This window comes from Schistocerca americana, chromosome 4 (assembly GCF_021461395.2).
Source record: "Schistocerca americana isolate TAMUIC-IGC-003095 chromosome 4, iqSchAmer2.1, whole genome shotgun sequence".
Taxonomy (NCBI): Eukaryota; Metazoa; Arthropoda; class Insecta; order Orthoptera; family Acrididae; genus Schistocerca; species Schistocerca americana.
In genome coordinates, this window is record NC_060122.1 from 471,025,627 (window position 1) to 471,097,715 (window position 72,089).

At 39.8% G+C, this 72,089-nt stretch overlaps 1 protein-coding gene and 1 non-coding gene across 3 annotated transcripts; one reads left to right on the plus strand and one right to left on the minus strand.

Annotated features, from left to right (window-relative positions):
* The first annotated feature begins 1,576 nt into the window (after window positions 1–1,576).
* Window positions 1,577–55,113, plus strand: LOC124612276 (acetyl-coenzyme A synthetase). 2 transcript variants are annotated; one of them, XM_047140378.1, is made up of 12 exons: window positions 1,577–1,952; window positions 20,335–20,530; window positions 24,755–24,881; window positions 24,959–25,104; window positions 29,102–29,206; window positions 37,894–38,009; window positions 38,342–38,534; window positions 38,640–38,773; window positions 38,878–39,067; window positions 39,775–39,964; window positions 45,751–45,996; window positions 54,776–55,113. In XM_047140378.1, the coding sequence occupies exons 1-12, from the start codon at window positions 1,645–1,647 to the stop codon at window positions 54,979–54,981; spliced, it is 2,157 nt and encodes a 718-aa protein (XP_046996334.1). In that variant the 5' UTR covers window positions 1,577–1,644; the 3' UTR covers window positions 54,982–55,113. The 2 variants fall into 2 exon arrangements, with proteins under 2 accessions (XP_046996334.1, XP_046996335.1); XM_047140379.1 differs by lacking the exon at window positions 29,102–29,206.
* An 11,989-nt stretch (window positions 55,114–67,102) lies between these two features.
* On the minus strand, window positions 67,103–67,176 carry Trnat-ugu. The gene has a single exon. It is a non-coding gene; the product is annotated as a tRNA-Thr (tRNA).
* Window positions 67,177–72,089: the final 4,913 nt, after the last annotated feature.

Sequence of the window (72,089 nt, forward strand, 5' to 3'; positions counted from 1 at the left end):
GGGGACTTTGGGAGGCCAAGCATGACGAAACTAGCGGCTGAGCACTCGATCATCACCAAACGACGCGTGCAAGAGATCTTTCACGCGTCTAGCAATACTTCGTTTTTTTTTTTTTCTAATAAAACCCCATGTCATTCCAAGCCGTTGTGTCAGTTTTTACCTCTCCATCTACATTATTCCGTGGTTTATTAAGTTTTCAAATTTATACTGACTTTTTGATCATCCGGTATATTTTGGAATCCAACATTTTCATTTTGTTTTCCTTATTATTTAATTTCTGTCACAGCTCTAATGCCATAACGTGCACTATGACATTAATATTCGCCCACGATTTGCGTTGACGCCATATTGAAAACGGTGCAAGTAGCGGTACGTCGGATTTGTTGCGTCCCGTGTGAACGGTAGCTCATAGTGCCACTATAGAAAACATGATTTTTGGCGACACTTTAGTTGCATGTGTGAATCTGGCGTAAGGGTCTAGGGCAGATTTACCTTCTAACTCCGTATTCCGGTCCAAAGGCGATGCTTTCATGAGGTTGGTTATTTGTTGCTCGCATTCGGCTTTCCCTGACCGATTTCGCCTGATCCTTGAAGGCCTGAGAGCAGTTTTTGCAGGTACTACATTCATCTTCCATGGAGCTCATAAAGTTCACCTCCACCCCTCAAAATTATCAGCATAAACCATCGCTCTACTTCTATTCGGGATAACCAGATACCGCTCTGGCGTTACTTATGTTACGCTGTGGTGGACTTCCTCATTTAATTTGTACTTTTCAAATAGTTTCTAACTTGGAACCTCACTTTTTCTGCCTATAATTATATTTGTAACTTGTTTTGAGGCCGTGAGGTGTGGTCTTCAATTTAAGAAGCACCATGACGTGTGACATATTAATATTTCAAATTTCCGGTTCAAATGGCTCTGAGCACTATGGGACTTCACTGCTAAGGTCATCAGTCCCCTAGAACATAGAACTACTTAAACCTAACTAACCTAAGGACATCACACACATCCATGCCCGAGGCAGGATTCGAACCTGCGACTGTAGCGGTCGCGCGGTTCCGGACTGTAGCGCCTAGAACAGCTCGGCCACCCCGGCCGGCTCAAATTTCCGGATTTTTTTCACTGATTACGTGTGAAAACGAGTTACCACATCGTTTTTTTCGCCCGAAAGTATCTCCAGGCATTTAATTGTCATTATGGTTGCTAGAACTGAAATATTTAATGCTCTTCTTTCTAAAAAAATTAACACAATCATAGTAAATACTTGTTCTTTACAGAAACTGGAATATCATTGTAATGTATATCACATTTCAATTGCTCACGTTCGTTACTGCTATGCATTTGTCTGACGTCTGTTTTTTTTTTTTTCTAGGTAGGAGAGAACACGCACACAGTTTTGTAGAGGAAACAAGCGCCTGGAGCACGATTTGCTGCAGCACAATAGGGAAAGTAAGGAAACAAAGTGGAAGGGGAACCCGCGCGGCAGGCAGCTCGCTATGTGAAACGCAGGCGGTACCTAGCGGCGACCGCGACAACCACGCGTAGGAGCGCTCGTGCTGCGATATAAGGCAGGTCAGCGCGCCGCATTCGTTCATAGTGGCCGTTGCAGTGTGGTGTGATCGAGGTCTGGCTAAGTTGCCGAAATGAGTGATAGCGAGGCCGTGTACCATCCGGACCCCGCTCTGTCGCGGCGGTCCTACATAGGATCCATGAAGCAATATCAGGACATGTACAGACGTTCTATTGACGAACCTGAGGAGTTTTGGGGTGATATGGCTAAACAATTCCATTGGGAAACTCCTGTGACTTCAAAGTTTCACTCATACAATTTTGACATCACCAAAGGACCAATTTCTATAAAATGGATGGAAGGTGCAACGACAAACATAAGCTACAATTTGCTCGATCGAAATGTACGGAATGGACTTGGCGACAAAATAGCGTTTTACTGGTAAGTCAAGAAGCCTACTTTTCCTTGCTTTCCTTTCTAAGCTTTTGCGCTTTACACTCGTAGTAAATAAAGTGTTAGGATTTGTTTTCTGAACAGAACACAGAATATATTAAATAATGCTCGTTCAATGAGAAATTGAAGTATTTGAATTAAAAACATCGTCGATAATTTTGCTACCGCGAAAGTGATATTTGAATAGCGCGGTGCCGTGTTATTGGTTGTTGCTTTAATTTCTTTTACCAGCAACAGAGCACCAAGTGATTGCAAATCAAGTTACGGCTGTTTTTATGTACTGTGAAACATACACGTATTTCCTGTGGTTTCTTTAGGTTGTATTTATTGATCGTAATTACAGTTCCTGTGTATTGTGTTAGTAGAACGGAGTTCCCATCTCACGTCAGGACGCATCAGTGCTACCACAACACCAAATCTGAACCAATAGCAACTAAAAGGAGTACGCTACGATTGGCGTTGAGCTAAAATCGACCAATTAAATATGGCGTAATCATAAACATTAGGCTACGCTACAGGTCAATCTGATACCACATTCTTTAATTGGCGTCAACATTCGTTTCAGCACCTTTCAATCTAACACAGACCTCGGACTAAGATACAGATCAGTCCGTTACCACAACCAAATCGACAGATCTCAGTCGAACGCCAGTTGTATCGTATTCATTTTAGCGACTCATTAACACGTGGAGCAGATCATTTTCGAAGAATCGTGGTCCGCTTTTCTACGTCTTGGATAATTTTTCCACGGAATTTAAGTTGGTTCTATTTTCCATAGATATTTATAGGAACTGATACAAGCTTATGACGTATAGTATATATACCTGCCATTTAATTAAAATTTTGATATCGAGCTGCTTAAAGAATGTATTTTTTTTAGACGAGGATTTTTTAGCAGTATTAACTACCTACTTGCATTTCTGTACCAATAGATAAAGCGTATTGTTAGTCTATCGTTTTCTAACCTTTCTCTGTTGGTATCGGCTAAATCCAAGTGTTCTAACATTTAAAGTATCTTAACGTGAAGTCCTCAGATGAAAGGAAATGTATACTATGAAGGCCTGCCGAAAACCTACCCTGGAGAACTGGCCTTGTCAGTACAAGGAAAGTGGCGCTAGGAAAAGTGTTTCCTTTCACTCTCATTCCAGTTTTGTAATTTGTCAACTTCGAGCAGCATGCCTGAAACTATTGTACTGGCGCTTCGTAGTAATTTAGTTCTTAAATTTTAATCTTTGAAATATTTTTTTCATTAATACGTTTTAAGGAGTCTCGCTAACTCCTGTGTAGAAGACTTTTACAATGATTAGAGCCTATGAAGAGTGTGCAGGAAGTGCCCATTAGGTCTTAATGTAGCGGATGGGTTTATGAAAATAATTTCGAAATATGGAACCTGCTACTACTAGCTACAGACCGCACTGCCGCATACATTTTTCTTTGCGATACTCGTTTTTCTATTTAGAGAGTTGTTATTAAGTTACTTTGATGAAAAGTTAGCGGCAGCATTGTCTTTTGAGCCAAAACAGGAATAATATAGGTTCGAAAAATCTTGCTTGACAGCTCACCGAGGAAAAACTTTGTGTAGACTTGCAAAAAGTCATTCACTGCTTGCTAGTCGAACTGAATTTTATTAAAAGCGCCATGTCATCTTCAAAAACAGTATTTTTTCCTGTATTTGAAATGCAACGTGGTTATTTTCACATGATACACGACCAATAAGACGGTAGAAAATTTTTACTACAGCCATAAGCGTGGTAGTCATAAATTGGCTCGGTAATTGAAGTGTTTTCGTTGTGTTCAGCTGTAAGCGGTCTTCTTTCCTGTTGCAGAGTCGTAAGTTTTGAACCATGGGTAAAATTCTATACTGCGTTTTTAGAGCTCCAATGAAAGGACAGATTGCATTGGCAGGGAGTTGGGAAAGAGAAGAGACCGGTGGTGTTAACGTGTAACCAGCCACTCTTGTGCATGTACCTATAGTACAGACACCACAGTAAGCTCTGGTCCATACCACACGACTCGTGAAACGTCAGTCGCCAAGTTATTTTGATCTAAGTATAATAAACAAACTGGTTTTAAAAGTGGTCCCTGGCTCTGTTTCGTCCCATTAAATATTAGAATTAATATTTAATATCGTAATATTTAGCCTACATATTGCGGTCAAAACAAAAATTGGCAAATACTGTGAGCATATTATATACATTTGAGTAGTTTGATATCTCTTAACAGTACGTGCTTTGACACAAGCTGCAATACACGTAAGACAATAAAACCTATCATTCCATATATGCTATTACTCTATTCATCAAAAATCTTGCGTCTTCAGATTGTACTGTCCCATACTTTCAGTAGACGTCACACTAAATCCAGAGATTCTTAATTTGTTTGTTCTAGTACGAAAATGTTATTCGAGACACATCTGGTGGAAAAACCTAATAACGTGGCTTGTAACGCTGAAGTGGCGGTCTGAATAAGGTGATTCGTCATGATGTAGCAGATCTTGTTTGGCACTATAAACTAAAAACTGCCAGTAAAATATTACGCACACCCACACAATGTATTAGTACGCCGAGAAAGTCTATGCAAACGAATAAATGTTTGGACGCGAAATGTGAAACCTGATCAAAACCGTATATTTAGAACGTGGTCGTGTTCTTATTAACCAAATTAGTAGTTTTCGTAGATAGTTTTTGATATGTTATTTGAAGGCAGTTGTAGAGACTGGTCCTCATGATGTTCCAGGATGAAAGTTAAGCAGCAGTTCGTCAGTTTCAATAAATGTAAAGCATTTTCATATGAACAAAATGCCTTGAGATTTGTCCCAAAAGTTACTGAATGAAAGATCTTGGCAGCCCGAGTGTCCACGAACGTGATACTTCCCGTGTCGCGACACGCGACAGCAAGGTAAACAGACCTCATGTTCTTGCAAGGTAGCTTCGTCTGCTCGCCCAAGCATTCGGCGTAAAGTTTACAAAGTGCGCTATCTCGCATTTGAGGGAAGAGACTGGCGCCAAGGTTCCTTTACTATGACCCCGATTTAGTCCTTCCGATCTTTTCAGCCCGAATACTGTATCTTGTGATGCATCATGTAGCACTAAAACACGCGCGCCCACGTGTAGTCTTCCATTTGACGAACTATACTCGTGGTGAAAAGCAGTAGGCAGCCTAAGAGTACGGTATATAAAGATGCAACTGAGCTTTTACTATAGGCACGGGCGTCCGCGGAAATTTATCAGAAGAGACAGATTTCTGAAATTGCTGTTTATGTAACTTGAATTTGAGGATATGTCGACATCTAAAATCGAAATTTGACAGTGTCGAGACAGCTTATTGTATCTTAAAGCTGTTAAATAGCAACTCAGTATTTTAGGTAGATTACTTTGATACCGAAATGTTTCATTAACATATGCTAAGTACGTATTTGAATGCCAATATTTTAATTAAACGATCTGTAATTACGCCCTTCTTAAGATACTGAAAAGTCAGGGTTGGGAAAATTCTGCTGAATACCAACGAAAAAGCGTTACTTCACATCGCTCTCTCCCATACTATAGGCCACTGCATACGAACCGATTTATCGTCCGACTGACGGACCATCCAATTTCGTGGCAACCTACTCACGCCCCAACCGACTGCTCGGCGATTGCAGCGCTGCCCTGTTATGTCTTGACGTCATTGAGACTGTATTACGAGATCCTCTTTGGTTTTACACAGAAGGAAAATTGAAGTTTCCTTTGGCCGTTTTAGAGGTAACAAGGCTAAAAAAGCAGAGGAAGCTGTTGGAAAAGAAGCGGTTAACGCAAAGAAGGAAAATTACCCACGCTCTGTTACTTAATGAGCTGGGCGCTCTTCGCACTTACCTAAGAATGGATGAAATGTGAGTTTGAGCTGATCATCAAGCCGTTCTTGAACAAAATTCATGAGGCTGTAAGCTGCGAGGACAGGCTGTTAGCTGCATTACGATCTCTTAGCCACCGGCAGAAGTACAGCGACTCTGATTAAGTGCTGTTTTATCCCCACAGTTACTAAAATGATGGCTGAAACCTGGAACGTGATTTATAACTGCATGAGACAAGTCACGGTGAAGCAAAATAAAACAATGTTCATGTAACCGTTATTAATTTGTTTGTTGCATACGATACTCCTGTAAGTTTAAGAAACTCGTGTCAAATGAAAATACTGACTGCAAATGGTAGTGGCGCACACAATCTAATAAAGACGATATATATATATATATATATATATATATTAAAAATGAAGCGTATAGCAACTGTTAGAATTGTAAATTCTGCACTTTGCTCTTCAGAGGAGAAGTATTGGATACAGGCTGGATCCTAACACAACAATGAAGCAAGTATTACTTATGAATTAGCGTCCACTGGCTGTATTTCGGTCTTCAGACTTCCGATGTATCGGAAATAAAAGCTAAAAACCAGTATTAAACCCAGTTCATGCCTTTAACATTGCTATGCTAAGAGAGCTTCAATGTCTTTAACGTTTAGAGTTACATTAAAAAACTCCCATCGTACTTCTCACAGGGAGACAGCTTTTGTTGGCACATTGGATAGACTTGATAGTATGTGGGGTTCGGAAACACAGTCGGGCGTTGTCTCAACTGTTTGATAGTAAGTCGTCATTAATAAATGCAGATTTCGATGAATGTGTGCAGGGAAAAAAGAACGGTGGTAAGCGTCCGGGCGAACTCTAATTTTACCTTGACCATATTTTACGTAGGAGGAAGTAACATTTCGGGTGACTAGCCTAAGAGTTTTAAGAGTAAAACCACACCGTGAGGTACAGCTCCTCTTCTAACATCTGAAAATGGATTTGGACCATTATCTTCCTGACGCCCTCGCGCTTCTTACGTGGACCTGTAAAGAAACGCGTTCCTCTTCTTTGGTCCTCTTCTTTGGTCCTCTTCTTTGGTCCTCTTCTTTGGTCCTCTTCTTTGGTCCTCTTCTTTGGTCCTCTTCTTTGGTCCTCTTCTTTGGTCCTCTTCTTTGGTCCTCTTCTTTGGTCCTCTTCTTTGGTCCTCTTCTTTGGTCCTCTTCTTTGGTCCTCTTCTTTGGTCCTCTTCTTTGGTCCTCTTCTTTGGTCCTCTTCTTTGGTCCTCTTCTTTGGTCCTCTTCTTTGGTCCTCTTCTTTGGTCCTCTTCTTTGGTCCTCTTCTTTGGTCCTCTTCTTTGGTCCTCTTCTTTGGTCCTCTTCTTTGGTCCTCTTCTTTGGTCCTCTTCTTTGGTCCTCAGTAGATAGATCCTACCTGCATATTTACTTATTATGTTTAAAATCTGCACAAGGCACCATCCACAATTACGTGAATGTATTATCCCTATTGAAATAGTTTGTATTGCCCAATGTGCAGTTATATACTTAGACTTCAGTAAAATAATGGTAGATGCGATAAATAAAGTTACAGTTCTAGGTAACCGCGGGCGTGGTTGGGGGGCGGGGGTTAGGCGGCGGCAAGAGGGACACCTGCTCCCTCCTGGAATTTGAGTACAAGATTAATATTAGTGAAAGAGTTCTCGCTGTCTAGCAATGACTGTCAGCGACTCTACTCAAATGCATATTTAACATTGCCGACCATGACGTGAAATACTGTGACTTCAGCGGTCACTGTAAATTTCTTAACACCCTGATGCACGGATCCCCATCACAACATACACGTGGCAGCAGTCTACTACATGCCTGTCATTAGTCCGCAATTCTTTTCAGAAAAAAATAGAAGGCATGAAAATAATGCAATAAATATAGTGTCATTAAATGAATTAAGATGGCTAAATATTTTTTCCCAATTCTCTAGTTCGAGGACCATCTTTTGTCAAACAACAGCATTTTCTCAGTCGTTCAGAGATGTTTCTCTACTTAGGATTTTTAACGTTTGGTTTCAAACTGCTGTTATGAGAATGTGAAATTTTTTTATGAATATTTGCTAGGTTTGTTTGATAACTCTTTGTATATCGCAGGTAACTTCAGATAATTCAATAAAAATGTGACTTCCATAATCATATTACTAATATAAAAGATGTGCTTCATATTTACTGTTGAGTACAGCAACTGTTTAAACAAAGTAATTTTAAATATATTAAATGGGGGTAACTTGTTTGAGACACAATACCGTGTACTTGAAAGTTCTTGGAGCACAACTTGATTCCAAATTCACCGAATAAGTTAAAATGTAAAAAAAAAAAAAAAAATCATATTAGAATTTTACCCTTTTTGGCAAAATTTCTGCGGGCGCCTAGGGTTGTACTAGGCGCAATTGTTACACACATACACGCAATAGCTGTCTGATTAAACCTGTTATCGCACCCGCAATTCTTTCAAGAATCATATTTATAACAAAAACAGTTTCAAGAAAAACCAGTTTTTCGCGCATCTCAAGTCTTCATGACGTCACCTCCTGGATTGTCATACAATGGTACACTTTTGCAGGTACATTCAGTTGCATGAGTAGACACTGTTTGCAAATATGTTGCGAATAGTAGTAAAGAAGCAATAAGTTAAAACGACATGCCTGATGCTTAATTTCTGTACTGCCCGACTAGCGAAAATGTAATAAGCGATGAACTGTTCCTTTCATTATTTTGTGTGGGGTGTCAGCGAGACAAAGTTTCGAATAAGTTTGAAATTGTCAAGCTTATTGGAAGTTGCTAAACGCTCTCTAAAATACTGAATGAAAGTAATCTGGATAATTTGTGTCTGTGAGTTGCAGTGCCTCAAGGCACATACTGTAAAGTTTCAAACTTAAATGGTCTTGTGTTCAATCTATAACGAAAGACTGATAGCTGTAATGACTAGATTACAACACTTCAAATTTTTAAATTCGGTCAGTAATTGTATGAAATAATGAAAACAATTTTTTTGTTGACCTGAAAGCCATTAGATAGGCAACCTAAAAATTGGACCAGGTAGTGAGCCGGCCGCGGTGGTCTCGCGGTTCTAGGCGCGCAGTCCGGAACCGTGCGACTGCTACGGTCGCAGGTTCGAATCCTGCCTCGGGCATGGATGTGTGTGATGTCCTTAGGTTAGTTAGGTTTAAGTAGTTCTAAGTTCTAGGGGACTGATAACCACAGCAGTTGAGTCCCATAGTGCTCAGAGCCATTTGAACCAGGTAGTGATTATCTCACTTACGTCATTAAATAAAAATTCATAAACAGTACAGATAGTTTTCTTTCAGACAATTCTATAGATTTTTGAATTTACTACCTTTAAACCGCCTCATTTCATTGAGCAATTTAACAGCTTTTTCTGCGTGCAGATAGTCCAGTGAATAGTCCCTGCTCCTAGTTTTGTAAAACTGAATATTCGGTCTAGTGACGTGTATTACTCATCCGATCTTGGTGTGCATATGGGGTGTTAAATATTGTAGAGACATGGAACTAAAGATGGCGATTATCTTTGAAATAACCGGTTTTCGTATATATACCGGGTTTTTCATCTCCAGTTTAGCCTGACTGCTAAAACATCTCAAAACAAACGGTTTCTGAAGTAAGCCTTACGGTATTTTATTTGATATTTCCAGAAATAAAGGAATACGTCGAAGATTGACTAATTTTGACTCTACCAGCTTTTTGCATAATATGTCTAAAGATACGTACAACATGTTTGATGCGTTGTTATTAAAATAGCACTGATCCCGTTTTCTGTAAAATGTCAATTTCAGAATATCGGGAATTTTACGAATCAACATTAAAGGCGCTTGAAGTTTTATGGGAAAAATACTGGTAACACTGTTGATACGGGAAACTGATTTACTTTTTACCCTGTTATTGATAAAAATGTTAAAGAGCAAATAAATGCCGAAAATACTGGTTATTCAGCATTAAGATGTCGATATCGACTTCAAAGTCTTTATTGTCCCCATCCTCACTGGGACAGTCGTTTTGTTTTCAGTGAAGTGTATTTACCAAAGAGCATATGTGCGTCGAATAGCTTTCTTTCTATCAAAGGAAAGTTCTCCCGGCTCCAACATTTACCCATCATTCTACCATAATTCACGTGCGTGTGGAAAGACCAGATGAGGTGGTTGAATAAAGTAGCAGCGTCACCATCAGAATTAATTTACTGGCAATAAAGGTTGGAGGGTTGGCGACATACTGTGTTCATGTCCCACGGTCATAGATCGCTCCCGATACTGCCCTGTAGCCAGCAGTCTGACATCTTTGCAGGTGTTCAGAGGCACAGACAACGTCGTCAGAGGTCGCCAAAGAAGCTGGTGTAGGCATGCGTATTCAAATACAGAGATATGTAGACAGGCAGAATACGGCGCTGCGGTCGGCAGCGCCTATATAAGACAAGTGTCCGGAGTAGTTGTTAGATCGGTTACTGCTGCTACAATCGCAGGTTATCAATGTGGTGTTACAGACGGCGCACGAGCAATGAGACACAGCATCTCCGAGGTAGCGATGAAGTGGGGATTTTACCGTAAGACCATTTCACGAGTGTACTGTGAATATCAGGGGTTCGATAAAACATGAAATCTCGGACATCGCTGCGGCTGGAAAAAGATCCTGCAAAAAGGGGACCAATGACGACTGAATAGAATCGTTAGACAGAAGTGCAGCCCTTCAGCAAATTGCTGCAGATGTAAGAGCTGAGCCATCAAGTCAGCGTGCGAACCATTCGACGGAACATCATCGATATGGGCTTGCGGAGCCCTTGATGACTGCACAGCACAAAGCTTTACGCCTCGCCTGGGCCCGTCAACACCGACATTGGACTGTTGACTGGAAACATGTTGCCTGGTCGGACGAGTTTCGTTCCAAATTGTATCGAGCGGATGGACGTGTATGGGCATGAAGACAACCTCATGAATCAATGGACCTTGCATGTCAGTAGGGGACTGTTAAAGCTGGTGGAAGCTCTGTAATGGCGTGGGAGGTATGCAGTCGGAGTGATATGGGACCCTTGATATGACGGGTGACATGTACGTAAGCATCCTGTCTTATCACCTACATCCATTCATGTCTATTGTGTACTCCAATGGATATTTACCAATTCCAGCAGGGGAATGCGACACTCCACACGTCCAGAATTGCTACAGAGTGGCTCCAGGAGCACTCTTCTGAGTTTAAACACCTCCGCTGGCCTTCAAACTCCCCAGATATGAACATTATTGAGTGTATCTTGGATGCCTTGCAACGTGCTGTTAAAGAGATCGTCACCCCCTCGTTCTCTTGCGAATTTATGGTCAGCCTTGCAGGATTCATGGTGTGTCTTTCCTCGAGCACTACTTCACATTAATAGTCTATGATGTCATGTTGTGGCACTTCTGCGTGTTCGCAGGTGCAGTTCACGATACTAGGCAGGTGTACCAATTTCTTTAGCTCTTCAGTGTGTTATGTGAATGAAGTAGGTTAGATTTTAACTTCCAAGGGTGGGATAGATAAAACATTGTTGAGAGAGATATACCATGATACCATTGTGCTTAGAGAAGTGCTGGAATGCGGCATTTGCTATTAGAAAGACACCGAATCCATATAAATGAGCTATCTGTCTCGAAAAGAACGTGGCGAGTACTGTACCTGTACTCACTGGAATTACCAGATAAGTTTAACGATTATATGAGATACAGGGAAGAGCGCCATGCCACAAAAGTTGAAAACGCTTTAGTTCTGTGACGCCATTTCCTTTTTCCAACCACCCATTAGAAGGGGCCGCCACCTTTGAAGTTAACATGCCATATTTGATGTTTTTCATATTTTATACGCGTATATTGCGAAAATATTTAGTTTCAGTGGTATACCACATTGAGAATCTCTCCAAAGCATGTTGTAATTATTTTTTGAGGTTATAATTTATACCTAAAATTTCCGATAAATATTTTGCCTCCTTGCAGTTTCCAATACATCTGAGATTTCAGTCCATAGATTTCGAACTGCAGCCCTGTTGTGCTATATTCATCCTCAGGATGCCGCAAAACTCCTTTGACTAAACGTATCAGTTAATCATGGCTTTTGTTTCATGTCGTATCGGTCGATATGTGGACCAATTTAAGCTGAATTCAGGTGAAGTTTTCTAGGCAGCCCAACTGTTCGCGATGAATTTTTTTCTAGAGGGCGTACTGCATGCATCGTAAATGAACTTGAATGTCATCATAACAGCGGTTGCGTCACGGTGGGGCTAACAAGGCGTCGAATGCCGGTAGTCGACGCGTTGCTCGGTCATCTGGGAACCTCCTCCCGGCGGTTGGAAGCTAATTTGACGCCGCTGCAAACAAGCAGACAATGGCTACTGCCGCTGAACCCTCTACGTAGACTCCCACGCTACAGCGGCTTTGACGCAATCGAGGCGACCGCTGTAAATGTACCGATGTTCCTTCCGTCATTTCAGTTGGCGCGTTTTTAAAAGTGGCGTAGACTTGACTACATTGGCAGGCAAACTACTGAGTGGGTTCTGTCTTACAACTTTCCTCTTCCAGTGCTAACTGCTGTGGAGATATTGTCAAGTATAGCATCCCTTTCGCTTGAGGCTAACATTGTCAGCTAGTTCATGTTGCTTCGTAAATTATGACCTTCTGAGGACAAACTTCCACACTTTGCCTGCTCCCTTTTTAATATGGCCATTGGAATTCTATTATGGTGAAAGTACAGTGGCGCAAAAGCTTTAAAGGTCAGAGAATGGCAGTTTGATGTATGGTGGTGACTTGCACCACAAGAACCTTAAACACATTTGAGGAACTTTACATTACGCCAATACCTAGTTTAAAGTTGTTCGGTCACTAGCAAATACAAAACACGTTAAACTAAGAAAGTCAGTACATCTGCATGAGAAATGAGAAGTTGATACGCTACTCGTCAATCATAGATTCACCATGTTTAACATTAGCTTCATATTTTTAAATAAATCCCCATATTCTGCCCATACAGCGTGTATGAATAATTTAAAAATCAAAAATATAGAACACTATACCATTAAGAGCTTACAGTATGATGACCTACTTCTGTGGTGATAAGCTATTTAAAATAGTACCGTGTGGTAATAGTTACTCACAGACATGCAGTGTGGGTTATAATTATCGTACAGCAGCGAAACTTGGTAGATATGATAATGCGTTGATTCAGAACAGATTCAGACTGAAAAAATGTTTGCCAGCCGGAGTGGCCAAGCGGTTCTAGGCGCTACAGTCTGGAACCGCGCGACAGCTACGGTCGCAGGCTCGAATCCTGCCTCGGGCATGAATGTGTGTGATGATATCCTTAGGTTAGCTAGGTTTAAGTAGTTCTAAGTTCTAGGGGACTGATGACCTCCGAAGTCAAGTCCCAAAGTGCTCAGATCCATTTTAACCATTTTTGATACCCGTCGTACAGCAGTGAGCATGTGCGATCGTGCATTCATATCATAAACTAGGTGAATTTTTAACTTTTTATACAAAAAGCTACCGTCTTTTGAGCTTCGAGGCCATCCTGCATCACAACAGTGAATGTAAACACAAGAAAATGTATTCCAAGCTTTGAGGAGACACGCTTCCGGTTGAATTTCCCAACGGATGATAAAATTGTAGACCAATATTTTCTATCACAAAAGCAGGAAAATCTGTTTAGAGTTACACCTCGGCAAGGAGGTTCTTGAAACACTTCAGTTTCAGACTGTAGAGCACATGGTAAAATCGTTGGGTGTAAACAATAACTCTGTAGAAACGTTTTTAAAAACCTAAAGTTAGCTGTAAAATTATCAATTACTGTACCAGAAAGTGTGAAGAGTCTAAGAATGTAGCGATTGGATAGCCTAGTAATTTTCACATCTGGTGACAGCTACTGCGCTTTAAACTAGACTAAGGAAACGAAAGAAACTTGTGCCTTGATCGTGCTGGTGATCATATGCCGAAGGACACCTGTGATCCACCCTCTGGTCTACTTCTGCGAGAAGTAGTGGGTATGATTTCTTTATATTATTTCTCTCATGCTTATCATTCGCAATTAAGACGAAAAGGTTTCCATAGAGTATCACTAGTGTTGCATTAAGAGTAAATATCTCGCCTCAGGTCCGTGTCAGCAGGCAGAAGGTGTGAAATTCGTAAATTCAAGATCAGTATGTATAATGTCTGTATAATGTTCTAATGCCCTGCCAGCCTGGTTCCGGTCGGTATGTGTCGAAAAAAATATCTATTTCGTGCCGTTGCCATTTCTCGGTTTTCTGGCTGCAAGAAACAAAGCAAAACGTCTCATTTTCCTAAATTCTACCTATTATTTTTAAACGGATTTTCAAACTAACATATACAGCGTGTGTAATACAGAGCGCCTTCGAATAAAAAGTCTGGTTTATCCATAATTATGAATTATATTTAATGAACCCGCCTCCACAGACGAGAACGCGCAAAAAGTGGAAACAGCCATATGACGCTATTGTCACTAGTGGCAATATCCACTACCCCTGTCAATTTTGAAGACAGATCCCGAGAAAATGCCTAAAACTGAATAAAATTATTTGGAACGGGTATATTATATTAAGCTAATAGTAAATATTACTTGTGGTAGTTGCCATCAGTGGTTTCGTGTAAACATGTTCTTAATAAGGATTTTTTGCATTGTTACTCGGCTACAATCTGTGCCGTCAGTGTTGGGTCGACGCGACTACATCAAAGCCAGTCGTTAATCCAAGCCAGTCGTCAAATGTTTTAATACTCACTTCAGCTAAAATTAAAACCCAAAGAAACATTTCTGCAGATGCAGTGTGATTCAGATTACAGCCACTGACAAAAATGCGTGCAGTAAACAATTAGAAGGGATTCATATTTTTTAATCACGCTTTTCCGTATATCATGTGAAGTCTGCGACGCATCCATATTTAAATGGATAGCAGCTGTTTCCTCAACGATCCTTGCTAAAACGAAACTAATTTTTAGATTGATCCTGTAATGGCTGGAATTTAAGATAGTTGTCACACAAACCAACACTAAAGTGCGCGTCATTTATGACGGCGGCCGAGTTTAGGTTCGTTCTGCGCATTGACGTCACAAAAGTCAGCCAATAAACAGAACGACGTTGCCAGAGCTCGACTGCAGTGCAGAGCACAGATTAGTGTCTTCAGTTTCAGAAACGTTCAGTCATAAATAAAGTAATTGAACAAAAGCAATGTGTTGATAGCAGACTTCCTTTTATAGAATGTTTGGAAAAAGCGTTCTTTATACCAACTGCTTCATATTCTATTGATTAATTAATTAAACTAAACAAGCAATAAGCCTCCTAATTCAGGCGATAGCATGGAAAGGTGTTTGTATCATTCTCACTAACCGCTTTTTCGCAATAAAGAACAGCGTTAATTGTTTATTTCCTATTGTACTTCGACGGAACGTGAGTAATTCATAGTCATACCAACCGTGTTTGTCGGTATTTTGCGTGATATGTTACAGTGAACGACGAGCTCCGTTAGTGTAGTGGTTTTAAGTGTATAGCTGCCAAGCGAAAAGTTCTGAGTTCAAACCTTGTTCGGTGCTTAATATTTTCTTTATTTAAAAACAATATCAAAGTGTCTTACTTCATTAATTTTATTGGTTTGAATGTAATTTTTTGAAATTTCTAGTGGCAACTAAAATCGACCATATGGAAAGTATACGCTATGGACTTTTAACTATGCAAACTCTTCAAAATTTCGAGCAATGGTTTACTACATCTAATGCTGCACAAGTAACTGCGTTGAACATCGAAACAAAATTGAGTCATTTATGGAGGAAGGTACCAGTCAAGAAGATGTGTAAAAAATCAGATTTTTGGGCCAAATGGTTTTTGTGAAATCGAATGATAAAGTATGTCAAAGCAGTCGAAACACCATATATCTGCACAGGCGAGCAGTGCAGTGACGACAAAATCGCGCACAGCGTGGAATGCGGGGAGCGCATCTCTGTAGCAGCGAAAGGGTTAATGCGGCCGTGGTGGCTTTACTTCATAAACTGCGCGCTCCCCCCTAAACGTAAGTTTGCGAACTATACTATGGCGCTGCTTCTCTTGGCGCGTACAACTGGCAACGCAGCAATCTCCCGTGTCTGGGCGGGCATGCGCGAACCGCCAAGATAAAAGAATTGAACTATAGACTGCGATAAATTAATATTGAAAACAGACATTTCGGCTTTTTACTGGAAACTCCCTAGGATTTGAAAAATAAAAACGAGGTCAAAGTCTGATTCATATTTTCAGTGCCATCCCAGGGAAAGATAATCTAAAAACAACCTTTTCATTAATATAATATGGGGTCCAAAGTTAATAAGGTTAGATATTAGCGTTCTTGTGTTTTCATGCTATACCTTGGGCACCAGTCATGGGCGATGCGGCGGACGAGCGGTTAGGGCAGTACACTACCAAATTGTTAGCCTGTGTTCGATTCTCGGTCGTGGTAGTTTTTTCATTCGACAATTTAGGGGTGTCTGATAATATTATGATAGGAATATTTTGCTTTGCTGTTTCCGAAGTGTAACTTCGGGAGGTGTGATTAATAAGCACATATAATATAATGTATTGACAGTTATTTTTGGTATATAGTACAAAATTACACCTGAAGCATATTATTGTGTAAATCATAGCTGATCGTCTGTTCATGAGCATTTTCGCAATCAGGGGGTGAAACTTATCACAAACAGGCGACACACGAATATTTCTCGTACCAAGCGCAACACACGAACAAAATCTCGCGTATTGACATGTTGTCTGGTACACTGGTCGTCCAAAACGTATCTGATTCATGTTGCTAAAACAGCTCTGTTGCCAAGTTGGATGCGAACCAAGTGTAATTTCATATTTTGAAAGACAGGCGTGGACAACTAGTTATGGAACAACGCATCTATTTTAATTGGGCGTGTGCTATCTTGTAATTATGTTCTGCTGTGATCTCGCACGATTCTGAAATCGTGTAGTGAAATCCTTTACTTGTAGGAAAAAATAAAATCGGACTGTTGACAAAGAGAAGTGTATTTCGGTGGCATCACTTCCACGGTGCATCGGCCGCGGTGGCCGTGCGGTTCTAGGCGCTGCAGTCCGGAACCGCGGGACTGCTACGGTCGCAGGTTCGAATCCTGCCTCGGGCATGGATGTGTGTGATGTCCTTAGGTTAGTTAGGTTTAAGTAGTTCTAAGTTCTAGGGCACTGATGACCTCAGATGTTAAGTCCCATAGTGCTCAGAGCCATTTGAACCATTTTTGAACTTCCACGGTGCAGGTCGGTTGAGAATCATCTGCAAAAGCCCTACTAGAAAGTCATATAGCACAATGAAAAAACTGTCAATATACTGTATATACTTATTTGATTAATAAATCACACCTCCCGACCTTTTACTTAAAGGGAATACATTTCTTTCCTTTTTATCAGAATATTATCAGATACACCGAAAAAAATATCGAATGGAAAATGCCACTGTCAGGAATCTAACATGGACCATAAGTTTGGTAGTCAAATGCCAAGACCGCTCGACTGCCGACCTTGCTCTCACATAGATTGAATGACTGGTGCCAAAGCTACAGCATGAAAACACAACATTATTGACGTTGGACCCAACATTACACCAATAAAAAATGATTTTAGGCGATCTTTCAGTATATAGCACTAAAATAAAATTTTCAGTCATTAGTTTTGACCTAGATTTTTCAGAAACTAGGAAGTGTCCAGCAAAAAGCCGAAACACGAACCTCTCTATTTTCAACATTGAACGTCATTGCAAAACATGATCAAAATCGGTGACCCTTACGTCACACTCTCCAATTTACAGTTAAAAATATCTGAATATACACGGGTGAGTCAAATGTAAATTTACATACTTCGTACGTGTAATGTGTATGTCAAGAGTAAAACGTTAGTTTTGTCTGAAACAGCTTTATTTCAGAGTTATACAGTAGAACAGGAATCACAAATGCAACACACACACCTCCTCATTTCTTCTCAGAAAGCAACAACACGAAGCGACCCGAAATTAAACTTAACAGCGCACTGTGCAACTCGGGACGTGTTCAAAATGATGACCATGTAGATGAAGCCAGTGACATGCCAGACTTCTTACCAGTTACGAAGTGTTACAGGGTCTGTTCATCTCATACTGCATAACTGCAAAGCTTTTTCGATTCGCTGTAGTTGTACTAAATACTAAACTGCAACGCCATACACGAGCTGCTTAAGTCCCCAAAGCAACTGGTCCTGCATGACCTGTCCACTGATTAGGGTACGCAAATTAGAGATACTCTTCCCTCCCGACTGAAACGTGCGGGAACACTATCGACAAAGACAAAGCATCATCGATCATTATGCAGGTGAACACGACATGCCAAAAACCTGTACTGGTCCATGATGGAATGCCTACCATGAATGGCTCGGAAGTAAAGCATTTTCATCCAAAATTTTAACGTTTATTTCGATTCATACATTACACCCACAAAGAGTGTAGAGTTACTTTTGAATCATCCTGTGTAATAGACGGCGCAAAAGATCCCTCAGCTGGCAGCACTGTTGCCAGTTTTCAATTGCGAAGCACTAACAGCTGCAGGCGGAAACAGTTGTCTGCCAGAGTTGAGACAACTCTGAGGCGTTACGATAGATACATACAAAATCGCGGTACATGGTTGTGGTAGACGCTGTGTCTCTTGCCGACTGTACTAAAGTTTAGTCGGGTTAACTCGCGCAACAAGTGCGTCGCCACTGCTTGTGGCATACTGCAGTTGCAATGCATGCACGTGTGAACACCCAGTTTTTAGTGGCGCAGCTAAAGAGACGCAACTTTTGTCATACCACAAAGTTCAGCTTGATTGTACTTCGCCACTTTCTTCCACCACTGTTAACTGGTGGCAGTATTTCGAAAGCGAGCATTCTGTCGTTTCCGTGGAGCGCCACATTAGTTGCGTGTGTGAACCCACCTATGCTGTAAAAGTCATGTCATTGTCAGTTAAAGTTGATCCGGTGCCTTCATACTGAAACTAAACTTTCAGCTACCGGTATACAGCCGACAAGCTTTGATCTTAGATGCTGTTACATGGACGTGATCTTGCTTGGAGGATAACGGAGGAAAAATTCACGTTCCTTTTGGAAAGCAACAGGGAATGACAGTAAAGACGGCAACGGGAAACACATGCCAATAGCCAACTGGCCGCCTTTCATTTACTATATCGTACGGTAAAGTTGTCAGAAGAAATATCAGGGTAAAACATACTATCACACGTGCACGACATCTAACCATCGGAACTGGACTAGTTAATATAAGGAATTATCCCCCACAAAAAATGACAACTGTTTTACCGCCTCCTCCTCCTCCTCCCCCTCCCCCTCCCCCCATCCCTCCCCACCACCGGTAGCTTCAGTCATTGTTCTTTGAATAAACAGTTCAAAAGTTCGTACCCTGTAGTTCATCTAATGTGATGCATAGCTCATCTGGATATGTAGTTTTCAGGCTTTGTGTAAGTACGTACATGCGTTGTTTTCTTTTTGATTCCACTGTAATCTGTTAACCTGCATCTTCAACTTTGCCCGCATTTGTACTGGATGCTATCAGTTCGTTCTTATAAATTCTCATTAAAACTGACCCTCGTTAAGATATTCGCCGGCATACCAAAGAGAGCGCCCATACGATAGTTTGTTTGGGGGCGGGGAGGGGGGGTGAGCTGGTAGACCTGGGGATGGGTATTTTTATATTTTGGAAGACGAATGGTGACTCATAGTTAAGCATAAAACACTTCCAGTTCCGACCTGCAAAATACGGACTTATAAATCATTTTACGGAAAGAATTTTTTTTCCTTTCCCTGAGAGCTAGAGGAGGAGGAGACGACGAGTGAAGGGAGGGAAGCTTCTTTCCTCCTAGCTGCTGTGTATGGGTGCCCTTAATTGTATGGTGGGAGTTGGATGTGACTGTGTTTCTCATCTTGTATTAGCCCTAGGAGACACCCCATCTGCTTTTAACCATGTACCTGCCCAATCCACATACTTTGCCATATATTTTCTCAGACCTGATATTAGTATTGCCTTAAATGTGTTGATTTTTACCGCTTCTGTGTCCCTACATCATCAGGATGTGCCCCTGGCGGACTGTACTATCTCCAGATGAACCACTGCTGATCTGAAGGACTGGTGACCTTGCTGTTAATTTCTGTACCCATTACATTATTTGGAAATAATGCAACATTTTCTGTGTGATTTTGTGTATATTTAAAAGAATAACCTACTTTGTATAGTGATATTGTTTGAACAGTTTCCTTTGGAAAATCCAAAATGTAACTTCTAAGACTAGAAGTAAGTTAAGACTTTTCCTTGATCATTATTTTCTTTGCTTAAAATGTGGCAGTATCAATACAAATACAATGTTAAACTATTGTTAGTAAATGTCCATTCACTTTTAATATTGGCCACTTTATTTTTGCTCTTTATAGACATGGAAAAACTGACAAATTTCCTGACACCTTCCTTTTCAGGGAGGGGAATGATCCAGAAGATTATAGCAGATTAACTTACAAGAAACTGTTGGAAGAAGTTTGTCGTTTTGCTAATGTGCTTAAATCCCATGGTGTTACCAAAGGTGACAGAGTTGCTATCTATATGCCAATGGTGCTAGAAGTTGTAATCACAATGCTGGCTTGTGCACGTATTGGAGCTGTACATTCCATTGTGGTAGGTGAATTTAGTGGTGCCACACAGTTGTGAAAACGATCTATGTTAGAAGCATCCGATGTTAGATATGTAGCCGAAATTTTGGACATGACTGATAATCTTAGATAATATTTTTGGCTGTTTTAAAGTATCATAATTAAAATAATCATTAACAAGCTGACAGTTACTTTTTAGCTGTTCAAAATTTGAGAAAAAGCAAAATCAATGACTCTGTACAGTCTTACGTAAGAACACGCGCACAACTATACATAATTACCACTACAGTCAAGCTTAAAGTATTTATTTTTTAGTTCAGTATGCTCTTACACACATCAAAAACTCTAACATGAAGTACTCCTCTTTTATAACAAATATCTTGTGTTAAAATTTTTCCTCTGTCGTTTAGCAATTCACAAGGTTTTCAGTCTCTTTCGTCTATTTAATGTTAGCTGGTCACTCTTGTGCATTATAACTTTTGTTTTCTCCAATAATTCTCCACTTTTAACATTACACTTGCCTCAGATGAGTATATTAAATAATAAAGCATTCTTTCTTTAGATTATATTAGTTTATTTTATGAACATTTTTTGCCATGCTTCCTAACTAGCAAAACTTGCTGCTCAGAGACTGCAAGGTGTCACCTGACAATATTTGGGTCACTTGGGAACATGAATCATTCTCACTCCACTTTTTCATTGTGGAAGCACTGATAAAATAACTTTAAATCCAGTTTATTTACATGGGGTGATGGCTTGACTTAGCCTACACCAGATAAATTTAACAGAAATTAGCTCTGTTTAGCAGTAACATTTCTAGGAAAAATCAGTGTGAGTAGATTAACATTGATTATTTGTTAATATTATACTTCATAGAAGATTCCTGCAATGGTTACTTCTGTCCATTAATGTAAAATTTCACTTGTTCCATATCCTCTGAAACACTCCATAATGGGGTGTATGGAACATATTTATTAAGTGATCTCTCCCAGGTAATTCATGTTTTGAGGAATATGAGTGCCAGTAGTTTCCTAAAAATTTGTTGTGGGGTTATAGAGCTAGAAAAATGCTGAATGAGTTGCTTGATATATTTACCAGTACAATGTCTGAATTATATTTACACTGCTGAGCAGAGTTGTTACACATACTTCTTATTAACTGGTGCGACACACTGCTAAAAACCCAAATAATGGTCATTAGAGATAATACCTGCTTCTGTCATAATTTTGCATTTGATTTGAAGAAGCCTGACAAGTAGAAAGTCTTAATTGAGTTAAGACTGTGCTTAAGTAGTAAATTATGTATCTTTCATTGCAAGACTAGCTTCATAGGCTTATTAGTCAGTCATAGGTGCCTCCCATTGTAATGAGGGGAGGAAATAATACAAAATGGTAGAAAAATTGTAACATACAGGGTGACAATTATTGAACTATATGAAGAAAGAGTAGAGTAGTTAAAAACTGTGGTGTGCACACACTTTATTCAAAATTTAAACATCACTACAGATACTAAGATTTAGGTTATGGCAAGTTTAATATGCCTGAATGGCTGTTTTCACCTCGGCAAAGGTTTAGGGGTTATTTTTGTACACTTTTTCTTTAATATAGTCTCTCACAAAGGAGTCTCACGTGTTCAGATCCGGAGAATATGGCAACCAATTGAGGTCCATGCCATTTATCCCTGGGTACCCCAGAGCCAGAATGTAACCCCCAAAGGGCTCCTACAAAACCTCTCCCACTCCATCTTTCACAAAATACATCTTCTCACTTTGGATAACTGGGATGAAATAGTCTTCCAAAACCTTCATGTACTGTTTGATAGTCACCGGGCCATCAAGGAATATCACACTGATTATACTGTGACTGGACGTTGCACACCACACAGTCACTTGTCGAGTGTGAAGAGACTTCTCGATCATGAAATATGGAGTTTCACTATGAACCCATCTAAATGAAGTGGGCTTCATTGCTAAACCAAACCATATTCATATCAAAGTCCTGCTCAGTTTTGTGGACAATCGTGTTGGCAAAACACAACCACTGTTCTATGGCCCTGGGGCTCAATATCTGATGGGATCGAATTTTGTATGGGAAGAGATGGTCTTCAGTTTGTCACAGTATCTCCCAGTTGATTCCTATCTGCTGTGCAGCTCATCTGATCAATTTCCTGGGGCTGGTCGGAAACACAGCATGTGTCTTCTCAATGTTGTCAGGCATTTTCACCCTTTTCAGATGACCGATACTGGCAACAATGTCATGACTAACACTACCTGTTCCTCGAACTTGCAAATCCAATTTCTGATTGTTAGCACACTTGTACCAGTTGTCTTCAGCCGTAACATGATTGTAAACCTCCTTTGACCCACAGCAGCACCATTACCGCACACATAGGCCTTCACAAGTGCTGTATGCTCGGGCACACTGTACCATGACATTTTCATGTGCAACTGGCTGACAACAACAAGGTGCATGCACATACTAATTCATATCGTGCCTCACAGCCAACCCTGCAGTTCAAACATCCTAATGCAAACCATTTAGAAGGTATTGGGGAAAAGCTAAAATTGACACTAAAAATAATTTTCATAGGTGTATGGCAGGTGGGCCTGTCAAAACGGATCAAACTGACTGCTATTCAGCACATGGGAGTGTATCAGAAATGGTAAAGGAAAGAGACGTGAACAAAATTGACAGGAAATAAATAAATGAGCAAGTGCACTTAGTGTCTATACAGCAAAAGGGGTGCGTTTCTTGCCCAAAAAAAGGAACTAAATGGCAAAACCTTATGCCTTGCCAGCTGGGTGTTGTGTGGCAGGTGACCATTGTAAGAATAAATACATGAGAAGAGAGGGAAAACTGCAGACATTCGAAAGAAACATAGGCAGTTTGGACTGTCAGCTTACATGTACATAACAACCGGAGAAAAATGGGGATGGAACCAAGAAAAAATGAAATAAATAAAATGTTAATACATGCTAGATGCAATGTGATGTGTAAGTATTGTGTGTACAAAAAATTACATTATGTAATAAGTGGATAAATATATGAAAGTTTAATGCAAAATAAGACGTAAGGCAGTAATATGGGTAAGACAGAAGAGGGATTATATACAGTGTACAACACACATGTCTGTGTGGCCTATGCGGCCACTAGTTCTCTCTTGCACACAGGCTACCTATGTTAATAGACATCAATGCTGGATTTTTCCTTCCACACTCTGTCAGATATCATTCTTGAAAAATACAGGATGGAATGTAACAATATCAACAGAAAACTGTTAGACATTGTACATTTCCTCTCTTGTTGTCCTCTTACTGCCTTATTTAATTTGTACGCTTTGCATTAAACTTATTTATATTTGTCCACTTCTGTCACTTAAATTACGTGTGAAGACAACTTAATTTGTCTGACATGTATTAACATTTTCTTTTAATGATATTTTCCTTGGCTCCAACTCCCATTTATCCTCTTATGTACATTTAATTCGATGGTACAGTTGACCCTGATTTCTACTACATTCCTGCAGTTTTGCTGTCACCTGGACTGCCGAACCTAGCAGGTAAGCTGTTGGGGTGCACAATTTAACTACCTTTGTTGGCAAGGCAGGCACCATGTTCGCTGTACTGACTCCTTCGTGCACTTGCTCATGTTTTCTTTTTGAATTTTATTCATGTCCCTTCACTTAACATTTGCTACATTCCCATGTGTTGCATAAACTTCAGTAGCATCTCTTGTGATTGACTAGCCCACCTGCCATATGCCCATGAGTTTCTAAATTATGAAGTAATGCTATTAATTGTAGCATTTATCTGTGCTGGAGTGTGTGTGTGCCATTTTGTAATATTTCCTCCTCTCCTCTCTTCCAAATCAGATTTTGTGCATTGGAAAGTGGCTGGTGCTTATATCACTGAGCACAGCACTAGTAACACTATGTAAAAAATGAAGAAAGGAATCGGTGTGGTTCACTGGTTCTCAAGTATGCACAACAATAAACTTAAATTGACTAAACAATAGTTACAGAATTTTTAAGTTTTTCACTGTGTCAGGTAATACCCTTTACATTGGACACTTATAACAAACACCACACCACATCACATTATCCCCAAAATACTAATGTATTGCAAATTTTTGTCACTACGGAGTAAAGCAAGTGTCTCAGTAGCAAAAAAAATTGAAAAGTTAATAGATTTCTCATGTGAAAATTAGATTTTAAGTGTAGTAAACTGTGCTTAAAATTAATTTTTTTCCAGTTTGCTGGTTTCTCTGCTGATTCTCTGGCAGAGAGGATGCTTGATTCAAAGTGCAAATTACTTGTTACTGCAGATGGAGCATGGCGAGGAGAGAAATTGTTGCACCTTAAAGAAATCTGTGATAATGGTTAGTTTGTTGTATTCAGTTGAGTAAAACATATTACTGTTGCTGACAGTGTACTAACCCAATTCCTTTATTCGTAGCTATGGAAAGGAGCAAGAAATTAGGACATGAAGTGGAAACCTGCATAGTTGTCAGACACTTGCCAAGGTTAAGTGCCTCGCAGTGTCAGAATGGTTGTGAAAAAGCTAATTTCTCACCAGAAAAAAGGAAAGCATATGATGAAAAGGTAAGTACCAAGTAATGAATACAAAAATAAGATAATCTAAAGAAATTTTACCAGACAATAGATAACACACACATTAAAATAAACAATCCACCAAACATAACAGACATGGAACACTTCTGGAGCAGCATATGGTCAAACCCGGTACAACATAACAGGCATGCACGGTGGATACAAGCAGAAACAGACACATACAAGATGATACCACAAATGCCTGAAGTGATAATTTTGCAACATGAAGTCACCCAAGCAATTAATTCTACTCACAATTGGAAAGCCCCTGGAAATGATAAAATAGCCAATTTCTGGCTAAAGAAGTTCACCTCAACACATTCACATCTAACTAAATTATTTAACAGTTACATTGCAGACCCACACACATTCCCTGATACACTTGCACACGGAATAACATATCTGAAACCTAAAGATCAAGCAGACACAGCAAACCCAGCTAAATATCGCCCCATAACATGCCTACCAACAATATACAAAATATTAACTTCAGTCATTACACAGAAATTAATGACACATACAACACAGAACAACATTTTAAATGAAGAACAAAAAGGCTGTTGCAAAGGAGCACGAGGATGTAAAGAGCAACTGATAATAGATGCAGAGGTTACATATCAAGCTAAAACTAAACGAAGGTCGCTACACTACGCATACATTGATTACCAAAAAGCTTTTGATAGTGTACCCCACTCATGGTTACTACAAATATTGGAAATATACAAAGTAGATCCTAAATTGATACAGTTCCTAAACATAGTAATGAAAAACTGGAAAACCACACTTAATATCCAAACAAATTCAAATAATATCACATCACAGCCAATACAGATTAAGCGTGGAATATACCAAGGAGATTCATTAAGTCCTTTCTGGTTCTGCCTTGCTCTGAACCCACTATCCAACATGCTAAATAATACAAATTATGGTTACAATATTACTGGAACATACCCACACAAAATAACACATTTGCTATACATGGATGATCTAAAACTACTGGCAGCAACAAATCAACAACTCAACCAATTACTAAAGATAACAGAAGTATTTAGCAATGATATAAATATGGCTTTTGGAACAGACAAATGTAAGAAAAATAGCATAGTTAAGGGAAAACACACTAAACAAGAAGATTACATATTGGATAACCACAGCGACTGCATAGAAGCGATGGAAAAAACAGATGCCTATAAATATCTAGGATACAGACAAAAATAAGAATAGATGATAGAAATATTAAGGAAGAGCTAAAAGAAAAATATAGACAAAGACTAACAAAAATACTGAAAACAGAATTGACAGCAAGAAACAAGACAAAAGCTATAAATACCTATGCTATACCAATATTGACCTACTCATTTGAAGTAGTGAAATGGAGTAACACAGACCTATAAGCACTCAATACACTTACACGATCACAATGCCACAAATATAGAATACATCACATACATTCAGCAACAGAAAGATTCACATTAAGCAGAAAGGAAGGAGGAAGGGGATTTATCGACATAAAAAACCTACATTATGGACAGGTAGACAATTTAAGAAAATTCTTTCTAGAACGAGCAGAAACTAGCAAAATACACAAAGCAATCACCCACATAAATACATCGGCTACACCACTGCAATTTCATAACCACCTCTACAACCCTTTAGATCACATAACATCAACAGATACAAAGAAAGTAAATTGGAAAAAGAAAACACTACATGGCAAGCACCCGTATCATCTAACACAGCCACACATCGATCAAGACGCATCCAACACATGGCTAAGAAGAGGCAATATATACAGTGAGACAGAAGGATTCATGATTGCAATACAGGATCAAACAATAAACACCAGATATTACAGCAAGCATATTATTAAAGATCCCAATACCACAACAGATAAATGCAGACTTTGCAAACAACAAATAGAAACAGTAGATCACATCACAAGCGGATGTACAGTACTAGCAAATACAGAATACCCCAGAAGACATGACAACGTCGCAAAAATAATACATCAACAGCTTGCCTTACAACATAAACTTTTAAAACACGTTCCTACATATAAGTATACACCACAAAATGTACTGGAGAATGATGAATACAAATTATACTGGAACAGAACCATTATAACAGATAAAACAACGCCACATAACAAACCTGACATCATACTCACCAATAAAAAGAAGAAATTAACACAACTAATTGAAATATCCATACCCAATACAGCAAATATACAGGAGAAAAAATTGAAAAATACATCCAACTGGCTGAGGAAGTCAAGGACATGTGGCATCAGGATAAAGTTGACATTATACCAATTATACTATCAACTACAGGAGTCATACCACGCAATATCCACCAGTACATCAATGCAATACATCTACATCCAAACTTATATATACAACTTCAGAAATCCGTAATTATTGATAAATGTTCAATTACCCGAAAGTTCCTAAACGCAATGTAACATATACCGTACAGTTAAAAGGAAGTGACGCTTGATCAAGGTCCGCGTCACTTTCATTCCGAACCAGACCTAAGGTCTGAGAAAGGAAAGATAGTAATAGTAATAGGAAAGGGAAAAAACACAGATGCGGTGAAGTTTTGTTGTGAAAATAAGCAAATTGTTAGACAGGAGTAATAAGGTTGCAGGAATCTTCTGTGGCCTCACAAAGGGTTCAGATTCTGTAAAACGTGCATTGCTTATTTACATATTTAACAAGTATGGCATCAGTAACAGTGCACTAAAACGGTTTAAATTCCATTTGTGGAATGAAAAAACGAGAGTTGTTAATTTAAATGAATAATAATTATTCTATCCTACGAACTCCACAGATGCTCCAGTGTCAATTCTGCTCTATGTGAATGACTTACTGTTAAATATCAGCACTCCATCACTTCTGTTTGCAGGCAACACATCTGCACTAGTTGAAAATCAAAGTACAGAAAGTTCTGAAGTGTTTTTTAGACCCTCAGTAGCTTTATAACTTGAGTTTAGCTAAACAGGTTGATTCTAAATATATCACACAATTATGTGATGCTGTTCAAAACCAAACATTCAAAATGCGAACAAATTAAGATCAATCATAACAACTAAAAATAAAAGTAGGATAAAAATCAGAGCTGGTGGCCATAGGCAGAGTACATAGTGGAGATCAGCATTTGTAACAAAAGTATTACCTCCTGCTAACATGGACACTTGAAAAGTAGCATACAGAAATTTTAATCTATAACTTTTTTTAGGGGGTCGGGTCATCACAAATAACATAATGTGTATAGCAATGGCACAGAAAAATCATTCAGAATATGTACACTGTAAATTAGAAAGAACCATGATGCTCATTATTTAGAGAACTACAGAGATTAACTCCCCCATCCCCTATATATTTGTAATTTATTTTTTCCATACAGAGCAGCAGGAATTATTTAATGGAAATCATTTTCTTTATACATAGGTACATGAAATGAAATTTTGCTTCTCCCTTACTGCCTCTAACTGTATGCCCAGGCTTCTCAATGCATGGTAATGAAAATTTTAAAAAGTTAATACAGATGAAGTCAACTTTACTGAGATGCTCTAGTCCTCAGTAGACGAGTTCATGATATATATGTTAACTTGAGGCAGGACAGAACATGTTGCATATCTAAGTACAGTATAGCTCTTAATAAAACTATCAGTTTCATGTTATATTATTTGTTAGTATTGTTGTAACTATAATGGAGGTTTCTGAAGTATCTCCTTTACACAAACCAAATGTACATCATGAGATGAGGAAATCACAATTCAGATATCTTCAGAACTTCTTGATATCTGCATCAAGAAACATTCAATTACTCTGTTGTGTTAATGTCTAGTAAATGTAAAACTCATTTCTTTTGTATAAGTGCTAAGCTATTAGGAAATGAGTGGTTACCTTGTAATTACATGGTTAAACCAGATTTGAGCAGTCTTTCAGCGTGAATAAACATTTTATATCTAATCAAAATTTTATAGGCTGTGTTCGGAGAATCATGGTCATCACTTGCACGTGGGTTTTCCTTAGCATTTTGCTGCCGTAGGAAGAAACAAAAGAATCTGCACAATGACAAAGAGACAAAGGTGAAAATACTGAATGTGTAAAAGCTTGGTTGTGGTGTCTGCATACTGTTAAAGGAAAGTGGAAGACTGTTTTGGTCTGTGTGTGTGTGTGTGTGTGTGTGTGTGTGTGTGTGTGTGTGTGTGTGTTGGCTTTGTTTCTTGAAGCTACTTTAAACTTGACAGATATCACCAAAATGCCATGTAACAAATGGGTTTTAGCACTCCTTCCTCCCCGCCTCTATACTTTAATTTAAATTTAGATAAAATACTAGCATAGGAACCTCGAAGAACTGAAAAAAAGTGACTCTAATCTTACGTGTAGTGGTGGATTTATTGCAGTTGAATTAACAGTAGTTAATTTGCAGTGTGTAACTTGGTGGTGGTCTAAAATAAATTCTCACAAATTGTCCAAATCATAATGTGTAAATTAAATTTAGGGAAAATGTACCACATTTGGACAAAATTTAATAACTCTGCAATAGACCTACCCCCCCCCCCCCCCCCCCCCACCCACCCCCGAATTGGAGCATACACACTTCATAAGCCTGTTGCTGATAGATACGGTTTGTTATGTAAAAGTTATGCAGCTTAAGACTGATATTCACTTCTGGATAGAATGTAAACTCAGCAGACTTATTACTGGGAAATTGTGCTGCCTAAATGCAATTTTTGTTGGATTGTTCTTGTCCAGTTGCTTTTCTATTACCTCACATTTTCTATTTTACTGAATAGGACAAAAGGAATTAGTCATTTTAACTTAGTTTTTCTAGTGTGGATTCATGATTTCTTCTCTGCCTACCTTACAAAAATAACACCTCATGTACATCTGTAACTAGTGAAACTATAGACTTTCTCCTACTTCTAAATTCCTGCAACTTGAATACTCTCATTCATCGTTCATTGAAGTCCAGGTAGTTTCATTAATATTACAGAATTTGCTTTACTGTTCAGCATAGTAATGTGCATTTAGTCTTCTGTGATTATCTGAATGTTTACTGTAGCCTTTGTACCTTGTTAGTACTGGAGTTTCATATTCTTCCGTATTTTCGTTAATTCATGAATTGTCACACAAACTATATTATACAAATAACCTGATTTCCCTGGTGTCTTCACCATGGGAGATGTCTGATTAAGACTAGTTAAGTACTTAATTATTGTGAAATTTGAATATCTGCAGGCAGTCTGTGAGTTTCTTCTGAACTTAGTGGCGAATTTAACTTTTATAAGTGAGTCACTAACTGGAACTCCTTCTTTTTTGCACAAGAAGTTGTGCAGAGAAACAAGTAAAATGTATTCAGTACTGTACAGTAAACAAATTGGAAGAACTACCAGGACAATAGAACACAGCTGTAATCCATCCTTCACACAAAATAGACACAAATCAAAGCCAGACACCTGTAGAGGAATTTTCCTTTAGGATACTGCATATAAAGTCATCTTAAGAATTCTATACAGTCGACGTAAAAATAAACTTGAAATGGAACTAAGTTTAAGGATAATTTGTGCTGAGGCAAAACTATCAAACAGCTAATCACTTCGAAATTGGTAGTGGATTATTATGAAAGAAAACAAAAACAAGTAATAACTTTTGTAGACTTTATAAAGCTTGTGATTGTCTCAAAAGATTTCCAGTGATGAAGACAAGAAAATTTGCACTCCATTCCAAAATAATAAGAATTATAAAATTATCTACAGATGTGATGTTTGTTAAAGTTCAGAGCAGGAATATCTGAAGCATTTAATTAGAACATCGGTAAGATGGAGAGATGGTTTATCACCATTAGTTTTCATCTGTGCTCTGGAGCACAGGGGGGAATGGTATGAGGAAAATCCTAAAAATATAAGAATTGAAACCTAGAAAGGTCAGAAACTTAAATTGCTTGGGTTTCAGATGACTTGGTGTTACTAACTAATAACATTAAAGAAGCCAGAAATCAGATACTCTACAAAATATATCTCAAAAATAGGGCTCTAGATTTCATTCAAAAAGACTGAGATAACTGTAGCAGTTCCACTAGTAATAAACCACATAACAGTAAGCAAGAGGAAAGCAAAGATAGTAGAAAAAAGTTAATCACCTACCAGAAATTAAAGCACCCAGCTTGGATGAGAAACCTGTGCAGCAAGCAAGAAGTAATAAAATGATTGAAGTTCAAAAATTAACATGGTCTTCATAGAATAAGTGTATCAATAAAAACTGAACTAAAACATTACAAGATGGTAATTGAACCAGAGATGACATAAGTGAAACTTTTTTCAAAGTCCCTCAGAAAACATAATTGATAAAATCCTAAAATTGGATAGAACAATAGCTAGAACATGGATAAATAAATGTCAGAAAAATGAACAGTGGTGAATAGTGCCAAATGAACTGGTGTACAGTGAACTGGAAGCCATTACAAATACTACATGGAAGAAAAGGGTATTTCTTTCTCTGAGGATTCACGAAACCAGATCACCAAGAAAAATTGTAGAAGCTTTGGAACATGAAGCAACAAATAAGATAGATGAAGGAACTTGGAGAGTGTGTAAGAGAGCTAGGACTGAATAGTTTGAAAAACAAAAAAGAAAATTTAAAGAAAGTGAAAAGCATAAAAAATAATACAACCGAAAACAAATGACGTATAATGAAATTGGATGGATGGATGGATGGATGGATGCTACTAGACACTTCAGAAAGAAAACTTGAAGAAAATGACCAGGAAATGACATAACTGGTCCAGGAGGAGGATGCAGGTGGCAGTTATAATAAAAATTAATAGTAGTGTTTTGTAAATTTGTGCCAAAGTACAAAATGTCCTAATAAGTTAAGATACTTATGAATGGGGAGGATTACACAGCCACCAGGAATATCCCTACCATGACTAAATTCAACTGAGGAGTAATTAAGTTTCTTAAAACCCTGCAACTTGAAAAGATGTCTTACAAAAACATTGGTGTAAGGGGAGTTAATCGTGGATAAGACAAACTATAATTTCTTTAACATTGAGTTAATGGAGACAAATGTAGTAGTCAAACTTGAAAAACCAAACTATGGCATTGATTACAGAATGTGTAGTGTTTGAGAAAAAGGCTATAAAATTTATAATTTTCTTTAACAGACATATGTTAAACTCAAAATTTTGTCATACATACATTAGTTTAAAAAAGTTAGAAAGGGGTGCGCATGTATAAAATGTTAATTAGAAATGCCATACATAGTCGAAATAAAATTCCAAGCCTAATCAGATTGTGCTGTGTATTGAAATTTGCTCACTATTTTTATTTACTTAAATTTGGCATATTTCGTGACAGTACCTTTTCCGTGAAATGTTTACAAAATGATATTTGTCTTGGCTTCAGTTGTCTAGTGCACAATGCAGTTTCGTCGGCTGCAGAAATGACCTGGTTCAATGTGTTTGCCTCATCTTTGGTGCTTCAAATACCATTTCTTCGAATGTGGTTTCTTCTTAAAGTTTATATAAAAAAGTAGTAACATAATTCATTTTTTCCTGTTACTAGCAAATTATTTATGACGGCAACCTGCACATTGTTCTACCGTCAACACACACCAAGAGTTCACTGCCGACTGACTACAGTCAAAGACGACTCCAGCATCAAAGACATTTTACACAACACACAAGCTTCCACTTGTAATCAGTCTCTTTGATATTCTTCGTCACATCTACTAATAGTAATCAATATGCTGTCACTCTCAAAAATGTAAGTAAATTAACATAAAGTAAGGCAAATTACAATAAAAAATTCTGACAAAATATAAGAAAACATTTACAATTTGGTATCGACAAATCCGGTAGAAAATAACACATCTCCCAGATCCATTACAGTATGGAGTAGTGAACATGAGAACATAATAGAATGAGAGTGCACTCTGTTCTCAGATTATATCAAGCAGCTTGTCAGTCTCTCAAGGTGTTGCTGTCTGTCAGCAATCCATGCTGACCTCAAGGTGATGCTGCCTTAAATGTGTGATCGTACCGCTGCCTCTCGCCTGGTTCTCTGCTGTAGAGTGCTGGCATGGGCGAGATGAATTGTGAGGATTAGAGCCAATGCCTCGTGTCCCATTATGGTAGCAGCTGAAGTAGTGCTGGTACAATGAGATTGATAACATAGGGTTACTATAATTGCCTCCCCTTAGTGGAGCAACAGTGAGCCAATGCAACCTCAGTGTCCCTCCTGTGCAGTATGGTATGCTGCATGGTACCCTGGAAAGAGATGTCAGTGTTCTCCTGAGCACCACGAATGGGCACTCTTGGTCTGGTAAAAAGCTCTCTGTTGGTATCCTTGGGAGAGTAGGACTGGAAGTTGCCCTGGCATTGAAACTGTCACAGGCAAATGCCCAGAGGTGTGAAGCCAGCAACAGGCAGTACCAGTGCTAGAGCTGAGCCCATGGGATGTCCTGTACCTTTGGGGGCAGGAGCTGGCTGGGATGATACCTGTGGACCATCCAGTGGCTGTCTGCCACAGCTCATCTGAAATGGGTCTCTGACACTCATGTGGATAGCTGGGAAAAACAGCAGAGGAAGGTGAAGTAGCAAGGTTGTGCTCAGCACAGGGGTTGAGCAGGGGGTGAGTGATAAGGTGGCCCAAAGGACAGGACAGAAAAGAGAAACAAGGCTTGGGAGGTGGCACCCGAGTCTGGTCCCCAACTGCAGGTGTAGTCAGGTGATATTGCAGACCACCAGCCTGACTTCCGCCTGCAGCATGAAGACACTGTAACCTCTGTGACCAAGCATGACCACCAGAAACAAATCATGGTGATGAAAAGCACAAGCCCAGACAGTCATCCCTGGCACGTATTGCGGTGTAGGTGCCCTATACAGGTGGAGGGTAATCAGCAGAATGTGCAGCTTTTTGTGTGGCTGGCATCTGTGTAGCAGCTCAACTGGACTCTTCTTACCAAGTGAGATGGCCCTGTAAGAACTGAGAAAGTGAGAGTGCTGTTTTTATTAGGGTGTCTCCTATGTACTGGGTGTTTTAATTGAAGTGCAGAGCTGCTCAGAGGTCCAGTGGGCTGTAATTGTTGTATGACAGCAAAACTTGGTAAACATTCTATTACATTAATGTGGAACAGATTTCCACTCTATAACAATTAGTTCCAATTTTGGCCAGTAGGTGCAGATCTGGCACTGAGAATGCAAGAAAGACGTATAAAAATGTTTCCATATCTAATGGATTAGGAAAGGCATGTGGGTAGAAAAAAGTAAGGCTAAATGTTGTTTTTTATTATTAACCACCTCAGTATGAGCACTGGAGACATTGACAAGATGCTGCACCTGTAAAAATGACATGATCAGCAGTTCCATTAGAATTTGAGCAATATGTTTCTGTATACTGGCCTTCAGATCAGATAGGTACTTAGTGACTGGTAAATTTCTTCTAGATAGAGCCAAGAGTCACATGTATTCAGATCAGGGATTTCCACAACATTGTGGAAACCACTGTTTTCATGCAGGCTGGGGCAGCTCCTCGTCTCACTTGCATAGTGAAAAATCTCCTTAATGCAAACTTCCATGAACTTGGTATCCCTAGAGGTTATCCGGATGCATGGCCTACAGTATGAATCAGTTCTGCATTAACACTTCAGTGTATCTACAAAGTTTTGCTGCCATACAATAATTACAGACCACACTTTAATTATAATCTCCCAGTGTTGCTTGAATCTTGAATGTCTGTAAGAGTTCTACCTCTCTGTTTGACTAAGGGTGGAAAGTGTGTGTGTGTGTGTGTGTGTGTGTGTGTGTGTGTGTGTGTGTGTGTGTGTGTGTGTGCGCGCGTGCGCGTGTGCGCACAGCCACTAGACATTTCAATGAGCCAGTGTCTTAATCTTGATTGCCCCCCCCCCCTCCCTCCACAACCATAACCATGGTACATGAAACAGAGGGTGTCCCACCTGAGGGACATTGGAATGACCAATTGTGACAGTGTGCATTCTGTGAACTAGTGATCCATAACCAAAAGAAACTTGATTCCATATAGAAACCTATGAAACATATAGTCAATAAAAAATATTGAAAGCATCTTTCTCCATTTGAGAAGAATTATTCTGTGCCACACTGAGCATCTGAGGTGAAGGCAGTCATTGCCTGCTCTGAGTCATTGGTATTGTGATGGGCCTGTACGGTCACCAGGCCATGCTGAGATCCGTCTGTAGCCACAAATTTTCAACTTGGCTGATATGTGGCCAGACATGGGGCCAAACACTTCTCTATAGAGTGCTTGTTCACAAATTGGTGTCCAAATTAGCTACGCACCTTTCTTGAGCAACACAGTTATCTGATATGCCATGGTAGCTGCTCGTGGGATGAATTTGTGGTAATACACAACTTGGCATAAAAATGCCTGGAACTCCTTCACATTAGCTGGATGAGGAAGGTCTTTAATAGTGCTCACAACTGTTTCTCGGCTGGATCCCCCAACAAGAAATGACATGTCTGAAGTATTCAATAGAGGTTTGGAAGAAATGACATTTATGTAGATTGCACGTGAGACCCAGGTCCCACAGGGTCTGAAACAAAAGCCAAAGTGTTTGTATAAGGGGCGTTCAAAAAGAAATGAGCTGGAGGCATAATTACAGAAACCGGTATCTGAATGTTAGAATTGACTATGGCTGTTGAGACACTTGCCCCACTATGGCACAAGGCAGTGAATAACTGTCTCGTAACATTCCCAGTGCTGCGATGTTGTTCAGTTCTGCATGTACAACTGAATGTCGTCATCCAAGGTGAATTGTTTGTGCCTCAGGGCCTCTTTAAGGGGGCCAAAAATGGTATAATTGCAGAGAGGTCCAGACTGTATTGGGGGTAGCCAAGAACCTCCCATTTGAATTTCTGCAAGAGTGCCACGAATGTGTCAGCCGTAAGAGGCTTTGCATTGTCATGGAGCAGAGTGACCCCATGGGGTGAGATTGCCCGTCATTTTGATTTTATCGCTTGGCGAAGGATAGTTAAGGTTTGTGAGTAACACTGGGCATTCAGTGTGTCCCGTGCTGCAGGAAGCGAATCGGAAGAGGGCCATCTTGGTCAAAGAGAAATGTCAGCATAACTTTTCTTGCACTCACGGGGACGGAGATGTCCAGCTGTACCTGCGGAACTGGTTAACATCACAGCCCCAGGAATTTTGAGACAGCCATTAACTGCCTTGTCACAGTGGAACAAGTGTCTAAACAGCTAGGGTCAATACTTCTATCATACAGGTATTGGTTTCTGTAATTACGCCTCCAGCTCATTTCTTTTTGAACACCTGTTATAGATGGTACTTGGTGGCAGGACCTGTGATGACAATGTTGTCTAGGTGTTTTCTACAACTAGGAAAATTTTGTGGGTTGTTCCAAAAAATGTTGAAAAAGATTGGGCTGTGAGCCCAAAAACCAACAGGTAGCACCTATAGAGCATGTTGACGACAAATAACTGTTGCGACTCCGTCTGATGGCAGCTGTAAATATGACTCAAACAGTTTGGAAAAAAAATATCGTTCCACTGCAAATCTTTTTTTTATATATATATATTTTTTTTTTTTTTTTTTTTTTTTTATTTTTTTTTTTTTCTGGCATGATGTATGTGTCAAGCAGACAGTGTGCTAATTGTCACTTAGAAATCTGTGCAAAGATAGAGCTTTCCTGTTGGTTTCTTGATAGTCATGAACAGCATAGCCCACTGGTTGCATGACATAGGTATATTTCATCCAATGAAAGTAATGAAAGATCCTAAAAAGGGACCCGCTTTACTAACAAGTGGTACCTTTCAGGATAAAGCCATGACAGAAAGAGAGCTTTAACGCAATAGGCATCCATTACCTCGAAAGCTGTAATTTGTTGTCGTAGACATTTCTCATATGCCTCTGTCCTTGGCAGCCTCATTATTGCTGGGGGAAGGGCAGTGGGTAAGCTGACAAGTGTTAAGTCATGCTGACAGGTGGGTCAACACTGACCAACATGGCCGTGTACTCCTGCTGCTGCATTTCCATGTGCCTCTGACTTTCCAGCTATAGATGTGCCTTCACTTTAGTAAATCAAAAAAAGTGATAGTTCAGCTGCAGTTGTTGCCACTTGTGTAATACCTACATACAAATAAATATGCATGCTGAGTGGAAATCACTTTAATGAGAACCGTTTTAATTCCCATGCAGAGTGCAATACCAAGCTGAATCAGAGTATACATAGTCCTAATAGCAGTGTAAAGTGAATTCAAGACCACACCATAACAGAATGAGGCAGAGTGCACTCTGTTTCAGTATTATACCAGGTAGATTCTCAATCTCTTGAGGTGGCACTGTGATTGATTGTGCATGCTGACCTTAGTGTGATAGTGCCTTCAATGTGTCATCATGCTGCTGTCTGACAGCTGGTCTTGCACTGCTGGTTGCTGGAAAAAGCAAATTGAATTGTGCTGAATAGAGCCAGTGCCTTGGATCCCGTTCAGGTAGCAGCTGCTGAGGTGCTGGTACAGTAAGAGTGGTAAGAGTGTTATCACAGGGTAAACATTTTAGTAAAACAGTCTAAATTGGCTTTCTGATGCCTTAGTTAGAATTACCATTATTATTCTTGAGGGTGTTGCAAACTTTATATACTCTATACTAAAGTGTATTTCACAATGAAATTGCCTAAATTTCAGCTTTATTGTGAATTCTTTTGTTCTTCAGCCTTGTATGTATTATGAATTTATTTTGCACTTCAAAATTTTGGAAAGTGACAACTATTGTTTCATTAGGTACCCTGGAAAGATGGGAGGGATCACTGGTGGGACGATGAAATGGAAGATGCTTCTTCTTCATGTTATCCTGTATGGATGGGAGCTGAAGACCCACTATTCATGCTGTACACCAGGTATGTTTCATTTAGTTAATGCTTCACAATTTAATTCTACAAGCACACTAATACACGTATTACAATAACACAATGTTCATGACCTTAATTAAAAAGTCATCACCTTCATAGAGACTGAGTTGGAAAAAAATTCTTCAGACTTTTATTTTGAACTTTGCTCTGGAAGTTACATGAAACACGCAGTTTTGACACCAGTTAAATTTACTTTTTATAATTACTGTAGAATAACAGATCATGTTTGTCTGGTATTTGACTTTTGGCACTCATTATAGTGCGGGTAACTGCTACAGACCTTGATTGCATCACACATTAGTTTTTATTTTTTGTTTTAGTGGGTCCACTGGTAAACCAAAGGGAGTACTTCACACCACGGCAGGGTATCTCTTATATGCTGCAACTACTTTCAAGTATGTTTTCGACTATCATCCAGGAGATGTTTATTGGTGTACTGCAGATGTTGGTTGGATCACAGGTCATACATATGTTGTTTATGGGCCCCTAGCTAATGGTGCAACATCTGTAATGGTAAGTGGTGTGGCTTTTTAAAGGCTACATCTTCTTATGGTGTAAAATGATGTAGATGTATATGATCTGTTTGTGTGTTTCCTTATTGTGTCTCCATCATTACAGTTTGAGGGAACACCATTCTACCCAGAGAATGACAGGTTCTGGCAAATAGTAGACAAATACAGGGTGAACCAATTCTATACTGCACCCACTGCAATCAGAGCTCTGATGAAATTTGGTGATGAACCAGTGAAAAAGTAAGTTGGCTGCACATGTAAAATACTTAAATTTACTTCAAAATCATTCTCTCGAGAAATAGTTGCACTTTATAAATTTAAAATTTTGTTCCCGTCATTTTCAGACATAGTTTAAAGACACTGCAGGTACTTGGTTCTGTTGGTGAACCAATCAATCCAGAAGCATGGATGTGGTATTACAAACTTATAGGCCATAACAAATGTTCGATCGTAGATACTTTCTGGCAAACAGAAACAGGAGGCCATGTTCTTACGCCAATTCCTGGATGCACACCAATGAAACCAGGATCTGCTGTAAGTATTTAATGTAAGGTGTAAGAATTAATTTTCCCAATGAACCTTAAGTATGGTATTTTCAATTCATAGCAATTAAAATTGAACTCTAGTCAAAGAAAAATTATCAAAGCCAAACGTAATAATGAAGCATTAAATGAATGACATTAAGAGAATTTTTTATGATCTCAAAGGCCTCTCTTTGAGATAGGAGTGATAGGCAGTAGCCCTTTTTGAACTATTAGTCACTGAATTTATGACAATAGATAATTTACAGACTGTTGTTCGGTAATGAGTTAGTCATTAAAATGGGAAAATATTGTGTTCAGGTGCCTAGATAAAGGGGCTGAAAGAGAATTCAAACCAGCAACATCTTTACATCCCACACTCAGTGGCAGCATGTTGTCAACTTATTCCTTAGGGCTGGGAAGAAAAGGGTCAAGATTCCATTATCATAAAAATGCTTGAGAAAGGTAGTAGAAAAAATCATTACAAAGTAACAATGTACTTAGAAAATGTTTAAGATGGACATCCCATCACCACAGTGTTCTGTTTACAGAGCGATTATCTAATTTTAATGTTACTGTAACTTTCCTTAGTATTTTATCTTTTTGTAAAAGAAGTTAACATAAGCACCAGCAATTTGGCTTGGAGCTGGAAGGAATGAGTGAATCACAGTACATTTTCCCAATGAAATTTACTCAAATACCAACAAATATTTTTTCCAGACATTTCCTTTCTTTGGTGTTCTCCCAGCCCTACTGGATGAAAATGGAAGAGAGATAACTGGCCCAGGTGAAGGGTACTTAGTTTTCAGGAGGCCATGGCCAGGTATTATGAGGACATTATACGGAAATCATGAGAGATTTGAAACGACATACTTCAAGAAGTTTCCTGGATATTATTGCACTGGAGATGGTAAATATCTATCGAAAAAGAGCACACATTTTTATTTTCACAACACTAAAAGCTTTTCTTGTAGATTGAAACTTATGCTTCATTTCACTGTCAAAGGTACAGTTTAAGAAAAATGTCGGTGCAGAATTAAGTTGCATTTCTCTCTCTCTCTCTCTCTCTCTCTCTCTCTCTCTCTCTCTCTCTCTCTCTCTCTCTCTCTTTTTTTTTTTTTTTTTTTTTTTTTTTTTTTTTTTTTTTTTTTTTTTTTTTTTTTTTTTTTTTTTTTTTTTTCCCCCAGATAAGATATTGAAAATGACTTACATCAGAAATTACGTAGGGAAAGTGTATGTTGACCTCCAGTGCTCTTGTCCTATTGGGCACCAAAGTTGTAAAATGCTCAGGTATATTGTAAGGTTTTTCATGCTGGAGTATCTGCACATAATCTGTAGCCAAGGGTTTTCTAACTGATCAGCTAACTATAGTGTAACTGAGTTTAGACTTCCTAATATGATGATCAGTGCTTCAATCACATAATAATGGTTAAATGGAATTCCATGTGTTCATTAAAGCAGAACTGTCCAGGAGTTGCATATGTTACACCATTGTTTTCATGAACAGTCATTCTTTAAAACTGATCTACCTGATTAGCATTCTGCTGCTTAGTGGTCATGGGAAGTAGGTGGTCTGAAAGAGATTGATTGAGATCATAGGAACATTGGGAGTCATTTACAAAAAGCTCACAGGCTGCTCAGTCTATGTGGCTTGGAATTTAATTTCAGCTTGTCAGGATTTGGAATGATCCTCATCTTGGCTTACTTCCATTGTAGGGGGACTGAGTGAAGCAATGAACAATAGTTCTGTATAATAGCTTTGAGTCTGCCAAAGCCATAGCCTTCAGGGATGGAAATTAAAACTGAAATTGTTAACCTAAGGAAGCAGATTAACAGCAAAACAATAGAACAGTCTGACAACATAAGCAAAGCATATTGGAAGCTGATTGACAAATACCGAAAGGGTCCCAACAAGATGAACATGGAAAAACTCGGCATAAGACATGATAGTAACATTATAAAAAAATTCAGATACTATATGGAATATTTTTAATAACTACTACATTTCTGGTGAACAGTCAACCCATATTATAGATGCACAGGTAGACCCGATGCCATCTCACCCAGTGTGCGGAATTTGAATTTGTGGAAGTGAATGAGCAGGTGGTTTGCATGGCAATATACATGCTAAAGAAAAAAATCATCTGGATGGGATGGTGTATCCAGTGCTATTACTAAAGTGTGCTTAAAAGAAAATCTCGAAACCTATTACTCACCTGATTAATTACAGCATTAGAGAAAACATATCAAACAGTTTTAAAAATGAGTGTAGTGAAACCAGCATATAAAAAGGGAAGTAAGAAAGAGGTCTCCAACTATAGACAAACATCATTAATTCCCACTTTTAGTAAGATATTCAAAAGCATTATCCTTTCTCAGTGTCTTTTTCACAAAACATAAACTGCTTGTAGATTCGCAGCATGGCTTCAGAAAAGAGCTAAGTACCACCACAGCAGTTACAGTTCATCAATGAAGTTTACTGTCTGTTGGACCAGAAGATGCAGACTGCAGGTATTTTTGGACCTGACAAGAGCATTTGATACGGTAAACCATAGGGTACTTCTTAAAAAGCTAAAATCTTATAGTATTGGGAATCAAGCCATGAATCTTCTAACCACATACTTGCTGAATCGTAAGCAAAGCACTAAATCGTCATACAATCTAGATAATAAAATCATGAACTCCTAAAGTGCGCATCATTTATGACGGCGGCCGAGTTTAGGTTCGTTCTGTGCATCTGACATCACAAAACAGTCAGCCAATGAACAGAGAAAGCTCGACTGCAGTGCAGAGCACAGACGAGTGTCTTCAGTTTTAGAAATGTTCAGTCATAAATAAAGTAATTGAACAAAAGCAATGTCTTGATAGCAGACTTTCTTTTATAGAATGTTTGGAAAAAGCATTCTTTATACCAATTGCTTCATATTCTATTAATTAATTAAACCAAACAAACAATAAGACTCCTAATAGCGATAGCAAGGAAAGGTGTTGGTATCATTCTCACTAACCGCTTTTTCGCAATAAAGAACAGCGGTAATTATTTATTTCCTATTGTACTTTGACGAAACGTGAGTAATTCATAGTCATACCAACAGTGTTTCTCGGTATTTTGTGTGATAGTTTAAAGTCCTCCGGGAGATGTATTAAATGTCGAGGTGCGTTAGCGTAATGGTTAATGTGTAAGGTCGTTAAACGAAAGGTTCAGAGTTCAAACCTTGTTTGGTGCTAAGTATTTTCTTTATTTAAAAACAATATTGAAGTGTCTTACTTCATGAATTTTATTCGTTTGAATGTAATTTTTTGAAATTTCTACTGGCAACTAAAATCGACCATACGGAAAGCATACGCTTCGTGCAATGGTTTACTACATCAAATGCTGCGCAATAACTGCCTTGAACATCGAAACAAAATTAAGTCATTTATGGGGGAAGGTATCAGTCAAGACGATGTGTAAAAATCAAATTCTTGGGCCAAATAGTTTTTGTGAAATCGAATGATAAAGTGTGTCAAAGCAGTCGAAACACCATGTGTCTGCAGAGGCGAGCAATTCAATAATGACAAAATCGCGCACATCGCGGAATGCGGGGAGCACGTCTTTGTAGCAGCGAAAGGGTTAATGCGGCCATGGTGGCTTTACTTCATAAACTGCGCCCCCCCCCCCCCCCCCCCCCCCCCCGAAACGTAAGTTTGCGAACTATACTATGGTGCTGCTTCTCTTGACGCATACAACTGGCAATGCAGCTATCTCGCGCGTTTGGGCCGGCATGCACGAACCACCAAGATAAAAGAATTGAACTATAGTCCACCAGTCAACCTGTATTACAAGGTGTACCACAAGGCTCAATTCTTGGATCCTTTCTCTTCCTTAACAACATTGCACAACCCATTAACTCCCATATTGTAAGCTATGCAGATGACATGTCAGTCTTATTCTATGGGAGTGAATCTAACGAGCTAGAATCTCTTGCTACTAGTGGTGTAACAGAAGTAACAAAATACTTCAGTGATCAGGGACTCAAGGTGAATGTCACCAAATCTCAACTACTGACATTTAAAACAGGCAGTTCTCACCACAACATTATGAATAGTGTGTGTAATATCTCTGCAACAGAAAATGGTAACTGTAAATTCCTGGGTGTGTTGATGAAAATTTGCGGTGGACATACCACATTAATTTCGTATGCAGAAAAGTCAGTCAGTGCCATATATTTCCTCAGCCAGCTTGCAAAGATAGTTCCTAGCCAAGCACTGAAATTAGTATATTATGGAACACTTTACCCCTTTCTCAAATATGGAATTGAACTATGGGGCTGTGCAGCTGATGTACATTTAAAAAGAATATTACTACTACAGGAAAGAGCTATGAGACATGTACATGGGATGGGACATAGAGATTCATGTTGTGAAGTGTTTGTGCAGCACAAATATCTGACAATATATTCTCTGTACATCTTCAAATTGTTGTATTTTTTTAGAAGTCAACCAACAGAAGCTATCACAGTCAGTGATGTACATGATCACAAGACTAGAACAAAGTGTAATTATTTCCATAACAGAACAACGTTAACAATGACTGATAAAAGTCCATATATCATTGGTTTGATTTGGTATAACAAGCTACCAAACTATCTAAGAACATACATGGGAAATGTTTTTAAAACAAAATTAAAATAGAAAAACATTTATATTCTTTCAACAAATTTTAAGATAGTGATCGTAACATGAGGCATTAGCATCAGTTGTAATGTGATAAATGTAAAAAATAGACACAAGAAGCAACTGCTACAGAATATAGTGTATTTTATAAGTGTAAATATAACCATAGTATTAAGTCTGATGTTTGCAAAAGCCATCATTACAATGGCTCCATGCAAATAAAATGTAAATAAAATAAATAAATTTTGCAATTGAGCATGCCTGTTAAGATTTATTCCCTAACTTCTTGGAATAGGATGTTCAGTTAGTTAGTACAACCTTTTTAGAAACAGTAATGTGCATACCAAATTTCTTTGTGTATGAGTGAAGTTGTACATCTTCAGTATGTTTTCCAAAAAAATCTATTTTGTTAATGTTGGAAATTGTCAGTAACCTGCTATCTGTGATAGGTAGAACCTTTGAGGTGGTAATTATTCACAGTTAATTTTCAGCCAGCAAAATGTTTTCAATTACACCCTGTTCTGAGTGCATAGTATTATAAATGGTCTCAAAACACTGAAATTCATTGTTCAGATTCTCACATGTTGACATTTTCCGCTCCAATGGTGAGTGGTGTTAGATATTGTGAATTTTGTTTTCCACTCAAATGTTGAACCTGATTAGACAAAAGTTTCTTCGTAGCTGTCACAAGCTCCGTTCTCAAATCTGACTGTGTTAAGCATCAATGCTGCACAGTTCTGACGTCTAGGGAAACCTAACTGTGTGTCCAACTGTAGCATTAGTGTTAAGAGAGATGATGTAATTATTAAATTCAAGTTAGTAAGAGTGAAATGGCTAGTTCTTCACCTTCAGTCCATTGTGAGGAAGGCATTGTAGAGATTTTAGAAGAAAATGTAATTATAGTATTTGTAAACAGTTAGTGAACTGGTGGCAACAGTCCACCCTGAAGTTTCAAAAAGCATCACACAATGGAAAAATATTGCAATGCTTATGTAAATATATTAGAATGAAAGTGCAATTTTTGCTTTAATGTTGGCTCTAATTATTGGTGAGTGACCTCATTGTTTCAATAGAGATCCTGCACAAGTTTGTGGTGCACTCACCACCCAGATGGTGGTGATTTAAATAAGTGTGTGCACACAAACACCCTGTCTTTGCATTACAGAGTGCAGAAGGTTAATGATAAAGAAAAGTTCTTTACATACACAATAATTCCAATGTAAATACTCTGGTTCCTAATTTGTTTACCTATGTACAAAGGTTGCCCAGAAAGTAATGCACCACATTTTTTTCCTCAGCCAAAAACAATGCTATTAATGTGAAAAGTTATGTATTACTTGAACTCTCCTTAGTGAGCGCACCAAGTTTCCGTTACTTCAAACAGATAGCGTAGCTGCAGCACAGTTTCAAAATGGCATCTGTAGGTCATGTACGTTAAAAGCTATGTGCCACCATTGCAGAGAAACTAACTTTGGGAAATATTCACAAATGCTTGTGCAAAGTCTATTGAGGATCTGTCTACAGCAGTATAGTCAGTCGCTGGGTACGGAGGGTGAGATAATCGGAAGGCGGTTTGGCTGAACTCCACAATTTGCAGCAGTCGTGGAGACCATCCACAGCTGTCACACCTGACCTAGCCCCCTCGGACTTCCACTCGTTTCATCCATTAGAGGATGCCATTAGTGGAAGACATTTTGAGCACACCCTTGTTTCATGCTGGAGGAAAGCCATAGAAACATAAAACAGCATTCTTTTGTGTGTGTGTAATTCTCATGATGTTCAACAAAGAATTGTTGAAGAAAAATGATGTGGTGCATTACTTTCAGGGCAACCCTCATAGTATGTCCCCTGGTGACTGAATGCTTTCTAAAAAGAATTCATTTTGGCACAGTACTTTTCATGGAGAATAACATTAAAAAAAACTCTCTAATTCAGTTTGTTATGCAATTCAGAATAATACTGGTTTCAGTAGTTAATAGAATTTAATTTTAAAGTGATACAAGAATTTCTTAATTTAATTTCTTAATATCCTGAATTTAGGAGCAAGAAGAGACAAAGATGGATACCTCTGGATAACAGGGCGTGTAGATGACATGCTAAATGTCTCTGGGCATTTGCTTAGTACAGCTGAAGTGGAATCTGCTCTTGTAGAGCACGCATCAGTTGCGGAAGCTGCAGTAGTATCACAAGCACATCCTGTTAAAGGAGAGTGCTTATACTGCTTTGTGACTCCCGTCGAGGGAGCAGAATTTTCGAAAAAGCTTGTTGATGATTTGAAACGGAAAGGTATGAATATTACCATATTCATTAATGTACTGGTATTATTTAATCATGGAAATAAACACAAAATCATGAATGTAATTAACATTTGAAAGCTGCTCCACATAGAAGAGTTGTTGAGTTGCAGATTGTGCCCATTTGCGACTCATCTGCACTATACGGTGATCAGAAATCCATCCTTTCCATAATATTCTCATTATTCCACCTTGGATTTTATATTGTTTAATGTTGGAAACTTGGTATATCTATTGCATCTAAATTCATGTGTGAATACAGGGTGTATACGCACCGGGATAACTGGGAAATCTGGGAAAAACCTGGGAATATTTTCATCTGGGAGAAAACTGGGAAAAATCTAGGAATTTTTTAGAATTCCGAGAATTTTTCATTATTTTAGTTTTCAGTTACATTTTTGGTAATTTTGACTGGTAAGAACACACACACTGACAAAGAATTTTACTGCATCCTGCCACTGCAGAACAATACTGCTGCCATAAAACAAGAGAGAGAAAAATGAAAATAAAACTTAAGTTGCAACGGAAATGCGCCATTTACAACAACAAAACACAGTGCACACACGTGTCTGCAAACAGCGAAACGTGTCAAAGGCTATAGGATGAAGACTGTGCAATTGTTCATAATAAAAAAAACTGCTTCCGACGACCGTGACGTCACAACTGTTAACATCAGGTTCATTTGAAGAGTCGCTAGCGGACTCTTGTGCATGCACTGTTGAGTTGCATATGAGCAGTATCTTCTACTGCTTCTGCCTACTTGAAGTATGACTATTAAGAGTGTTAGCTGTATCAGCAGAACCAACAAGCTGCCAGATGCTACCCAGAAAAATTTCTGTGGCAAACGCAGGCTGCTAGACTCCCACATGTGCAGAGAAGTCTGAGTTGTAGTGGGAAGGGGGAATAGTCTCCACTTTTTTAGTGATTTTGCTATTTACTCTTTATTTACAGCTATCATATTAAATGAAAACAAAATATAATTCTGTGGCCGGGAGCTATCAAGTCACATAATTACGGAAGGCTAAAATATGTTGTTTGTTTTCTGATTTTATTTTATTTCCACATTTTTGGCAGTTAAGCATTAATCGCCTTGCAGAACAATGAAGTTATTTTTGTCGATCTGCTAAAGAAATTTGCCTTTTATTAGTCTTTTTTTGCAGAGGCAGTAATTTTATTTGAAATGAAGTGTTTCATTCCACACCACTGGCTGGTTTCAACTATTTGCTAAATTTCAAATGCATGTTTTCATCTTCCGGCACTTATGGCATTATGCCATAATAAAGAACCAAACATGAGATAATACAGTACCGGTACTCCAAGAAAATTTGCATTGCGAAAACTTTGTATCAGGTTGGGGCATACATCTTTGTGATTCTGGGCACACTTTAAGCCTAATTATGTATTCTAGTATTATTTATGAAATTCTGATGTTTCTGGAGTATCATATGATGTCCTGTTTCGTTTATGATGTAATGTAAGATCTCTTAATGCTACGCAAGATCTGTAAATGCTATGTACATATGAACATATGAGCTTCCTACATAATCGTAGTTGCACATAGCAGTAACACATGTTTTCTGATGTTGTCTGATAATTGGTGAAACAAATTCTAACAGGTTGCAGGAAAATATTGCGAATGGTGGTTTGAAAAGCATTACTTTCAAAGTAAATTTAATTTTATGCAAAGTGAATTATATTATGTACAGTATGAGAATGTCCTTTGAATGTCTCAAATCACAGTGTGTTGGACTCTCATTTAAAGCTTAACACTTTGAAGAACAGACATTTGAGTCATTATTTGAAATTTTACTGGCACATTTGAGTGATGTATCTGAAAGTGACACACACACACACACACACACACACACACACACACACACACAAAGTAGACAAATACTATACGTGAAAGCTTAGCTTTTCTTGTAGCTACACTATGTACATTTCGCCCCCCAGGGGGTCCAAAACTCTTTTGTGGATAAACTTTTGTGGATACGTGCGTAGCGAGCACGGGACCCCGAGCTAGTGTGGCCCTCTTTCCTTTCCGGGCTGCATACCTTACTTTTCCACATCCTTCCCCAACCAACCCATCTCCCCCTCCCCCCTCGCCCCCCTCTCACCTCCGCCCCTTCCCTTTCTCCCTCTCTAGAGTATGTTTAGTGTCTACATCCAGAGACTGACACTTGAAACTGTCACAGTCTCTCTTCTTCACTTTTTATGCTGGCAAGTCTCTGTCCTCCTCTTTTCCTTACCTCCTCTTTACCCTCTTCTCCGCTGCGGCGTTTGAGACCCCTCTTCTTTCCTTTCCTCTTCATTGTTCCTCTCTTTCTCCTTTTTCCTCCCTCAGCGTGTCTGAAGGCCGACCCACGCATTCCCATGCATAGCTGGTGATGGGGTAACGTGTAATTCCCTGCCCCCAAATAGGCAAATAGAACACGTACATACCCCCTGGTAATGGCCAGGCCCAGGGAGGGGTAACTAACCAAGCTGGTACCTTCGGAAAGTGCCGATTGGTCCCTCTGTCAACTTTTTGGGAGGTGTGAACAATCACCTAAGGCGGGAGTGCCCTCAGAGAGGGCCCCCCCCCCCCCCACAAGGAAGAAGCGCGCCATCTGAGACGACGGTTATCATGGGGCATACTTCGGCAATGGTTTCCTCATCATCTACTATGTCTGCTCACAAGTGAAAGTTAAATGAATCTCAGCCATGGACAATTCTTCCATCAGTGCCCCAGTTCCTTGTTTCTCGGTCAGATGAAGGTAGAGACTTCTCCACAGTCAACCCTTTCATTATTCAGAAAGGTGTCAATGCAATTGCAGGTCCTGTAAAGTCTTGTTCCCAATTAAGAAATGGCACCATTTTATTAGAAACAGTCAGTGCCCTCCAGGCACAAAAATTGCTGTGTACTTCACTGCTACACACCTTCCCTGTCTGGGTGGAAGCGGACCGCACTTTAAATTCATCACGTGGGGTGGTTTACACACGCACCCTCGATGGATTGTCCGACAAGGAAATTCAAAACTACCTGTCTGACCAGGGTGTAACGGCTGTTCAGTCATGGAAAGGGTTGACAAGGACTTGGTTCCAACCCATACTGTCTTCTTGACATTTGACAGAGTTCAACTTCATCAAACATAAAAGCGGGCTATGAGAGAATTTCCATTCGCTTTTACATCCCAAACCCTACGTGTTGCTATTGGTGTCAACAGTTCAATCATACCAGCCAGTCATGTTCCAATCCGGCCAAATGCGTTACATGTGGCAAGGATGCCCATGAGGGTGCATGTCAACCTCCATCCCCTCGTTGCATCAACTGTATGGGTGACCACGCTGCTTCCTCTAGAGATTGCCCCATTTTCAAAGACGAATGGCTCATTCAGGAAATCAGAATGAAGGAAAAGGTGTTGACCTTTGCTGTTAGAAAGTTATCTGCCAGTCGAAAGCCCACTGTGCCTAACGCCGATAAATACAGCACTGTCCTTGCCTCTCCTCGGCCTACAGAGGAGGCAGCCACGCAGACTTGTGATCTCACCTTTAGTGCCATGGTCGTCAGATTGGCCAGCGCAAAGATCACCCATTCAACCTCCCCACTATCACCTGCTCACTCTATGGCTCACCCTTCATCGGGTTCTGCTAAATCATGAGCCCCAAAATCGGACACCCAGACTTCCAAAAAAGAGCCTACTCGTGAAGATTTTTTTATGTACACAGACTTCACAACCATTGATTCCTACCTCATCTCAATGTCCTGTTGCTAAGAAGGCTAATAAGAAACCCAGTTCCTCTCCTCCGCCACAGCGTCTCACCTACAGCACCACCTAGCGGTAACTGCCCTCGACCGTCTTCATTGTTACCAAGGCCCACTGCTGGCAGCCGATCAACCGGCCAATCGCTGGTGGCAGGAGCTGCTCCTGAACAACCTATGGATCAGGATCTTCTGCCTTCAGCATGAATGCTATTCCATGCTGTTGGCCGCCGGCTCTGAGCAATCGTTGAGTTGAGGGCAACCTTGGTCACATTCTTCCCTTTTCTGTCCACCCTGTGTCCATTATCAATTGGAATATCTGCGGCATTCGAGCCAGTCGGGATGAATTGTCGATCCTTTTACGATCCTACTCGCCGGTCATCTTCTGTCTTCAGGAAACAAAGCTGCATCCTCTAACAACCCTACCACAACAAAGGTCAAAATTTTAATAACGATTGTGGTGTTGCTCACGCTGCTAAATACTGCATTTTCGAGCAACATCAGTCGTATTATTTGGCAGGTGTCATTAGAGCACAGTTAAGTCATTTCATGTAATACTGAAAAAGCTAGGCACTCATCTTTTTGTGTTTCCGATGCTGGTCTCGTCATAAAATCATGGATCAATCGTTGAAAATCTAGGTGGTTATGATTCCAAGCTGGGATGCAAAGAGGCCTAGGTTTTATTCTGCTATATTCAAAAGTTTTGTAGATGCGCTTCACAAACCATTCTTGATTACACTTTTACTGGACAAGGGTGATGTAAAAAAAAAAAAAAAAAAAAAAAAATAAAAAAAATAATCAGCACTCCGAATTTAAGTTACAGTTCCTTTTAATTGAAATATCACGTGACACAAACATCAATTCACAATACAAAACATACTTGAAAACATCTTCTTCACATTTTATAAGCCAACTACAAAATGCATCTTTCCAACATGATGTCCAAGACTTGACCTTTTAAAGGTCCGACTCTCTAACAACTTAACAACTAATCAACTATCGCTTACATGCTCAAAACTCAGAGTTACAAGTATGTCAAAGATCATAGTGACAAAAGAAAGAATACACATAAGAATAATATCATTGCAATATAAACATATCGATGTATCACAAATGAAATCAAATCTGAATGTTGTCTCAGAAATATGTTAACTACTTAACAGAAACACAGTAGAATATTACTGGTATCGATAAGTTCAGGTGAGGTGCTGTAATGGTTGCATAATTAAAGTACCATTACAATCCCCACGATCACTTTGTTTTCCCTCATTTTCAGTCAGTCCGATTTGATCTCCCCTCTGTTGATGGCACTCTGGCACATGGAGGACTTGTGATTCTTCTCCATGATACTGTCCATTATCACCCAATTCCCTTAAACAGTTCCTTCCAAGCTGTACTGTCCCATCTTTTCCTTTCTGGATACACCTTCTCTCTTTGTACTTTGGACATTCTATCATCCACACCAATGACAAGAGCTGATCTCCTTCATCTTCTTGGTCAGCTTCCGCCTCTCTATTTGCTGGTTGGGGACTTCAATGCCCACCACCCGCTTTGGGGATCTCTGCATCCTTGTGTGCGCGGCTCACTATTGATAGAAGTCTTCCACCAAGCGGATCTTGTTGCCTCAACACTGGGGACCCTACAGTTTTGTCTGCTTCCATGACAAATTTCTCTCATTTGGACCTTTCGGTCGGTATTGTTCCGCTAGCTTGGTGCTTTGAACGGTTCACTCTTGCTGATACACACTCGAGTGACCACTTTCCATGTGTCCTTAGATTGCAGCCACAACTGCCACATGTGCGCCCGAGATGCTGGAAGTTTGCCCAAGCTGACTGGACACTTTTTTCATCTCTAGCAACATTCGATGACCGTCACTTTCCTAGTGTCGACAATGAGGTCACTCATATTGCAGAAGTTATTCTTACAGCTGTGGAACGTTCAATACATCACACCTCTGATTTGCCCCGGCGCCCATCAGTTTCTTGGTGGTACGAGGCATGCCGTGACGCAATACGTGAGCGGCGATGTGCTCTTCACGTTTTCCGCCACTATCCTACTTTGGCCAACTGTGTCTGCTATAAGCAGTTCCGTGCGCGATGCCGTCGCATCTTCTGCGATAGCAAGAAGGCCAGCTGGGGCTTCTTTACTAGTTCATTTAACACTTTCACTCCCTCCTCGGAAGTTTGGAATCTGATTTGACGGTTATCTGGCACGCCTAGTTTCTCCCCGGTCTCTGGGCTCACTGTCGCGCATGATACCTTAGTGGACCCTGTCGCAATTTCTAACTCATTGGGTCAACACTTTGCTGAGATTTCGAGCTCTTCAAATTACCCGCCAGCTTTTCTCCCGAAGAAATGTGCAGCGGAAGTGCGACCTCTTGCTTTCTCCTCTCAAAATCGCGAAAACTATAATACTGTTTTCTCCATGTGGGAACTCAAACATGCACTCTCTTCTTCTCGCTCTTCTGCCCCAGGACCGGATGGTATCCACATCCAAATGTTGCTGCATTTATCATACCATAGTCTGCGCTACCTCCTTCGCCTTTATAATCGAATTTGGACCGACAGTACTTTCCCCAGAAGATGGCGGGAAGCTATCATCGTTCCTGTTCCGAAACCTGGGAAGGACAAACATCTCCCCTCTATCTGTCGCCCCATTTCTCTCAAGAGTAGTGTATGTAAGGTTTTGGAGCATGTGGTGAATTGCCGTTTAGCCTGGTAGCTGGAATCCCAAAGTATTATAACACCTGCCCAATGCGGTTTCCAAAAGCATCGTTCTGCCATTGACCATCTTGTTGCTCTCTCCACTTATATCATGAACAATTTTCTCCAGAAATGTCAAACAGTAGCAATATTTTTTGATCTGGAAAGAGAGCATACGATACCTGTTGGACAGGCATCCTCAGCACATTGTTCTCTTGGGGCTTTAGAGGTCGGCTGCCCATTTCTCTTCATGAATTTATGGCAGAGCGCACATTTAAATTGCGGGTGAACACTACTTTCTCCCAAGAAAACAGGGTACCCCAGGGCTCTGTGCTAAGTGTTGTACTGTTTGCCATTGCCATAAATCCAATTATGGATTGTCTCCTTCCCAATGTCTCGGGCTCCCTCTTTGTGGACGATTTTGTGATCTACTACAGCTCTCAATGGACCAGCCTTCTTGAACAACATCTTCAAGGATGTCTCGATCACCTCCACTCTTGGAGCATCGAAACCGGCTTCCACTTTTCTCCCAGTAAGACCGTTTGTGTCAATTTTTGGCATTGTATGGAGTTTCTTCCGCCTTCCTTACATCTAGGCCCTGTCAACCTTCCGTATGCAGACGTTGGCAAATTCTTGGGTCTTACGTTTGGCAGTAAACTGTGCTGGTCCTCCCACATTTCGTATCTTTCAGCTCGCTGTCTGCGATCCCTCAACACCCTCCGTGTCCTGAATGTTACCTCCTGGGGAGCGGACAAAGTGGTCCTTCTCTGCCTCTATCACACCTTAGTGCGCTTGAAATTGTACTATGGAAGCATAGCTTACTCCTCTGCTCGGCCATCTGTTCTTGGACATCTCGACTCTGTCCACCACCGTGGATTACGTTTAGCACCTGGAGCTTTTTTTCACCAGCCCTGTGGAAAGCCTTTATGCTGAGGCTGCTGAACCTCCACTGTCCAGTCGGCGAGCTGTCCTTCAGAGTCGTTATGCTAGCCATCTGTCTTCCATGCCTGCTGATTTCAAGTGGCAATCCTCCCCCGCTTTGGCCCCACTGCTGTCAACTGTGGACGGTGAGACACCTTTTACTTGAGTGCCCTTATTTTACTCCGTTACGCACCCGTCTACAGCTGTCGCCTGATATATCTTCCATTTTAGCAGATGACACGCGCTCAGCCGGTCGCGTTCTCGAGTTTATTAGTGTCGGTGAGATGACGTCGGTCATTTGAAGCTCTTTTTGGGGACAAACAAACCCCCCTTCTATAGTGGTTTTTTAAGCTTCCCTTCTGTTTTTAGCTTCTCCAATTTTTTGAGTTCTCCCATTGCTGCTGGTTTCCAGTTTTTTTTTTTTTTTTTTTACCTTTTCCTAAGTGACAGACTGGGCACTAATGACCATAGCAGTTTTGTGCCCTAAAACCAAAACAAAAAAAACTGTGTACATTAACTTGAACTATTAATTTTTTCCTATTTGTATGTTAACCTGTCATAACGGTGATGTTGCTCTTGGCTGACTATATCACGTGCCCTGTCTGCTGAAGATCTGTCATCGGCTGGCAAGATAAGAGCTATGGCTGGCTTACAAAAGTATCGCAATCTCGATTTCACTAAAGTGCTGTGATTGGTGGAACTCGAATATATAATTTCGTGATACAGAAATAGACAGCGTACATGTTGCTGCACGTAGAAGCTTGTCCCAAAACAAGTGGTGGTGTCTCCCCCCCCCCCCCCCCCCCCCCCCCCCTCCCCCTCCCTCCCCTCCTGGTGTATTCATTTTCTAAAGTGCCCGAAGTTTTACGCCTGAACCATTGAAAGATTGATAAGTTTAACACTCCCGAGGGAAAGTTTACTGTCACTTAAATGGGGAAAATGTGTATTTTCACCCAGGAGAAAGGTTACTTTTAACTGGGAAATCGGGTATATTTTTTCCTTGTCCCCGTATACACCCTGTGAATGGTACTTCATCACTTCAGCACAAAATAATTCTTGCAAATATTCTAAATTACAATGGTAATGGAAGGTCCATGTTGGGAAAAGAAGGAATGAGTAAAGGTCAAAACTCTCTGTACAGTTGTCTAAAGAGCTCAAAGGTACATAAAGATTGAGGCTTCGACATGTGTTCTCCTTCAGAGCTAAGACTGACGGTAAACATACATCTGCCAAACAGTTTTTCTAGTTTTGTTTTTCTTTTGATTATGCAGTGCCTAAAATGTACAGGGAGTTGTTTCCTTCATTCTTTCCATTATTTTCTGGACCACATAATTTTAATTTACATATATTTTATTTTTCTACATTCAGTTTCTGAGAACCTACAGCTTTTTTCTTCTCTATTCCAGTTCGTGAGAAAATTGGACCATTTGCAGCACCAGAAGTTATTCAGTATGCCCCAGCATTGCCTAAAACCCGTTCAGGAAAGATAATGAGGAGGGTACTAAGAAAAATTGCACAAAATGACAGAGACATTGGTGATATATCAACTTTAGCAGATGAAAGCATTGTTGAAATTTTATTCCAGAACAGGCCAGCTGGGCTTAAAGGTTAAAGAGCAACCAATCAATGTGCCACTGCATACCAAACAAATCAGTATTTGTAACATTTGTAAGTGTTGTGTTATACGTGTAAATGTTTTAGCTGCTAATTGTGTAAATAAAACTGAGAAAGGACTGACAATTTAGATGGACATTGTTAAATGTGACTTCTTCCATTACATCTTCATTGTGACAGCTTAAATTATGGAATGTGGGAAATTTCACTGTGCATTGACAGAAAAATATACGTTAAATAGATCCCTTGAAAATTTTAAATGTTGTAGAACCATGCATGCACAATGAAATTGATGACAACACATTTCCTGTTTCCTGCCACAGTTCCAGTAACAAAATGCACTCAGTATTCTATAAATGGAATAAATGTAATATTATTTTTTGCTGGACTTTTAGATGAAATGACAACCACTTTAGTCATTTTAATGATCTCATTGCCCTTTGTTGAGGGTTTGTGTTTAAATGACACAACAAATGCATAACGATGCAGAAACGATACATATCATTTCAGGAACAATTTTGTAATTAAATGTGCAAGGTCATATTCAGGATAAATATTTATTGTACAGAACATGAAAAAATACGTCCAACTATTTTTAACTCATTTTGAGATTGTACAATTTATGCTTATTAAATTATGTTCAAAAGTTTTCTATTTTTGTGGTAAATATCTGTGTACAATAGGTAAATGAAAAATTAAATAAAATTTTAAAGTTTTAGAAAGTGATTTTTTATTCCTAAAAACCAAGCTCATATGAAATTTAATTTTATTTTTTTAATGAAGTATGACAAATAACATTGCTGCTTTCAAATTTAAAATAAATCAAATTTTTCAGGAATCTGTCTGGATTATAAACAGGAATGCCTCTGATTCAGAAGAATACTAATGAATAGAATCAAATTTTAACTTTTTTTTCCTCTCATTAGAAGCCTGCAAGTATGTCTCCCATAGTAGAAAAAAGCCTAACTCCATGGCCTAATGCCCAAATAAATAAAACTACCAGGTTGCAGATACAACATTGTATGACTCCGTATTTCTGCCAATATCTGAGTCAGCCCCAGTGAGATAATGTTTTTAAGTAGCCTGTTTCTCAATGCTTTGGTACAACAGCCTTCTGTTGATATGAAATGTTTGCACAGTGGAATGGGTGGGGGCCGAATGGTTCACAGAATGCTGTAGAGCACAATGAGGTGGGTCAGGTCACACCACCACCACCACCACCACCACCACCAGGCACCCCCTCCCCTGAGAAGATTGACATGTCACCCAAATGGCATTGCAGGGCACATCTGTGTTCTCCTTCGCTCTGACGCAACAGTGGAACATTATAACACATTGTAAACTATTAGTGGTGGCAGTCTGTTGCTTTTTATTATGTCATGTCAGTGTCAACTAATCTGCCTACTTGTGATGAATGTGCAGAAACATGCTAGATGGCGATGGTGTATGGAATATCATAGGGGACAAAAATGGCATTGGATAGTGTTATTGGATGAATCCTGTTTGTTGTTTTGAAAATGATGGCCACATTTTGATTTTGCCACAGAAAGGGGGTGAGACATCAGTGACCACATTAGCACAAGACATACGTTGCCTTAGGCTGTGGGGTGCTATTGGGTACAACCACAAAATGCAGCTGGTATGTGTCCAGGGCACTAGGACAAGTGTGAACTATGTGATTGACATCCTGCAACTCATAGCAATAACCTTCCTGCACAAGTTAGACTAAATTTTCACCAAGACAATGCATGACCACAAGCTGCTCCACAAACACATGCCGCCTTGGAGTCACAGGATGTTGGCCTTTTGCCCTAGCCCACTAAATCACCAGACTCATTGCCAATTGAAAATGTGTGGGATATGGTGAAAGAACATGTGCTGTGCTGTGACCCAATGTCAACCACCATGGATGAACTTCATAACTGGTTGAATACAGCATGAATGACTATACCACAGGAAGCAATTTGCGCCTTATACACATTTATGCCATCATGCATAGAACAAGTTATCAGGGCCCATGGCAGACCCTGTGCATGCTAGGCAACAGGACAAATGCTGAACTGAGGTGACTAAAGTGCTAATTATTTCTGCAGAACATACTAATGTACACATGTCCTGTGAATATGGGCATCCTATCTCTAGTTGTTCAAAACAGCTACCAGATTTTAACACCATGCAATATTTAATTACGAAAAACTTAAGAACACTGTGAGAACATAGAAATTACATTGGTAGTGTAACCATCTAATATTGTATGCAATTTAATTGAACTTCTCAGGATTGGTTTGATCAAAAGCATATTTGTGAAGCTGCTAGTGTAGTAATGGCCTAACCCCAAGCAAGCCATTAAGTGGAAATGGTACTGGAAAGTTCTTGACATCAGAAATGGTGTTCTGCAAGTTTTTCTGTACATAAACATGATTCTGGTATACTTAATGACATAAAAAATAATATATTAATAACAATGTGAGAACTGCTTAAGCCACCAGTTTTCATAAAATTGGCAGTAGCATGTGAAACAGTCGCATAAGACCGCTGGCATGGTAAAACTTACTTTCATCTATTTATTGAAAAGTTATAGCATCAGTGTCATTAAGCAGAATGGTATCACTAGACTGCTTTGGAGATGTACGAAAATTATATTAATGGGAATGGTAGGTAGGGAGTATGAAATGAAATGAAATGAAATTGAGTCTTTCTTTCAGATTGCTGAAAACCAGTCATTCTGGTGCAATTAAAGGCAAACTAATTTGTTTGTTGGAATAATTGTAATACAAAATTCGTATCTTCATCAATTCAACTTGGGAGAAATTGTCATGGTTACGACTGGATATTCCATGCGCACACAATTTGCAGAAACAAGAAGGTAGCCAATTAGTTTTGATCGTATGCCTGGATGACTTCTTTTAGTATTAAGTCAAGATGAGCAACTGTGCTACCACTTTAACTTCATACATATACGACACTGGCAGATATGTAAATGATGAGATGCCATTCACTGTGACAGAATGCCCACCAGAGTGCATTAGTGTTTGGGTTTAGTGTTGCTACCAGATCTGATAGGGTATTAAGAGGTGTGAAGTGTCAGATATTGAAATGATCACTGTGGATGACAGATGTGGTGTACTGGCGAGACATTGTTGTCCGCACCAGACAGTTGGAAAGGAGCCTAATTGTAGATCTCCATTTGGCCTTCTGGTCAAATAATGCAATATCCAGATTTGTGGGGCATTTGGATGGGACTGAGTCAATGTTGTACTGCAGTGGAAGGTGATGGGAGGCATACTCGTCAGTATTCTGGTCAGTCACATCTGACAACGATGAGATCACTATTGTACACCAAGCACATCTTAATACCTTCACATCTGCACCTACCATCTGACAAGAAATAAGAGACCCTGCAACATTTTAATCCCACACACTTTGTTGAAGACTAGCAGCTGCTGGACTAAGGAAATAGTTCCACGGATAGGCTACTGTTAACTTAATAGAAACATTAGCATTTGGTGTAGTACCATGTGACCGAGAGGTGTGGACTGACAATAAATGGTTTTATTGTGTTCAATAATGAACTGCAGTCCTATGCTACCTCAAATGACCAAAATTGGTGTGAGGAACCAGAGCCCATGGCTAGGAAGGAAGGATGGAAGTGAGCTAACAAACGTGCATGCGTACGTCCCTTCAACTAAGAGGTTATGGGAGATGGAGCACAAGCTTGGCACCACCCCAGCATTTGCCTGGATCAATTTAGGGAAATCTTGGAAAACCTAAATCTGGATGGCTGGAGGTGGATTTAAACCACTGTCATTCTGATTGCGAGTCCAGTGTACTGACTACTGTATCGCCTCACTTGGTCACGATGATTTAGGCAACACAGACAGCACAACAATGTCCCAAACATCTTGTGTCCTCATGTTATGTCTTGTGCAAGAGGACTGTGATATCTTATCCAATAGGACAATTCCTATCCATACATGGCACATGACTATGAGCTGAGCTGTTTGTGTGATGAGGTACTCCTATCATCAGAAAGATCTGCAGATATGTTCCAGATAAAATACGGGTGGACCAGATCAAATATAAATTATGTCCCAGTGTCAGTATCAAGGAGCAGTTAGAATAGTTGTGGACCAGCTTGCTTCAGGAAGAAGTGGCTATATTACACCCTTCCCAGCTGAATCAGAGCATTCATCCAGGTGAGAGGATGTGCAACACCCTATTAATAAGTGTGTTCATACTGTAAAGTTTGTTTGTAAATTTGACTCAAAATTGTAATCAGTGAAATAACACCATATACCTTCTCAAATCGTTCTGTTTAACTTGTTTCCCCTGTCCTTTTCTAATGATTCACTTCTGTTGTCAGTGTATATATTGACACAAAAAGATTTTGTTTTGAGCTTCACATGCATCCATGTACAAAATCAGTCTATTTTGTTTTCTTTAATATAATGTAACAGGCATGATACTATCTCCTGTGGTCCTCTGAATGCGTATTTACTCTGCTTATTTGGTAAGTTGTGAATTTCTTGGCAGTTTGTCAATAGTTGTCTCGCTGTAACAAATACTTGTAATCAGGTACAGAGTCAGTAAAATTTTCATGAAATTAGATTCTTTATGAGGGTAAAGTGAAGTATAGCCAATTGGTTGCAGAAATTACATGTTGATTCAAACCTCTTGACCTAGGTTTCAACATCTTTAAAAAGTCTTGGAAAGAATCTGTGATTACATATACAATAGTTGGCATTATATACATGTTAAAATACAGGTAAAGAGAAAAAGCAAAATATAACTTACAACCATACAACAAAATATTTATACTCACTGATTACATAATATTGTAGGGGTACATTAAAATTGTAGCCATAAGGCACCAATGAAAGACAAAATTCAACACCATAATAGTAAAATGACACAAATTATGCTAATCTTCATTAGACAGTACATCACAAATGTAACTATGAATTGATTTGGTGATGAATCTTAGGTTAAGGAAAGTTTTGCACAACTGTGGCCAACATTTGTTTGTGCATGCAAAAATGAAAATAATATCACTAAAATGTCTTAGAATAATTAAAAAATTAAAACTGTAACCAAGAAATTCAGTGACTGTGTGATGATGCAACAACTCAACATAGTACATTTGATTAGGTTATCATCCAACTTTTTTTAAAAAAAATACTAATTGAGTGTAAATTTTAAAATTAAGTTATTTTACATCATTTGTGAGTGTGTATACTGTTAACTATTTTAGGTGTAACCACACACACACACACACACACACACACACACACACACACACACACACACACATACAAATTATCAGTTTGCCTATCATAGATGTCAGCTGTATCAAGTTTCATTGCACTGGGGTCATATTTCTTGCAGGAAGAGAGATTAGAGTTTGCATTGAAAATCCTCAAACAGAAAGAAAAGGAAAAGAAAGAAAGAAAATGCTGTAGGTGACTGGATCAGTATGTAAGAGACCTGGATTTATGTCTCATGTACAACTTACTGTACCTCATGCATCTTATTGGTGTTTTATTTTTAGCACTATATTTGCCTCTGTTATGGCACATATGTGATTGAATTGTTTGCATGATGTTGAGGCATTCCTGTGGGCAGTTAAGATACACAGATATGTTCCCGATACAACATGTGTGGGAGCAGTTGAGGCGTCAACTCTGTCCCAGTGTCAGTATCCATGATATCAAGTGTGATTGGTGTGTAATTTTAAATGCAAGCACTTTTGAAATTCATCCATTCAGCAGTTTTAAGATATTATTAAAAATACTTTAAACACTAACTTCCACCCCTCTTCAACCTCTCAATATATCCCCCTCTCAAACAGTGTGCGGGAAAACAAACACTTAAATCTTTCCATGCAAGCTCTAATTTATTTTATTAAGTTGATCATTTTTCCATATATAAGTTGGCATCAACAAAATATTTTCACATTCAGAGAAGAAAGATGGTGAATGAAATTTCAGATGAAAACCTCTCCACAATGAAAAATGCCTCTGTTTTAATGTTTGACGCTCCATATTACTTGTCTGATATGGATCCATACTACACAGCAATTTGCCGGAAGCAGATCGACACATAGTGCAAGCAGGTCTTTTGGTATGTCTGTTGCATCTTCCAATTGTTCTGCCAATAAAACACAATCCTTTGTTCGCCTTCCACACAACATTACCTCTGTGATCATTCCAGTTTAAGTTGTTCATAACTGTAATCCCTAGGTATTTAGATGAATTGACAGCCTTTGTTAGATTTGTGTGCTGTATTGTTTAACCAATATTTTAATGGATGCCTTTTAGCACTCCATGTGGATTACCTCATACTTTTCTTTACTTATATTCAGATTTTACTTTTTGCACCCTATAGATATCTTGTCTAGATCATTTTGCAACTGGTTTTGATCTTCTGATAACTTTAGTACATAGCAAATGACAGCATCATCTGCAAACAATCTAAGATGGCTGCTCAGGTTGTCTCCTAAACCGTTTATATACCTTAGGAACAGTAAATGGCCTATAACACTTCCTTGGGAAATGACAAATATGTTTTGCTTTACTCAATGACTCTGTTGGCTACTACAAACTATGATCTTTCTGACAGGAAATCACAAATACAGTTGCATAACTGAGATAATACTCAATTGACAAGTAGTTTGATTAGAAGCTACTTGGGAGGAACAGTGTCAAAAACCTTCTGGAAATCCAGAAATATGGAATACATTTGAGATACCCTGTCAATAGCACTCATTACTTTGTGAGAATAAAGAGATTATTATGTTTCACAAGACTGATATTTTCTGAATCCATGCAGACTGTGTGTCAATAGATCATTTTCTTCAAGGTAATTCATAATATAGATTCAAAAATTCTACTGCAGATTGATGTCAAAAATATGGTTCTATAATTCAGTGAAGTTCTCTTATTTCTTTTCTTGAATATTCATGTGACCTTTGCAACTTTCCAGTCTTTAGGTACAGGTCTTTTGTTAATCAAGCAACTGTGCATTATTACTAATTATGTAACTATTATGTAAACACTCTCTGGAAGGAACTGATATATAATCTGAACTGTAAGACTTGATTTTATTAAGTAATTTAAGCTGCTCTGCTTATAGCTGATAGAAGCAGCCACTTGACAATCTGAGACAAAATATGCTGCCCACAGCAGCTCTGTTACTGAACTACATGGAATAAAATCCTCATACCTTCTGAATTATTTGCATTAGGATGTTCAAACTGCATGGTTGGCTATGGGGAATGAAGGGAATCAGTATGCGCATACATTGATTGATTTAGCGATGAAGCCCGCTTTCATTTGGGTGGGTTCATCGATAAGCAAAGTTGGTGTATTTGGGGGACTGAGAATCCGCATTTCACAACTGAGAAGTCTCTTCACACTCAACGTGTGACTGTGTGGTGTGCAATGTCCAGTTACGGAATAATCAGTGTGATAGTCCTTGATGGCATGGTGACTACCGAATGGTACATGGAAGATGATTTCATCCCCATTATCCAAACATCTGTTTGTGCTACCACTTTACGAATATTTTCGGCAGAATGCAGCAACAATTGCAGCAGCGAGGAATGAACACTTATAACAGAGTGTTTTAAGTTCACATCTTAATTTCTCCTAACATATGCATTAGGCCACTGCTGCACTAATCCAACATATATATTCTCTCATTGGACATAATATGGAAACAGAGCACGCTTGTCTACTCATGTGCCAGCAAACAAAATAGAGACTATTTTCAGCGTTGCATGATAGGTTTAAATATCTGAAGTTCATAATAAGTCCGAACTAGTCTAACATCTGAACTACCAAGCGGATTTGTTGGAAACATATCTCAAATTTATTATCTTTTTGGATTATGGGCATGTCTCTCATTATATGCTTTTAAAGCTGATCATTGCTCATTATGGGGTGTGGTGTGAGTATATACATTTGTTCCAATTTAAAACAGAAGACACTATGTCAAAAAGAAGCAGAGATCTTTTCCTGAAATAAATAAGTCAAATCAAATTTTAATTGGAGAAATGCGCTGAATCATCTGCAAGAAATTCAGTTACATACAATAAAGCACTGTCTGAAAAAAAAGTTGCATGGATATTCAGTCAGATCTTGAAAAGATTTCAAAGTGATGCAATGGTTGGCAATTCTTTAAATGCACAGACATGTCAAATTGTGCACTTCAAAAAACACAAAAAGTCCTATGACTGCCATATCAGTTTCACAACTGAGATCAGTCAACTCATAAAAATACCTGCTTGTAATATAGAATGATTACATAGGGTCAGTTGTAGGTTTATTTACTCATTCAGGATTTACAAAGGCATTAATCACATAATGTATTAATGAAAATATTCTAATAGCTCTATACTGGGGTTACACTATTCTTTACATATGCTCTTATAATATTATAGAATATTAAAAAAGTCCTTGAGTCAATCTGTGGCTGAGATGGAGAGTCTATGTATGTCCTTCAGATCACCCTCATAGCCATGCACTTCACACACGAGTAAATGGTCCATTGATTCAATTTCCCTACACTCACATTCAGGACTGTCCGATAGGCCCCATTTACCGGTATTCATCAGTTGCTTACACCTACCAACACTCATCCTGACACAGTTAAAAATCATTCACAGTTTCCTCAGGAAGCTGAATCCATCGATCTTCTTGTCAGGGTCAACCACCAAATTTTGGTTCTTATGTTGACTTACAGCCTAAAGCTCTTTCCTAGCTGTCTTCAAGTCAAAGCCTTACAGTTCTTCACTAATTTTTCATAAAAGTGAACTGGATTTAAGTCTGTTTAGACGTGCTAGATCTTGGTGTATAGGGAGTTCTGGATAGTTTAGAATTTTTCTGTAGGCTCTTGTGGCTAACTTTGATTGCCTAATTTGTTTGGACACTCTGGAGGACTGGGAGCCAGGCACATGGCGTGGCAGTTTTCCAGAAATTATCCATATTGTCTCCTTCAACTGGATGTCCACTTTAGATACATGTGCACTTCTCATCCAGACTGGTGAACAGTATTCAGCCACGCTATAGACAAGGGCTAGTGTTGAAGTTCTCAATGTGCTCACTCCACAATCACATATAGTTCCAGGTAGTTTCAACAGTATAACATTACGGGATTTTAGTTTCTGTTTTGTATCTTCTAGGTGTGAGCTATACATTAGGGTGTGATATAATTTCATTCCTGAGTATTTTGGCTTATCCTCATGCCTGATGCTCTGGCCATTATAGAAAGCTGTAGTTTTCTGTCTCTATTCTTAAGGCACATTATGGTGTTGATTGCTTTATTAGGGTCTGGATGTAGGTGCCATATGGAGTATTAGGTGTTCAGGACCCCCAGGTCTGCATTCAGTGTTTTGTCAAGGTCATCAAAATTTTCAATTTGATATGCAATGGACAGTTCATCTGCATATGCAAATTTATGTGATATTGTGTCTGGCATCTGGGTGCTAGTGCCGAGAACCCTGTGGCATGCCATTATACCATGCTCTTGCTGTTCATGCTATGAAAGTGGCACCTTGATGTTCCTGTCTCTTAGCAAGTTTTTGAGTAATGTGTAAATCTGTTTGCATTTAATAATTCTATTTAGCTTAAGCCATACTGTATCATAAGCTGATGTAAGATCTATGAGAACCATGACACTTTTCATCTTCCTTTGGAAGCCTTTCTCAATATTGGTTGTGAGGGACAGCATTAGATTGCAACAACTTTTACCTGCTCAAAAACCGCTTGGTATATAGGAAGGTTGGCTTCAATGTATGGAGTTAATCTAATCAGTAATATTGTCTTGAATAGTTTATAGGAGGCATAAGTCAGGGATACTGGCCTGACATTCTTTGGGTTGACTCCAGACTTTCCAGTTTTCAGCACCGCAATGGTTTTTGCTTCTTTCCAGACCTCAGGGCAGCACCCATTCTGATGCATTCTGTGCAGAGTTTGGCCAGCCATATTTTTCCTAAAATTTCTAGTTTCTTAAAAATTCTGGTAGGATCTCTTCAGGTCCAACCACTTTACCTGTCTTCACTAGTTTCAAGGTCTGGGTAATCTCCTCTCATTTGACGGTGTCCATGTTGATTGAATTGTTAAGTAATATATTTTTCACGTTTCTGGAAATCTGTTTCTTTTCAGCTGCCTTTAGTTGGATTTTGGAGGTCTGCATCAGGGCAATTGCAATCTCAGATGGGCTAGAACCACCTAATTTCTGCAGCACATGCCTGCTCTTTCTGCTGGAATGGGTAAAATCTAGACTTTCCACTTCTTCCTTCCATCTACTCCTGTGCTCCTCATTCATAGTATTGATCCAAGGTACGACACATAGACAACATCCTACACTACATGGTGTAGTCTACCCTGGGACAATACTGTTAACATGGCACAGCCATGAGAAGTCTACACAACTGTGGTGACCGGATGCGCTAACACCTCCCGGTCCATTTGAAGACAAATGGAGGAAACAAGCAATTCTAACATGAAGAGAATGAATGTATATCATTTCAGCATAGGAGATTGTAGGTAAAGGAGATAGAGGGTTTGGTTTATTGGCAATGTCCACAATAGTAACAGTTGACATCAGTGGAAAACAAAACTTCTCTTGTCACAGACTCACATTACCACATTTATCACCTCTTAAGCCACTGTTGTGCCTATGTCTCAAACTAAATCCTTCAGAAATTGTGTGTATACTTTCCTTGGCACATTGGGTTGAAAGCCCATAAAAATGTGTATAACACGCTCTGCTCTGCATTGTGCAGAAGGATCCTATGTGTGTTATTACTAGGCATTAATCTGTATGTTCTATCACGAATTTTTCTTATTCCTTCCATGAAACTTTCAACAGATATCACCCTGTTTCTGTGACACACTATTCAACTGCTTGCGATAGTTCCTGCAACTATTCTGCCTTCTGTACTGTAGTACTTTTCTGACTACTTAAAATGTTCATTTAGTACTAAGCTCCTCATGATACACCACATATGTTTTCGCATCCACTGTTAAATACAATTTAGCCATCTATAACAGCTGCTCATGAGACCAACAACTCAATCTTGTGGCTATTGACAGGTTATTCACAGAGACTAACATATCCTCTCCTGCCTTTCCCCAAGAAAGGATCAATTAGACTAGTGGAATTAGTGCCTAGGATGAGTACTGATAAACTGGATGAAGATCAGCCCCCCCTCAAAGCAAGCGTCCAACTTCCTATGCCTGTGTAAAAGAGAAAAAGGTGAATTTTCATTGGGTGTGGGCTAGATTCTCTGACAAATTGGATGTGGACAACAGTAGGGACAGATCCTGGTACAGATACAACTCTTTATTAGTTCTTTAATATTTGATACAGTTCAAACATTCTTCTGAGTTCACTCTATTCTCTGGCATGATCCTGAATTCCCTTGTAATACTCTGGAGTTGCAGCTGCAGGCATTGATGAATGGTGAGCAGCGTGCATGCACTGCCCAGGAGACAGAGCACTGCACTGGCATCTCTGGTATTCAAGGCAAGCTGAGACTTCAAGCTGTAGCCATGTTGAGGTCGCGAGCGGCTGCTACGTGTTCTCTACTGTGGAATGTTGGATTGGCCCTTGAATTTTATTGAAATAGAAACACTAGATAATTTTCACTTTATATATATTTACTAACATGGTATCTGTTCTTTCGGACATGTCCGATCTCCTGCTTACATGGCAGATGCTCTATCCATCTGAGCCACCGGGGACACAGACGATAGCGCGACTGCAGGGATTTATCTCTGGCACGCCTCCCACGAAACCCACATTCTCAACGTATTGTCCCACACTACACTCGTAGTGCCCCCGCCCATTATACCCATTACTCGCAACGCGTTGCCGATTACTGTAAGAGTTCAGGCACTGTTTGTGCATTTGCATAGAAGAATATATATATATATATATATATATATATATATATATATTTTTTTTTTAAGATGGTATCTGTTCTTTTGGACATGTCCGAGAGAACAGATACCATTGGTGACCAAGCAGCTCATTAGAATGAAATTACAATGAAATGAACACCCTTAGCTGCTTACAGGCGTTGACATACGTCAACGGGGACAGATGAAAATGTGTGCCCCGACCGGGACTCGAACCCGGGATCTCCTGCTTACATGGCAGACGCTCTATCCATCTGAGCCACCGAGGACACAGATAATAGCGTGACTGCAGGGATTTATCTCTGGCACACCTCCCACGAAACCCACATTCTCAACGTATTTTCCCACACTACATTTGTAGTGCCCCCGCCCGTTATACTCATTACTCGCGACGCGTTGCCGATTACTGTAAGAGTTCGGGCACTGTTTGTGCATTCGCACAGAAGAAGAAGATGGTCAAGTGGCCGGTAAGCCTCAACTATATATATATATTTACTAAGATGGTATCTGTTCTTTTGGACATGTGATGCTATCGTCCATACGAAAGCGCTGGCAGGTCGATGGAAACACAAACAGACACATACATACACACAAAATTCAAGCTTTCGCAACAAACTGTTGCCTCACGTTGAGAATTTGGGTTTCGCAGGAGGTGTGCCAGAGGTAAATCCCTGCAGTCGTGCTATTGTCTGTGTCCTCTGTGGCTCAGATGGATAGAGCGTCTGCCATGAAAGCAGGAGACCACGGGTTCAAGTCCCGGTCGGGGCACACAATTTCATCTGTCCCCGTTGATGTATGTCAATGCCTGTAAGCAGCTAAGGGTGTTCATTTCATTGTAATTTTCACTTTATATTTGTTCCTATACTCCAGTCTCACCTTGTACCGTACATAATTTGTCTGCCTTCACTACCATTTACCAACACTTTCTCACAATCACTGAGTCAATATGTTCTCATTTGCACGTTGGTTACATTAGTTCACTTTTAGTCCTGTTAGCTGCTACATCATTTCATCTAAAGGGAGGGTAATAGGAATCAAGAAAGCATTCTAACCCACTTATTTTCTGCATACTAAATTCACATCACCCACATTCAACTATTACTTTCATCACATTCCTCTAATGAGTCGAATAGAAATCTCAACTGTAACACTAAGATGTATCTTGCATGTAGACAAACAATATGACCTGCTATTCAGTGCTAACATTAAAAAACCAGGCACTTCATGATCTGTACAGTTCTCTTTCCATTAAGCTATACTGTTACTTTCACTATGATCCAACAAATAATGAAATCTATCTACAAAGTTATGCTAACAAATTACAACTTATCATTACTAACTAACAAGGAGAATGTATGTACTGTGAGCTAAATTCCACCTTAACCTAGATGGAGCAGAACTGATCTATGCAAACAGAGTGATTCATGCACTACCCTATCACCTAATGGTTCTGGCTTGTGTGAACTCTGTGGTTTGTGTACTATTCTTAGCAATTCAAAAATGTTTATTTATAACAGCATGGGATCCCTGGTAATCTTACTTTGGCAGCTGCTTCAAGCCATTATGAACTGTGAATCTATCCAAACTTTCTTCCTCACTATACACTATCAAACATAAGTAATACTTCATAATACTCATAATTCCAGTTTCTCATTTTCACAGCAGATCTCCAATATTTCGCAATAAACCTCAGTATCTTCACAAATAGATACCTCTCACTCCAAGAGAAAAGAAGTTTTCCAGTGGCTCTGCTTCACTGAGTTCTCCAATACCACTGACCTAGCTACAGGCAGTGTGACAGGTTGACCTGTGCTATACAAAAACCCCATTTTCCCAGCCACAGGTGCTATATCAGCTCCACATGTGCTGTACAATATAAAATCCCTTTAATTCCATTGTATCTCCTCTTAGATTTTCCTGCTACTTAGCTTCTTTGGCTTGGTCAGCTATTGCTGGTGGTTTTACCACTTCTTGAGGGACCAGGAGCAGTTTACTAGGCAATTATGCACCTTGCATCTGAATGGTATCCATTGCTTTGGCTGTTTCCAGACAATGCTGCATGATATGAAGGCAATGAATCCTAACCGAACAGTATCACCGCAACCCTATTCTAGTCCTAATGCATCAGCATTGTACCATGGCTTAACCACATTTTACCAAAGTAAGTAGTACCAGCAAACTACACTCCTGGAAATTGAAATAAGAACACCGTGAATTCATTGTCCCAGGAAGGGGAAACTTTATTGACACATTCCTGGGGTCAGATACATCACATGTTCACACTGACAGAACCACAGGCACATAGACACAGGCAATAGAACATGCACAATGTCGGCACTAGTACAGTGTATATCCACCTTTCGCAGCAATGCAGGCTGCTATTCTCCCATGGAGACGATCGTAGAGATGCTGGATGTAGTCCTGTGGAACGGCTTGCCATGCCATTTCCACCTGGCGCCTCAGTTGGACCAGCGTTCGTGCTGGACGTGCAGACCGCGTGAGACGACGCTTCATCCAGTCCCAAACATGCTCAATGGGGGACAGATCCGGAGATCTTGCTGGCCAGGGTAGTTGACTTACACCTTCTAGAGCACGTTGGGTGGCACGGGATACATGCAGACGTGCATTGTCCTGTTGGAACAGCAAGTTCCCTTGCCGGTCTAGGAATGGTAGAACGATGGGTTCGATGACGGTTTGGATGTACCGTGCACTATTCAGTGTCCCCTCGACGATCACCAGTGGTGTACGGCCAGTGTAGGAGATCGCTCCCCACACCATGATGCCGGGTGTTGGCCCTGTGTGCCTCGGTCGTATGCAGTCCTGATTGTGGCGCTCACCTGCACGGCGCTGGGAAGGGGCGGTGCGGTCCCCTACGGCACTGCGTAGGATCCTACGGTCTTGGCGTGCATCCGTGCGTCGCTGCGGTCCGGTCCCAGGTCGACGGGCACGTGCACCTTCCGCCGACCACTGGCGACAACATCGATGTACTGTGGAGACCTCACGCCCCACGTGTTGAGCAATTCGGCGGTACGTCCACCCGGCCTCCCGCATGCCCACTATACGCCCTCGCTCAAAGTCCGTCAACTGCACATACGGTTCACGTCCACGCTGTCGCGGCATGCCACCAGTGTTAAAGACTGCAATGGAGCTCTGTATGCCACGGCAAACTGGCTGACACTGACGGCGGCGGTGCACAAATGCTGCGCAGCTAGCGCCATTCAACGGCCAACACCGCGGTCCCTGGTGTGTCCGCTGTGCCGTGCGTATGATCATTGCTTGTACAGCCCTCTCGCAGTGTCCGGAGCAAGTATGGTGGGTCTGACACACCGGTGTCAATGTGTTCTTTTTTCCATTTCCAGGAGTGTATTTTCCCCTGGGTATTACATTTTCCATAATACATAATATGGAAAATGTGCCTGACTGAGCTATGACCTTAAATCCTCCATTATGCCTATTGTAATTACTACTGCACATCTTCCTCCTCTCATCCTTTCTCATGCTACTTACTTTACTCAATGCAATTCCTATTTGCAGAAGAAGTCCTTATCCCTCTTCTGGCTTATCCTTATGAAATTACCAAATTTTCTGCGGTACCTACAGTTTTCTATACCTGAGTCAGGCACCCTCTCTGCATTGGCTGGTGTAATGCTTCTTTTTATGGCAAACTCAACACACTATGGGATGTGACTCAGTGTATGGGGCAAAGAGCCCTGGTAAACTGTATTGGGTGCATATTACTGAAGTTAAGGGTTTAGCTCTCAGTCTGTTACTGAACACTACAGTGGTACAAAACCCTGACATTACAGAAAAAGTAGGCAAAGGGCAAATCAAAGAATGCAGGGAATCTCATAAATAAAAGTATAAAAGTTTGTGATGTTACTTACATATCCTGCTCTTCCAGATTCTTCAAATCTCTGTCTTCTGTCTATCCACTTCCCTTTCCTCTTTGGAAGGATGCTGCTGTGGAACCTTAGTGCTGGCTGCTGTCTTCCAGTTGTCCATCTCCAATGGTCTGTGTGATACCAATGACCACTGTAACAGAGAAAAGATTGAATTGGATGCGAGCTAGGGGGAAGGAGGTGGGGGCGGGGAGGGGAGTGGGTGGACAGCAGTAGACAGATCCTGGTGAAGATATAATAACTCTTTATTAGTTCTTGACTAATTCATACAGTTCAGACATTCTTCAGAATGCAATCTTTCTCTGGCATGGCTCGGAGTTCCCTTGCAACATTCTGATGATGTAGCTGCAGACATTGACATCAGTGAGTGGCATGCATGTGTTTCCCAGTAGACAGAGGACTGCACTGGCATCTCTAGTGTGTGAGAAAAGCTCTGACTGCAGGGTGCAGTCATGCTATGGTCATGAATGGCTACAGTGTCTTCTCTACTGCGGAAGGTCACGTTGTCCCAGTAGCACGCCAATGGCATTGCCTGGAGTCGATGTGTGGACCAATGCTAAAGAGCAGGGGTGAGCAGAAGGCACAGTATTGGCTGCCCAGGCTTGGCATACCAGCAGAGGTCCCTCATTTGTGACCTGGTTGGTTGGTTGTGTTGGGGAAGGAGACCAGACAGCGAGGTCATCGGTCTCATCGGATTAGGGAAGGACAGGGAAGGAAGTCGGCCGTGCCCTTTGAAAGGAACCATCCCGGCATTTGCCTGGAGCGATTTAGGGAAATCACGGAAAACCTAAATCAGGATGACCAGACGCGGGATTGAACCGTCGTCCTCCCGAATGCGAGTCCAGTGTCTAACCACTGCGCCACCTCGCTCGGTGTTTGTGACCTGGAAGTGGCAGTTATGGTGATGGCACTGGTTGACACAAAGTGGGCGTCACTTACTGCCATGCTGATCGAACAATGACAATCTGCTTCTGCTGTAGTTAAATACTGCTTCCCCCTGCTGATTCAATGGTAACAGCAATGTTTCTCAGTCATGCTGAAGCATCTATAGCATGTCTATGCCCAGAAGGTGTGTCATAACCAGCAATGGGTTGGCCAAGCTGTGTCGATTATGTGATATCGGGCTGATGGCCAGTTTCTGGCACTGATGGTCTGATGACACAGATGCTGATGATGTAGTTCATTGACCAGCACCTGCTGGCTGGCAGCAGGCTTGTTATGGTTCTGGGCTCTGATTCTGCTTCAGGTTTCCCTATTGCTTTGTCGGTTACTCAGGCCTACAT

Coding starts and splice junctions, on each gene's coding strand:
- LOC124612276 (XM_047140378.1), top strand. CDS start 1,645: ATGAGTGATAGCGAGGCCGTGTACCATCCGGACCCCGCTCTGTCGCGG. Junction 25,105..29,101: donor GGAAAGCATATGATGAAAAG/GTAAGTACCAAG, acceptor AAAATTTTATAG/GCTGTGTTCGGAGAATCATG. Junction 39,965..45,750: donor ATATTATTGCACTGGAGATG/GTAAATATCTAT, acceptor TCCTGAATTTAG/GAGCAAGAAGAGACAAAGAT.